The sequence below is a fragment of the Lynx canadensis genome, chromosome C1, assembly GCF_007474595.2.
Source record: "Lynx canadensis isolate LIC74 chromosome C1, mLynCan4.pri.v2, whole genome shotgun sequence".
Classification (NCBI taxonomy): Eukaryota; Metazoa; Chordata; class Mammalia; order Carnivora; family Felidae; genus Lynx; species Lynx canadensis.
Genome location: NC_044310.1, coordinates 94,058,563 through 94,130,651, shown reverse-complemented (window position 1 = coordinate 94,130,651; position 72,089 = coordinate 94,058,563). Strand labels below are relative to the sequence as shown.

At 43.2% G+C, this 72,089-nt stretch overlaps 1 protein-coding gene and 1 long non-coding RNA gene across 2 annotated transcripts; one reads left to right on the top strand and one right to left on the bottom strand.

The window, feature by feature from the left end:
- Window positions 1–48,634: 48,634 nt before the first annotated feature.
- Window positions 48,635–50,678, bottom strand: LOC115522120. Its single transcript, XR_003971259.1, has 2 exons — window positions 49,938–50,678; window positions 48,635–48,995 (listed from the first exon to the last, which is right to left on the bottom strand). It is a non-coding gene; the product is annotated as an uncharacterized LOC115522120 (long non-coding RNA).
- Window positions 50,679–50,960: 282 nt separating this feature from the next.
- KCNA3 (potassium voltage-gated channel subfamily A member 3) lies at window positions 50,961–70,603 on the top strand. The gene is made up of 2 exons (XM_030326191.1): window positions 50,961–54,402; window positions 67,111–70,603. Exon 1 carries the CDS (start codon window positions 51,045–51,047, stop codon window positions 52,779–52,781), a length of 1,737 nt encoding a protein of 578 aa, XP_030182051.1. The 5' UTR covers window positions 50,961–51,044; the 3' UTR covers window positions 52,782–54,402; window positions 67,111–70,603.
- Window positions 70,604–72,089: the final 1,486 nt, after the last annotated feature.

The window sequence follows — 72,089 nt, the reverse complement described above, 5'->3', positions numbered from 1 at the left end:
AACTTTGACCCTGGACCCCCCCCCCCGACAAGACTGTGGCTGGGCATTCTTGTCCTGATTTACATCATGGAGCTCAGGCAGCCTCAGGAGGTAGAGAACTTGGCTCCCATGACCTTGGTCTGACCAACCCTTGCCCTGTGGGGTGGTGGTTTCCTGTAGGAGCATCCGGCGGGGCTATTGCTGCACCAATCACAGTCTCACCCTGGCAGCCCTTTAGCCTGAGCTAGGTTTCTCTGAGTGTCCCTGATCCTTCCTGGGCCTCTGAGCTTGGCCAGACCTTGGGAAATCAAGGGACCAATGACCAGGACCCAGTCTTGGCCCTCCCCATCCAACTACCCATGCCTAGCAGTGAACAACAAGGTACATGGAAGGTAGATTTCACACTTACAAACAGTCTTTCCAGCCCCAGGCAAGCTTCTAAGTCTTGGCTGAGCTAACTACTTGTCTGCTATCTGGGATGTATCTGCCTTGGGAGGAAAATGGAAGGAAAGGGGCCGAACTCTTGCTGGGAGTCATAACTCCCCATTTTAAAAGCCCTCAAGCACATTTATATAAAGATCCACAGAAGAACTATTTTGAGGCTTTTTCTCCATTTCCTTTCAAAGAGAGGCTGTTTTGGGCACAGAAACTGAAGCTACCCCAAAAGGCCAGAGATGCCATGAAGGGTCTCACCCTAGGGGGTGATGCAGCAGCTGAATAAAGTATTTGGGAAGAACTGCTTGAGGTGAGCATGGAGACTGAAAGTAAAATTAACCATCTCTCCCCACCCTCATGCCTCCCTTCAACCTATGCTAGTTATTCCCAAGATCCTGGGATGATGAAGGAGCAACACCTATCACCCCGCATGTATGGGTCAGACCGGAAAGAGGAGGAGAGAAGTAGGAAGAGGTAGGAGGTGTCTAGAGAATGACTGGAGGAAGAATCGGAAGAACCTTGTGAAAGGGAGCCTTGTTAGTGATTCAGGCTCTGAAGTTAGAGAGATGTGGGTTCAAATCCTGGCTGTGAAGTAATCTTCCCTTTCCGCATCTGTGAAATGGATTGTCTACCTTATAGAATGCCTGGAGGGGTCAGCTGAGATCATATACTTAAAACATCAGGTGCCAACAGCGAGTATTTGCCGTTGTTATTACCTGAGACATAAAACCCGCTCTAGACCTGAAACCACATAAAGTATACAGACGGAGCATTGAGGAAGAAGGCCCCGCATTAAGATCACCAGTAGGTTTGCTGGGAAGACATGAGGAGCTGGTCTTGAGGTCTTAGGCCCTGGGGAGGCAGTCCTCAGAACTGTCACACGGAGAAAAGCCAGAGGATCTGAGACTTTTCTTGCTTTTCCATTTCCCATCAAAACTTGCTTTGATGACAGCTGTTTACATGTAAGTCAAAATTTAAGCGAATGCGTTATGCCCCTGGGGCCACATGCATGTGAACTCCTTGGTGTTTTGTTTTATTTTGGGGTGGAAATAAAGGGCTGGTCAATTATTAGAGAAACATAAGGTAGGGAAATCCTAAGTTGGGAAGAGTAAGTGGGGAAGATATTTGAAGGCAAGGAACATTCCTTCATTGAATGCTGTGCTGCCCTGTAGGAGGCAGGGTTTGTAGGACCTGAGACCAAAAGAAGGTAGACCCAGATGCCCCAAATCAGGAATGGCACCTCTCTGGACTCATTAAAGGTTTTAAAGATGGGGAATAGTGAGATGGGGAAATCAGACAGACTCCGTCCCCATTACTACATATCACTTTTCCTCTCTTAACCTGGTATCATCCCCCCTTTCAATGTGTTCCTTTCTTTTTTTTTTTTTTAATTTTTTAATGTTTGACTTATTTTTGAGAGACAGAGCACGAGCAGGGGAGTGGCAGAGAGAGATAGAAACACAGAATCCATAGCAGGCTCCAGGCTCTGAGCTGTCAGCACAGAGCCCAATAAGGGGCTCAAATCACGAGTCGAGAGATCATGACCTGAGCCGAAATCAGACTCAGTGGGAACCCAGTGACCGACTGAGCCACCCAGGTGCCCCCATTGTGTTTCTTATCTAATTTTCTAACCAGTGGCTTTAAAGTTACTTTGAAAATATTTTTCAAATCTCATTAGGCAGCAAATCCTTCTCTCTGCCCACTGAGTGAGCATTGGGCTGACATTTCTCAGTGCTTTCGATGCCCTCATCCGTCCTCCTCGCCCCTGAGCTCAGAGAATAAGCATCTGCCTGCAGCAAACACAGACCTGGCCTCTGTGGACTCAGGCCTGTGGACTGCGGGACAGCCCTATGTGAGGCAGAAAGAAAGGAGGCTTCTAGGTTCCTTTTAGGGTTTCCTACCTAATTAATAAACACTTTGGGCAGGCCGGAGAATCATAGGAGACTGAAGGAAAAATCACAACAGGAAAAAACTTCACTACCCTGTATTTAAATAGCATGTTCTACCTTGTACATTTCTTATCTATGTTGCTTTCATATCTGTGCGCTGCCATAACAAAGCACCACAAACCGGGTGGCTTCATACAACAGGAATGTATTCTCTCACAGTTCTAGAGGCCAGAAATCTGAAATCGAGGTGTCAGCAGGGCCAAGCTCCCTCTGAGACTCTGGGTAGAGCCCTTCCTCCCTTCTTCCTGGTTTCTGATGGCCACCAACAATCCTTGGCATCCTCGACTTGTAGCTTCATTGCTTCAGTCTCTGACCCAGTCATCACATGGCCTTCTTCCCTGGGTGTATCTCTGTGTGTTTTTTCTTATAAAATCACCAGTTGTTGGATTTAGGGCCCTTCCCAATCCAGAATGACCTCATCATGGCTTGTTATATCTGCAAAGACACTATTTCCAAATAAGGTCACATTCTGAAGTTCTAGATGGACATATGTTTTTGGGGAGACACTACAATATTAAATTGCAATACTACCCCCAGAGCTCTTGTCTTTAACTATCTCCTTTTAGGCAGGTGTTTAGCTGTGGATCATTAGAATGTACCAATCCCTCACTTCCCTTCTACCACCTCTGCCTCCAGCTGCTCGGTGGTGGAAACTTCCTCCTTGGTCTTGCAGGTCCCATTCAAATGTACTTGCTGCAGATTGCATCTTTTAAGTTTGCTTCCCCTCGAAACAGACCCTGAAACAAAGATTTGATGATGAGCAGTTTATTTGGAAGACTACCCCAGGAAGTACCTGTATGGGAGCGGGGGACAGGAAGTCAACGTAAGGATCACTATTACCCAGGAAGCTGTGGGCGACTGGAATTCGCTTCCTCTGGGAACCTCTGGAAGACCATGTAAAGCAACCCAGAATTGTTCCAACTGAAGGGTGAGGAAGTTGAGGTGTCTATAATGCCCTGACTTCCATCTGTCATTAGTTGAAGACTGCCCCCAGGAACACTGGCTCACCACACTGCAAGCCTGCCCTGTGCACAGGCTGAGCATGCCTCTGCCACCAGAGAAAACCCTAAGGCAGAGAGTCACAAATGCTGCCAGAAAGGAGCCTGTGGCTTGCTCAGGAAGCAGGCATTCAAGGGCGTGTGGACATAGGCACCAATTGTATCTGCTACAACTAGGAAGACGTCAATTTCTTCCTAGGGCTTTCCAGGTTCCTATTTCATAGTAGGTGCTTAGTAAATATTTGTTGGATTGAACTGGCACAGGTCATTTGAATAAAAGAATAAAGAACAAAGAGCATTCACTCAGTTACTAAGCAATAATTCATTAAGCATTTACCACATTCCATGCACTGCGCTAGACCTTGAGCATGCCAGCCTTGTGTCATTCTGAACTTGGTACAGAATTATTACCCTTAACAACCAACCACCCAGACCTGGCCTTCGTCCATTACCATCAGCCAACAACCTTGAGGTCTTCCAGAAGAACTGACCTTGGCTGAATCAGCAAATACAAGCTCTGTGTGTCTCTGATGGTGAAAATTCTTTGTAGAACCTGGGGATAAAGCTATCCTTCTTTATGCTCCCTCATTAAACTCTTCTTCTTCCCAATCCTCAGACTCACAGAGCAGAAAAGTCCCATCTGGACTGGGTCATCTCGACCAGCTGTGACAAACAAGTCCCAAACATTTGCTGGCCTCTGTCCCAGATTTTCACCAGTTTAGGAAGTGAATTTGGTGAATCTGAACCTCACTATTGGGTAGACAGCAAAAGAAAATTTTGGTACTATTGACATCGGGATCTTATCCATCCATCTTCTCTATGCCCCAAATCATTCCAGACCGATGGGACTTAATGCTCTTCTTAATGAGATGTTACAAAAACTCTTCCTGTCACCCCACTCCCTTACTCTCGAGAACCAATTATTCTCTCAGGGTCTCCCTAATACAGTTTCACTCTGCTGTCATTTTAGAGTGAGCCAAGCCCACCGTTCAGACAATCCCAGAAACACCCCTTCTCCCACCAGCAGAACAGTCTAGTGAGCAACATTCCCCAAGGGCAGGCTTGTCAGAGACCAGAGCCTACTCAGGCTGTGGATCCTGTCTCATGTCAAACCCTGCTCTGTCCCTGCCTCCCTCGGTCCCTTGATGTGTGCTTTTAATATTCATCTCCTTCTCCCTCTCTTGATGTGAATTAAAAGAGCAACTTGCCAGGCAAACAAGAGGAAAATAACAGATTGCTGCTGTTCATTAAAGCTCCAGCTCAATAGAGTCTGATAAGAGCTTTGAGATTGGTTCTTCTCCCAGTCGGGGGAGGGGTGTGGGGGGCATGATAATTACAGTTCCTCGGATCTGCTGTGAGCTCCAGGGATTCTGTGGATGGAAATGCATGTTTCTTCCTGAAGCTTTCCTGTCTGGTGGAACCCCAGAGTTTAGGCCTATCTCTCTCATTTTCCTGACAGAGAATCTTAGAGAATTCACTTTACCTTTTTGGGTTTCATGTTGTTTCTCCTAGAAATGGAGGGGGAAGAAAAAAAGACTGATAGCCTCCTATAAGTGGTAAGGCTAAATAAATGAATAAATCTGAAAGTATTTTGGAAGACTCATTTTCTGTATTCTGTCCATCTCTTTTCCATCAGCATTTAAATGTACTTAACTGTCATCTTAAACAAATAAAGCCCTCCTGTAACCACAGGCCCCACATTAGCTACCACCTATTTCTCTCCTCCCCTTTGAAATCCAATGTCACGAAATGTCTACATTTATCTTTATTTCCCCACCTCCCACCCCCGCCTCTCAGCACCCTACAATCTGGCTTCCACTCGTCACTCCCCCGAAACCGTTCTCACCACAACCACCAATGACCATGTCACTAAATCCAATGAATACATTTTAATTGGATTAAGATGCTAACATATTAGTCATTACTTAATTTGACCTTTTTTTTTTTTCTTCCAGCTGTTTGATTCTTTCCTGGAGTACTTAACTCTCTTTTCCTGGCATCCAAGCATTACCACATCTGGGCTTTTCCTCCTCTGTCTCCACCAGCCCTCCCGAGGCAGCTTCCTCAATGCCCAGTAAATGCCAGCATTTCCCAGGCCCTCTCCTCATCACCGATTTCTCTGGGAGTAACCTCCGTGTCTCTAGTCTCTACTCTAGCTCACTTCTGTTTCCAGAGCTTGAGACCCATGGACCCAGCCGCTTACTGGATGCCTCCCATGTCCCTCAAACTAGGCATCATTTTCTCCCACTCCATGTTTTCCTTTCCTGTTCTGACTCCAGAGACCAGCAATGCTGTGACCCCTCTTCCCAAGCCAGAGGACTGGGCATGGTTACGGATTTCTGTCTCCCTGACTCCTTATCAGAACCCAAGTCTAGCCATTCTTCCTCCACTCCATCACCTTCTTTCCCCCCGCCTTGTAATCTGGCCCCGCTGAAGGCCACCCCTCTTATTTATTTGCCCAAATGGCTACACCAGTTTCCCACATGGCCTCACTGCCTCAGCCTTAGCATCTCCCAATCTGTTTTCCACAGTGCTTCCAGAACCATCTTTCTAAAGTCCAAATCTGATTGTGACACTCCCTTCAAATAACTCCATGGTGCTTCGTGGCCGTCAGGATAAAATCCAGACTCATGAGCATGGTGGCCCTTCCTGCTCTCCTTCCTGCACTTCACCCCTGCGGTCTGTGCTCTGCACTCTCTCTTCCCCAAGTACACCACACACACCCACATGTGCACTCTCCTTTAAGCCATTGCACCTGTTCTTCCCCCTTCCAGGAGCGATTTTTCCCTCTTGCCCTTATTTCCATGGTCTGGCAAACCACTTCCTGTCCTTCAACACCCACCACATTTGGCTTTGAATCCTGAAAGCTCCTCAGCATCCTCACGGTTCCCTCCTCGTGACACTATAGCCATCTATTTACTTGTGTGTCCCCGGTACTGAAAACTCACTGAGGTCACCGTTGTGCTCTTGTCATCAGCACCTGGTCCGATGCCTGGCATGATATAGGCCCTTGATAAGCACTTGCTCAAATACAGAACACATGGTATGCTGAGGACAGATCACTGTCACTGCATAACAAGCAGCTAAAGACCCCATTTTCCCATTTGGTTGAAAAAAAGGTTGTGGCACCAGAAAATTAAATAGTATTTCTAGCAAGACTCCCACTCTGCAGGGTCTAAGTAGAGACCAGTGGCTATTTTCATAGTCACACAGCACAGGCTTGCTTCCTTTCCTATTCTGAAGCCCACACCCCTCCCTGAATATGCCGTTTCTCCCCCCAGGCAGATAAATATCCTGGGTGGGTAGGATTATCTGACTTGTATATGCTCTTTTTGCTTATTTTTATGTTTTTATATCGAGCATGTATTATTTTTCATAAGCAGCATAAGTAACTTCATTTGGGGTTTACAGTCAGTGGTGACACGGAGTACTGCTGATAAGCAGGAGCTGAGTGATGGTACTTTCGGAAGGAGATCACAGTTGGGAACGTGGAGGGAACAGTGACACGGGGATAGTCCAGGTTAATGCTATCCACAGGCCCGGATCGCCTGCCAGGCACAAGATAGTCCTGCAGCTACTGCAGGAGATAAAAGTGTGAGCGAGGCATGGGGCCCAACCCCCAAAAGTGGGAGAAACATCTTTTGGGGAAGCTTTTATCCAGTGCTGGGAAGCGCCAGGCAGCATGCTTGGTGCTTTGCTGATGCAACTTCTTAAAATTAAAACTACCCTATGAGGTAGGCATCTGAATTCTGTGTTTGCAGATGGGGAACTGAGGCACATAGAGTTTTGGTTTTGCTTTTGTTTTTGTTTTTTTTTTAATTGCCTCCAGATCACAGTTAATAGGACAGGATTTAAACCCAGATGTCTCGTTCTGTCCTCTTCGCACTACATAAAACTGGCTTTGATAAGTATCTCACGAGGCAGGTATGAGCTCAACGGGGCTTTTAATTGCAGATCAGAAAGTTCGATGTGGGCCAGCCTTGAAAATAGAGCTGCCAAGATGGGAGAAAGGCCATAATATAAGCCTCAGGGAGAGGCAGAGCCCTTGGCAAATACAGTGCGGACAGCATAGGAGTGAAGCAAAAGGCAGTCACAGCCTGGATAGGGTCCAGGAGCCGGGGGGGTGGAGAGAACTTCTGAGCCTGTTGTGTGTTGTGTGTAGGTATAAGCAGAGCAGTGGGGAGAGCTGACCAGAACCAAGAGTTCCCAGGCTGAGGAGGGAAAACAGGAACCAGCACCAGAGAGAGGACACTCCAGGTGTCAGTTGCTGACTGATGACAGAGAACAGGCAGGACAAGCAGAAAGCAACAAGTACAGGCAGCAAGGTGCTGAGTGAGGTCCGTGCCAAAGATCTTTGCTCCTGTGGGCCTGGCCTCCTGAGCAATGGGAAGAGCATTCCAGCCAGAAGGAAGAACATGAGCGAAGCGTATTAAAACATGGAACAGTTTGTGATTTGCTAACAAGAAACAGAAGTGTTGGATGTAGTGGAGTGTTGTAACAGCTGTGAGAAGAAAGACCAGAGTTTCGTGAGAGTTACATTCTCGACTTCCCCACCCATGGCCATTGACATCCATATCTTAGAAGGGTTGCTAAATGTGTGGGGGTGGCAACCAAGACTCGTGTTCATTCGAGGCGGCTGGGTGGCTCCGTTGGTGAAGCGTCCAACTTTGGCTCAGGACATGATGTGGCAGTTTGTCAGTTCAAGCCCCGCATTGAGCTGTGTGCTGACAGCCCGGAGCCTGCTTCGAATCCTGTGTCTCCCTCGCTCTCTGCCCCGCCCTTGCTCATGCTCTGTCTCTCTCTCTCTCTCTCTCTCTCAAAAGTAAATAAACATTAAAAAACAAAAAAGACTTGTGTTCATCAAATGATTGATGACTCCTCCCTGCTCTTTGTGGCCCCAACACTATGTTTTGGCACTGGCCATTCAAACACAGCCAGCCCTCCCACCTGGGACCTGCTGCATTCTTTGCAGAGCCCAGTGTAAAAGGACAATGCAGGCCCCCCCTTGTTCCAAACCCAGGGGGAAATGCTATTACCGGTCACTATGATTTCCTTTCTGGGGCACCTGGGTGGCTCAGTTGGTTGGGCGTCCGACTTTGGCTCAGGTCATGATCTCATGGCTTGTGAGTTCAAGTGCCGCATGGGGCTCTGTGCTGACAGCTCAGAGCCTGGAGCTTGCTTCGGATTCTGTGTCTCCCTCTCTCTCTCTCTGCTCCTCCCTTGCTCACACTCTGTGTGTGTGTGTGTGTGTGTGTGTCTCTCTCAAAAATAAACATAAAACATTTTTTTTCAAAATAAATAAAAATAAAAATTTCCTTTCTTCCATTATCTCTCTTTTGACTTGTCATGGTGTTCTCCATTTGCTATTTAATATCATTCTAAGTAAAGAAAATTTTTAAGTGTTAACTCTCAGTATAGATTTTCCATTCTTTTTGATATCTTATAATGTCCGTTTCAAACAAAACTGTAAGTGCATTTAATTCATATGTGGAATCACTGAAATTAAACCATTTGTATTTCCTAGTTCTTCATGCACATGTATTTCATTACTACCAGAATAGGAGGAACATTACGCAAAATGAAGTCAACGGTTTCATTTTACTTCTTGATAATGTGCACATTCTATCAACACTCTGCCTTCAGCTTACTGATGAGCAAGAAAGGAAGAGGAACTATGGGTTGTCCTGTCCTTTCTCTCCTTCTATGTCATCATTTTCAGTGGTTGTTTGATACAGGGAAGCAAAATGAGTAACAAAGGAAGTGAACAACTCAGGAGACTATAGATGCTGGCGAGGATGTGGAGAAACAGGAACCCTCTTGTACTGTTGGTGGGAATGCAAACTGGTGCAGCCACTCTGGAAAACAGTGTGGAGGTTCCTTGAAAAATTAAAAATAGATCTACCCTATGACCCAGCAATAGCACTGCTAGGAATTTACCCAAGGGACACAGGAGTGCTGATGCATAGGGGCACTTGTACCCCAATGCTTATAGCAGCACTCTCAACAATAGCCAAATTATGTAAAGAGCTTAAATGGCCGTCAGCTGACAAATGGATAAAGAAGATGTGGTTTATATATACAATGGAATACTACTTGGCAATGAAAAAGAATGAAATCTGGCCATTTATAGCAACGTGGATGGAACCGGAGAGTGTTACACTGAGAAATCAGTCAGGCAGAGAAAGACAGATACCATGTATTTTCACTCATATGTGGATCCTGAGAAACTCAATGGAAGACCAGGGGGGAGGAGAAGGGGGGGACAAAAGAAGTTACAGAGAGGGAAGGAGGCAAACCATAAGAGACTCTTAAATACCGAGAACAAACTGAGGGTTGATGGGTGGTGCGGGGGAGGGGAAAGTGGGTGATGGGCTTTGAGAAGGGCACGTGTTGGGATGAGCACTGGGTGTTGTATGGAAACTAATTTGACAATAAATTTCATATTAAAAAATAAAAAAGGATATGATAGTGTTCCTTGGCCATTTGTGTTTCTTAGAACACTGCTGCTGTCTTTCCACACTGGAAGCAAGCTCTGGTTCATGTCCTCAGTCACATATGCAACATGTTCACTGTCTACTCTCTGTGAGTCCCTTGGAACTCCACATATCATGGTTCCATGGGAAGTTTGTGCTCGTGGGACACCACAAATGCTAAACACAAATGGGTAGGCAAGGAACAGAGGTGGACACTCCTGTCACACACACATCTGTGCTCACACACATGCCCCATTGTCCATCAGGCAATTGCTCCACCACGAGTTGGAAGATAGAATTACTAGGAATTTCAAGGTGGTGAACAGAGCATTACATCAAGCATGGTCCCTGTGACGGCACAGCCCTGTGTGACTGGGCAGGATGTGTGCCCGTGAAGCCAGCCCCGCTCCCAGTGGTCATGCTGTAGCAGATACACACAGCCAGGTCTGGACAACTACCTGAGGCCATCTGCCCTGGACTGTCCCCCTGCCCCCCCACCCCCACCCCTGGCTCCTGGGCTTTCCCTCTTCCTTGAGCATATCCTGGTTCTCAGTCTCCAGCTCTTTAACTTTGGTTTTCGGTCTGTGTTTCTGGCCATTAGGGTTTTGGGGCTTAGTCTAACATCCCTCTCTAGGAAGCCAGCTCTCTGCTTGACTCTTGGATCCCCATTTGGGTATCTCTTTCAGTGTCAGCAAAGAGGACCCCTCCTTCCACTTCTGCCCAACAGGGCCTATCAGCCACGCCAGCATCCACCCCCCCTCAGCACCACCACCTTCCCATTGAGGAAGAATTCAAACATCAGCGTTCGGTATTCAGGAGAACACCCACACGCACGCTGTTTCATTGCCTTTCCATCCCCATCACTGTACTAAAACCGCACTTTTAAAGATCATATTGCAAATCCAACAACTGTTTACATCCTATTTCCTTGATGGCCTTGGGGCAATTGCTACTATCAGCTAGAGTTTTGCCTCTCAAAATCCTCTCCTTTGGCTTCTGTTGCACTGAACGATTCTTATTCCCCCATTTCTGTAAGCGCATTTTTGGAGTGTGTTTCTCTCTTTTGCTCCTAGCTATTGGTTTCCCTCAAAACACAGGCCTTAGCTATCAGTTCTTGCTCACTTTCTTAATGCCCGCCTTCTCTCAGCCCCTGGCTGACAGTCCCCAGGCCTGCATCTTCCAGGCTCACTACTTCCCAAAGCTTCAACCTCAAGCCCCTTTCCCCCTGTGGGTCTCAGTGCCCCCATCTGAAATGGGGAGTTTGGACCGAATGGTCTTGTGCCATACCCCAACCTAAACAGTGTCTTCTCTCACCAAGTGATTCCCCATCCCAATTAGCCTAATTCCACTGAAACCTCCTCGAACAGAGAACACCAACATTCAGGTCAAGTTCCCTCTTGTGGTTCTCACTGTCCAAGAAGGTTAAGAAAGGGGGGTTTCTTTTACATTAGGAACTGAGACCACAGCCTCGGGTCCTTGGTGGGTTTTTTACTCACTCAACAATTCAGAATAAAGAATACCCAACAGCAGGAGGGAATCTCAAGTCACAACATATATCCCAGGAGGCAGAGTACAGGTCTGTAGCTTAATCCAGTTTGACACATTTAATCAATAAGACTGTGTTTATACAGTTGACCCTTGAACAACATGGGTTTGATTTACATGTGAGTCGATTTACGGGTCGATTTACATGTGAGTTTTTTCAATGTATGCAGCGCAGTACTGTAAATGTATTTTCTCTTAAGATTTTCTTAACATTTTCTTTTCCCTGGCTTACTTTATTGTAAGAATATAGTATAGAATACATATATCACACAAAATATGTGTTAATTGGCTGTTTATGTTACTAGTAAGGCTTCGGGCCAGCAGTAGGTAATTAGTAGTTAAGTTTTGGGGGTCAAAGTTATACGTAGATTATCCGCTTGCACAGAGGGGGAGTCGGTGCCCCTACCTCTGCATTGTTCAAGAGTCAACTATACTTGACCTCTTGGTTTTCTGTTTAAGTCTAAGTTTTCTGTTAAATGGGAAGCATGATATATAATCCCAGGATTGGGGGAATGATTAGGTTGGAGAATAACGCTAAAGTATTTTAGTGCACAGTGCTTCTAAAGCCAAGCAGTGTTAAGCCCCTCTTCTTAACCTGTGCTCCCCAGGTTTTTCTCCTGACCCAGGATGGAGTCTGCCTGTGTGGCTCTTAAGATGTCTCATGTGGGTCTGCCTCATCTCTGTGGCCTTTTGAAGGTCGGGGCCATGATTCATGGTCTTTGCAATCCCCGTCAGGGCACACACCAGGAACTCAGCAGATATTCATGTAGTCAAAAGATGACTGTGACTGTGCTATGGCTGTATCATGGCAGGGGTGTCTGGGGAGCTTCCCCCTCGGGCAGCGTTTTTCTGAGGCTGATGTTTGGGTGAATTTCCACTTCCTGACTACTTGCTGACCAACCCGGGTGTCAGAGGCGGCAGAGGTGTGGGATTGGGCTGTGAGGCAGGGAACGTGAGCCCGGGGGAAAAGCATCAGTTCTACGTGCTCTTTATCTTTTGCCTGATTTCAGGTCCCTCCTCTGACTGAGAGTTCCCCAAATGAACAGCAACTCTTTCTCCTCCTTCTTCTTGGTCCCTCACCAACACCCTGCAGCACATTAATAGGCCATGCGTTGTTTGGGAAGAAAGGCCTGCGTTATTTAACACAGTACATAGTTAACAGGATCCCTGGGGTAAAAGGACCCCTCTTCGTGACCCACATGCCTCTCTTCCAGAAGGCCGTGTGGCAGGGCGGAAAGACTGCAGGCTACCGCTCAAGACAGTGGTTCTAAGCCATGCCCTCACCGGATGGCTGCCTTCACGTCCATTTCTGTTTAGTGATTATGTCAAGGCACAGTTTAGGCAAGAAGGTCCAGTCAGGAAAGTACCTCCATGCCCCAAAGTTCTATAGAAGGAACTTTAAAAGGGGGGCCAGTATTATAGGTTGTAGAAGAGTTAAAAAAGCAAACAGGTGCATTTGGCAGCCCCAAGTTAGTAACTGTAAGAAGCTCCTTTCAACTCTAGGCTGGAGACAGAGGGAGGCCATGATGTCACCTTATCCCAGGCGCAAGACCATCCTGTGGGAACTGGAACTAAGGAGGGGCTGCCCATTGGAGGCTGGGATCACAGAAGAGATGTAGAGTCTCCTTGAGGTGCTGCTCAGAACAGCAACCAGGGAGAAGCACTTGGCCTTCCAGATTCCTCTTGGCCTCCAAGTTCCTGCCATCTTGCCAGTTCTTCTCATTCATTCGGAAGCCAGAGGATGAGGGAACCTGGGAAATGTCATTTTCATGGTTGGCCCCGTGGTACAGAGCAGAGCAGGGGAAGGGTATTGAAACACAAGTGTCAAAGATCGTACAAGGGAGTTGCGTGACCACCCCCATTATCTCCACCAGCCCCCACAAGCCACCCCAATAAACAATCTAATTTTAAAAACGCTTTCTGTGTGGCTTCATCATTAAAACTCTGCCAGCGCCTTCTTGCAGTCAAAGTGTCACCCTTGGTTCCTCCATAGAAGTTCTAGAGCTGGTGCCTCCCCTACCATCGCCAGCCTCACTCTCCTGGCTTAGAAGGTAAGCAGGATGGTGATGCCTCAGGACTCTGATCTCACCTCTGCCCCAGACCCCTTCTGGCTCAGCCATCACCGCCTGGCTCTGACAAAGAGCTCAGTTCAGAACTCATTTGCTATGTGGACCTGGATTTGGCCAGTCCATTGCTTTTCACCCAACTTTTGAAGGTCACAGAAGTGGGAGGTTTTCAATTATGAGCAGGCTGTGAGGTTGGGGCAGCTGCCAGGAAATGACAAGAGGTAGACACAGTCTTTCCAGGCTGGGGCACGTCCCAGCTACAGTGATGAATGAGTTCGGCCTCCTTTGGTTGGCACCAGCCTGTCAGTCCTTGATAAAGAGCTCACCAAACATCGTGCTAATACGAACAAGGATAAACAGGATAGGGTTTCAGCTCCCTTTGAAACACACTGGCTGGGAATAATCTGAAAAGGGAAGGTGAGGAGAGAGGCCCTGAAGGACAACAGTCCCCTAAGTGTCCTTCCTGCTGTCTCAAAGGAGCTCGGCTACTCCATTTCCTGAAAGTAATCAGGTCTGGTCATCTCAGCAGGAAGGCATTCTTTGGGGAAGGAATGAAAGGAGCAGTCTGGTGAACTGACCCTCCTCAAGCCCAGAGCAGACACCAGGGGGCGACTCAGATAGAAACAGACTGTGGTGGCCTTGAAAGCCATTTGAAGAAGTTGGGTGTGTTTCTGAGAACAGGGGAGCCATCAGGTGCTTTGAAGGAGGGTAAGGACGGAAGCCACGTGATAAACACAGTTATTTCCAGAAGAGAAATCCAGTGGGCCCATGTTCCCAGGGTGGACTGTAGGGACTGGAGGTGGAGACTGCAGAAGAAGGTATTTTGTGAATCCAGCCACGTGGTGAGGGAACATGGCCAAGGTAGGGATGGTGGGTGTGAGAAGAAAATAGTGGGAGACTGTGGATGTTTAGGAAGCATGGTGGTTTCAAAGATCACAGAAAGTTTTGAGGTCCATAAGTATATTGACTAACAGAAATGGGATAGAATCTGGTTCATTCTTCACATTGGGTGCTACACCTGCTGGGTTTAGATTGGCAGTGATATCTAAGTACATGTTTACATCAGGGGTGGGACCCTAACATAAGAGGACAGAACTAAAGAAAGAGATTTCCCAGTCTTAGAGGGGACAGTTAGTTGAGGCTATGATCTTCTTAATGAAGGCATGATAGAGGGAAAAAAAAATTAACCTGGTCTGGTCCTCAGTGAGAAGAACAGGAAATATCTCCATGTTCTTTGTTTCCTAAGCTGATACATTCAAGCTACAAAAAGATTCTTGAGATTCGTTGTTTTTCACCTTCCAATCCCTTCCCTTTTGCTCTTCATCTGGAGATGTGAGCCACACCATTACTTAGGATTGCTTAAGGGGGAGGCCTTGGCAGGGTGAGATGCTCCATTTGGGCCTCCCAGCATTAAAAAGGGGATCCTTCTTGACGCGACCTGCCTATGTGGCCAGGTGAATGAAGGCAGGGCAAAACTGGCTTCCTGAGAAGACTCACATTGAATGGATGCACATGAGTACGAGCTGACCTCGTGTCATTCCCTCTTAGGCAACAGGGAGGTGCTGTCCAGATGCCAGGCAACAGCCCGCTTCCTCCCCTTCCCCGGCCGAAATGTTGTAAGTCACTGATCACATCTCCGAGTAATCAGAGATTTCAAGAACAAGAGGGAGAGGATTTTAATCTTATGGGAAAAGAAGAAACCAAACAGATTAAACCCCAAATCCCTCTAGAGGGAACAGCATGTTAGAGAGATCAAACAGCACTTGAGATTCAAGGAAACTGTTCTGCTTAATTCAGGGAAAGGATCCACTAAAAAAAATTGGTTTGCTGTCTCTCTTCTGGGTGGTTTGTGGACTTACCACTAAGTGGGTTGAGTGCGTAGGAATGAGCGACCTTGCTAGGATTTTGTAGAAGAAGGGAGACCGGTGCTAAGCAATCTGGAGGCACCTCTGCCTAGTCTGGCTTCTCTCAGAGTTTTTCTGGAAGAGTTTCACTTCCATCCTCTTTTTCTGATGGGCAGACTCCTACTCGTCATTCAGCATCCCTGGAGCCAGAGTGCTCCAGTTCAAACCTAAACTCCACTTGCTTGTGTGTCTGATTCCCCAGCCAGACTCCCGAGTCCCCACAAGGAACTGATTACATCCTGTTCTTCTTTGAATCCCCTGGAGCCAGCACAGTGCCTGGCACCTTGAGGGTTCTCGCTAAATACCTAATGACTGAATGATTAGCAAGCTAAAAGCTTCAACACTGGAATCAGGCTGCCTCGATTTGAATCCTGATCCTACCGTATATTGACTGTGTGACCTTGGGCAAGTGTCATAACCTCTCTGTGCCTCAATGTCTTCATCTGTAAGATAGGATAATAAAACACTTATCTCATAGGGTAGAAGTGAAGGTAGATGTGATTCCATGTGTGTATAATGTTTGGAATGTTTGGCAAAAAAAAAAAACAAACAAAACAGTGATTGGCACAGAGAAGGTGCTCGATAAAAGTTAGCTACTATTACTTTTAGCACTTTCACTGGCACCTCAGATGGATTAGCAGCTGTCTTTTCTCAAAGTGATGCACCTAAAACAAAACACGTTTGTTAATAATTTCTCTCCCACGCCACGGTTTGTGGGGGAATTTGCCATTAGATGAATTAATGATCACACAAACAAATTATAATTCAGGATTTCCCACAGTAATTTGGCCCAGACAGAAGATGAACTCTGGAGAGCCAAATTGGCTCATTTATCTCTGCTCCGGGAAGGCCCCACAGGAAAGGGAATCATTCACCAAGAAGTGCTATCAACAGGGGAATCTGTTTTCGAACAACAGCGATTGGGCTGTTTTTCAACCTCAGCTTCAGGTGATGCGTTTTTATTTTGTCTCAGGCTGACGAAGAGGAGGAGGTTTTAGAAAGTAGTGTAGGAAGTGGCAGAAAGTGAACATTATGGGATGTGTGGGAAGTGAGTGCCCACTGGAACTGAGGGAGTGAGCCACCAGATCTAGGTCATGGCCGGGCTACCACCTGCAGCAGCCTTTAGTTCGGGGAGTTTAGGGCCAAGGTTGCAAGGAAAGCCCAGCTATCCCAGAATAAGATAACCCGACTCGTGGTCCATGCCACGCTGCCAGCTGTGCACATTCATACAAGCAGCTCGAGGTCGAGGATCAAGTAAGTTCTCTGTGTCTTCTGTTGAAATAATTATCATAGCTCATGCCAAACATTATGCTAAGTGCTGAGCATAGATTGCCCCATTCTGTCCTCACAAAACACGCAGGAGGCAGATTCCAAGCCCTGTTTATGGAAGAGACAACTGAGTCACAGCGCCTTGCCCTGGGAACACCGCTAATCAGGTTTTGCAACTACAGAATGTGATCCTAGGACTTGTGTGTTTACACACTAAACTTGCTGCTTTGTATAGGACATACTATACAAGCATCAGCTGCTTAAAAATTGCTTTGTTTGATGGATGAAGGAAGGGAAGGAAGGAAGGAAGAAAGGGAGGGAGGAAGGGAGGGTGGAAGGAAGGGAGGGAGGAAGGGAGGGTGGAAGGAAGGGAGGAAGGAAGGGAGGAGGGAAGGAAGGGAGGAAGGAAGGGAGGAAGAAAGGGAGGGAGGAAGGGAGGGGGGAAGGAAGGGAGGGAGGAAGGGAGGGGGGAAGGAAGGGAGGGAGGAAGGGAGGGGGGAAGGAAGGGAGGAAGGAAGGAAGGAAGAAAGGGAGGAAGGAAGGGAGGGGGGAAGGAAGGGAGGAAGGAAGGGAGGGGGGAAAGTAGGAAGGAAAAAAGGAAGGAAGATGGCTGCTGTAGGATGGAATCTAGAATTCATCCCTAGAATCTCTTCTCACTGGACCCTGGACTCCATGAACAGATACCTATAGTGACCTAAGTCTCTTGTTTTTTCCGGGCCTTATTTTAGATGATTAAAACAATACTTTGGTTTAGTGTGCCCTTGGACTGTAGACCCACCCTGAAACTGCCCGTGGCTGGGTTCACTAGCACGGAGGTAGTGGCCCCAGAAGGCCGGGGAACACCTGCTGGCCTATCATCTGGGGTTTCACAGTGACACATGTTCTAGACTGCAAATCTACCTAGCAGCCGTGCAGTTCTTTACATTCGGCCTCCTGGATCTCCTCTCTCGTTTCTAATATGCCACCATTTTTGAGAAAGCCAGAGAACCCTTAACCTGCTCCGAGAAGCTGTGTTGCTCCTTTGCTTATGGGAACGAGAACAATGACTTTCAAGTTCTTTCACGTTAATCTTCAAAGACATAATCGCCGACAGAGTCTGAGTGGGCCATGTAGAAAGTAGGTCATTAGGACCCAGAAGCCCTGGCTAGAATCGGTCGGTAGCTCTGACAGATAACCTGACAACAGCAAAGCCATAGGATTCCTGATGAGAAATGAAGACTCACCCGGGCTCCCCTGCCTCCTGCATCATGAGCAGCTGTGTTGCGGATGGTCCTGTGCCAGGGATGCCCCACTCCCCTCCCCCAGCCCACAGCGAACAAGCATCCGGTCTCCCCACCGTGTTGGGGAGGGGTGGGCAAGCCCCTCTCCTGCCCTGGAAATTCACTAGCCGGAGAATCACAGCTTTGTATCAGCCTCATTTTCCAGGGCTGCACAGATTTGTTCCTGATTACATTCCAGCAATTGGATACAATCTCTTTCCTCGGCACTGAAAATGATTTGGGGGAAAATAAACAGTAGGATTTGCCATGTTAATATTCTCTGCAGCCTGCAGGGTGTGGGAGGCATACTAAGCACTGACAAAAGCTCGTCCACCCAGACTCAGGAGATGATCTTGAGCTGTAAAGGGTGAGAATGAGCCAGTCTAAAAGAGAAGAAATCCATCGCACCCCCCCACCCCCAACTCACAGCCACCTAATCTCCTCCCTCCATTTTGATTTCTGAAGCTGGCCAGAGAGAAGGAGCGGGTCCTCCCGGCCCGGGGTCTCATAGTGATGGAGCCCTAAGCCTCAGACTGGAGGGAGTATGAGTCAACGCCTCGGTGCCACAGAGGAAGTGTTTCCAGGCTATTGAAAAGCTTAGTTGTATTAAGATTGGCTACTTACTAAATATCTACCATGAATCAGGCACCGGGTAAAATCCTTCACACATATTTAGTTTTAAAGTTACATGAATTACAAAAGAAGTCCATGCTCGTTATTTTAAAAGTAATATAGATGAGCAAGATGAAAATATAAATACCCTGGAATCCCATCTCCCAAAGGTAATCGCCCTTGGCATTTTGGCATGTGTACCAAACAGCAACCCTATGAGGTGTACATATTATTTTGCATTTTGCAATTGAGGAAATTCAGGCATAGAGAGGTCAAGTATCTAGGTAAAAGCCACGGTGCTGGTAGGGTCAGGATTTGAGCTCTGGTTCCTTCATTTGATAAATCTTTATTGAGAACATAAGCACTGTTTGTTCTGAGAGATGGGATTTCAGGTCTATAAGGAATAAGACAAAGTTTTTGATGCTGCGAAATTTCAGTCCAGTGGGAGAGCAAATCAACACTTACTTGTGTCAAAAATGGCAAGTGCCATGAAGAAAATGAAAATAAGTCACTTTCATGTTAGTGACTGTCATGGGGTAGCTAGTAACATGGAATGGATCGAAGAATAATTTTTCGAGGAAATATTTTAATGTTTAAACACTTACACAGAGTTTACTGTGTGTGTGTGTGTGTGTGTGTTTAAACAAACGTTAATGCATTTAATCCTCAAAAACTCCTGTGATATAGGTATCATTATCACGCCTATCTCAGGTGAGGAGACTGGGGCACATAACGTTTCCAAGGTCACACAGCTAGGAAGTGGTGAAGCCCAAGGTTTAGATCCAAGGTGTCTGGCTCTAAAGCCATGCTTATCACCATTGCCCTCCACTGCCTCGGGGCTGGGATCTGAATACTAAGGCATCATCCATGGAAAGATCTGGAAAGAATACCCAAACAGAAGGGACAGCAGGGCCAAAACACTGAAGTGAGAATGTGCTCGGTTCGCCTGAGTGTCGGAAGGAATGCCATTAGCCCGTCCGGCTAGGTTACACACGGCCTTGTACACCAGAGGAAAGCCTTTGGATTTTGTCTTCAGTGCAGTGGGAAGAGATTGGAGATTTTCAGCAGACAAGTAACTTGATCAAATGTGCATTTTGAAGACAATCCTTTGTCTGTTGAATACAGAACAGAACTTAGGGAGTCAAATCAGAGAGGAACCAGGGACTAGGTAGGGGTCCAGACTAAAGATGAAGGTGGTTTGCACTAGGATAGTAGCCAAAGAAATAGAAACGGGGGCGAGGGAATTGGACCATCCAAACTTATACTCTTTCCATGTAAAGCTCACTGCCTTAGAGAAAAGCATTTTGGTAAAAGCTCTTTGCTAAGCAAGGGACCATCTTGTGGGGTTGGATGGGAGGCTGGTCCTCTATAAGTCATGAGCTGGAATCAATGATGGAGTTTATTACAAGGGTACAGAAAATAATAATACTCCTCACTTAATGAGTAGCTAACGTGTTCTGGGCTCCATTCTAAGTTCTTGCCATATGCCAACTCATCAAATCCTCACAACCAGCTGATGAGGAAGGTGTTATTATTATTCCCACTTTACAGACAGGTCAAGTCAAACTCCTCAAGGCCACAGTGCCAGTGAGTGGCAGAGCTGAGCCTTCAAGCCAGGCAGGCTGACTTGGAGACCATGGCTGTTAGCCATCTCACTGACCTGCTTTTGAAAGATGTCTCCTAATCCTACCAGAAGCCTAGGGAGCTGCCAGATGGCAGATGAGCAAGCCCCCAGCAACGGCAGCAAGGGCCTTCCATTATTTCCTAACAAGAATGGCTTTTGCATTAGGAAAAAAAAAAAAGGTACAGACAGTCTTTCTTTCAGTGCTGGATTTCACATAAAGCCCATTGGTGCAACCACAACTCATTCCACCAGTTCCACAACCACTTTCAGGAAGGAGCAGGGGGTAGTACTGGAGGCTGGCTGCATACAAGGCTTTAAGGCCGAGCGTCTGGTCAACTTAAAAACGAAAAAGCTTCCAAACCAATCAGCGTATGATCGTGGACGATGACAATTATAACCTAACATATCACTTTGAGCTAAAGAGCTTACTCATCGGAGGCAGCATATTAGCCTTTCTCTGATGGAGATGACATTTCCATCAACAGATAAGGGTTGCAAGTGAAAGTAAAATCTTAGTGACTAATAAGAAATACCTTTGAGAGACATACATTTTGGAATAAGTGTGCTTAGCAACAGCCATCTTCCTGTTTACCTTTTGCCTTAGTTGCTGATGAAAGTCTCCATATCTACGAGGTAGTAGATTTCTATTCATTAGATGACTTGTTTCGAACGTGTCTGTATTATGGTGTCAGCACATACTGGGGAAATGATTCAGAGGAGATATAAGGACATTTAATATTTAATTCTTACCACCTAGAAACTCATAATCTAACATGACAATAATTTAACATGACAATAAACAATATACGGTCATCCATACAACTCAAGGGATTTTGACTCATACTGTAAATGATAATAAAGGCCAAAGGGAGACTTATCATGGCTGCTTGGGCTGGTCAGGCTAAGCTTCTCAGAGGAAGTGGCATTCCATTTGGACCTTACAGGATGCATGGGAATTACATAAGGGAGAGGGAAGAGAGGGATTTCCAAGTTGCGAAAACACAAGCCATGTTCCTGGAATGATGGCAGAATGACCTGAACAGAGTGAGAAGTGGGTTTTTATGGGCTAAATTGTGCTCCCTCAAAATTTACCCGTTGAAACCCTGACCCCTAATACCTCAAAATGGGACTTGCATTTGGAAATAGGGCTTTAAAAGAGGTGCTTAAGTTAAAATGAGGCGGTTGGGGGGACCTTATTAAAAATAGTGAAAACTTGGACATGCAAAAGAGGCACCAGGGATGTGGTGCCAGAGGAAAGATCGTGTGCACACAGGAGAAGGTGGCCATCTGCAAGCCAAGGAAGAAAAAAGGCTTTAGGAGAAACCCAGCTGGCTGCCACCTTGATCACAGATTTCTATCCTCCAGAGAGTGAGCAAACAAACTTCGTTTAAGCTGCCGGGTCTATGGCAGGCCAAGCAACTAACACATGGACATAAGGAGGTGGGGGAAGAAAAGGGCTGAGTTTGCTGATTTGGGGAAGATTGAGGGCCATTTGGCCTTGCTTCTCACCCCCCACTAGATACATGTCCCACTCCTGCATGCTGCTGGGCACAAGATGGCACCTCAGGAGATGTGAATGCATCCATTTAATAATAAGCTGGCAATTATCCAACAGGTGGCCCAGACTCCAGCACGTGGGAGTAGCTCTGTAAACGTTTCCTGAAATAATGAATAAATGCATGAAGCAGACTCCAGTCAAAATTGCCAATGGCGAGTGATACTAGATTCCCTCTCTTATCCCTTTACTTTCCTTTAATTTTGTCATACCTCTTATTGTCACGTAACCTCACTAAATGTGCATCTTGTGTGTCCATTTGTCTTTCTCTACTAGATTCAACCCGTCATGCGGGTGGGCCTAGACTTTTTTTTTCACCCGGCACTTAAAACAACGACTGTAGCACATAGAGGACCCTCATTAAGTGTATGTTGATGGAAGAAAGTGGAATTCTTTAAATAGATCATCCCTTTCACTCTTCACAACAGTTTTGCCAGGTAGACAGAGAAGGACCTAGAATAGGGTCCATTTTATAGATGTTGAAGCTAAGGTTCAACGGGTTAAGTGTGCTGAAACTCACGCAGGTACAGTGGCCTCAAGCTTAGTTCTTCTTATCCTGTCCTCTTCACCACACCGTGCTGTCTCTGTCACAGCTTTACTGAGTTATTATTTAATAATTCCACTGTGAGTCAATAAAAGAAATAGCTCAACAAAGAATGTTTCTGTATTACCTGCTGCACTGCTCTTGAGAACATTACATACTAATGAATCAGAGTCCTTTATATCAGGAACCCAAGGGAATTTAGCGCCAAGAACAATTCTGGGTCTCCTGAAAATTGCTGTTTCCTCTTATCAGACAGAACCTTATAAATTATGGGATTTCATGTCTTGTCTTGGCTGTCAGGAAGCACAGAAATTGAATTAGTGCTTAATTACAGTAATAATCTAATTTCTGGTCCAATTGCAATCCTCTCCTCCTATACATGATTCCTGATCTTTATTTCTATTTTAAGCAATCATGTATATGGATGGACAGTTTTGATTATTAGCTATAGCAAATCCTTTTTAAAAATAGCTGTGGTGGAAAAATCTAGAAAACAAGCAATGACTAGTGTGAATCAAATGCTTGCCATTCGCCAGGAGCCATCTCTGCCCTTTACATGTATTAACTCATTTCATCACCAAAAAACCAAATGTGTATACTGCCAGGGAAGCCAAATGCTATAATACAGTGTAATGAAAATAATATTCTGCCTTAGGAAAGAACAGGAAATGTGCCTTCTCCTCACTTCCTCCAGCTCCTCTCACCTCTATTTTTTTCAATACTCTCCCCTAATTAGATTCCCTGCTTCCACCCTTGCCCCCTTTAGTCTACTTCTCAATGAGTGGCTAGGAATGTCCCATGAAAACAAGACTCAGGGGGCACCTGGGTGGCTCAGTCCTCAAACATCTGACTTCGGCTCAGGTCATGATCTCCCACTTCATGAGTTCAAGTCCCACATCGGGTGGGCTCAAGCCCCGCTTCAGGTAAAAAACGTGAGCCCCAGGTGAGCCCCACTTTTCTCTCTCTCTCTCTCTCTCTCTCTCTCTCTGTCTCTGCCCCTCGTGGGATTCTCTCTCTGCCCTTTGCTCACTGGCGCCCTCTCTCTGAAAGAAAGAAAGAAAGAAAGAAAGAAAGAAAGAAAGAGGTATGTCACTGCCCAAGACCCTCCAATGACTTCCCATGTCACTCGGAGTAAATGTCAAGGACTTGCCTAGGATGTACAAGGTCATACAGGATCCAGCTCCTGTGACATGTCTGGTGCTGTCCTGTCTCTCACTGCTCTGGGGCCACACAGGCCTGCTTGCTCTTCCTTCAATATTACAGGTGCTTTTTCACCTTGGGTTCTTTGCATTTACCATTCTGAAAGTCTGGAATGCTCTTTCTTCAGATAGCTGCATGGTTTGCTCCCTTGCCGCCCTCAGGGGTCAAATGTCACCTCAGGAAGACCTTCCTTGTTCACCTGCTAGCCCCTCCCTCAACTTTCTTGTTCTGTTTTTTTCCTGCCCACATTTAACTAACATGCTATTTATTTTCACTTGTTTATAGTTTACATTGACTATTTCTTAACAATGTAGACTCTCTGAAGGCAGGCATTTTTGTCCGTCTTGTCCTTTGCTATGTCCCAATCAACTAGACCAATGTTTGGTATATAATAGGTGCCCAATAAGTACTTTCTGAAATAATGAGTCAACATGGGAGGAGGAAACACGTTCTGCTACAAACATACCATATTTTGCAAGTATACAAAATGTACAAAACGAAAATATTCACTGTAATTATTAAGCTATTTCCCCAAACTCCTTCCTTCCGTCCACATACTAACTCTATTAGGTAAACTGAGTTAATCTTTGACTGGTAGCATATGATAGACTACGACTGTTTATGTGATTTAGGTAAGTGAATTTTTCAGACGTACAGGGGATCTGAGCTGGTCAGACTGGAGCTCTAACACTGCTACTTCGCATAGCTCCTTTCTGCCCAAAAACCTTTCCTAAGTTGAGATCAGAGATCTTTTTCTTTTTTAAAAATTCCCTGTGCTGTAATTTTCATCCCTGCGACTTACTCATTCCATCACTGAAATGAAATCCTTTTCATTTCTCAATATCTATGAGAACTTCTGTTTTGCAACTGAGGGAGGTAGAATAATTGGGTTTGGAGGGATGGGAGCTAGGGGCAGAGGAGGGGAAAGAGGAGGACACGGATAAAGGCAGGGACCAAGTCTCTGTGTTCATTATTGCACCCCCAGCTCTGGAATCAGTAAAGATTGGTTTGTTGAATTGCTCATGCGGCCTCTTGGTCAGAGTCTAAATACATAGAACTGGAAAGATGAAGACTTGAAGTCAGAATTTTTTTCTTGGCAGCTTTTTGAGATTCTGAGCAACAGATTCTCCCACCTTTGCCTAGAGGACTGGCATCTTGGGAAAATCTGAGAAGTGGAGCCCCTGGATGGATGCTGACATCTAAGAGTGAGCAGTGCAGTAGCGATGCTCCTTCAAGGGGATCCTGGGCGAGTGGAAAGCATCTCATGGTCCGTGGGTTGGGGCACACATGATACGCCCGTTTGGAAACTCCTAAAAATAATGGGGGCATTTTGAAGGAAGCAGAGCATGTAGCCACGTCAGCATCCGCAGGCTGGTGAGGCTAGTTTGATTTATATGGCATCGCAGAATTTAGATTTGGAATGAGCTTTAGAACCATTTCAATTAGTCATTCCTCCCAGAAATACGTATGTCTTTCCTTTTCATGCAAGAACAAAGCACACGAGTTCAGCATAATTTATTCTCTTGTGCCTCTCATGTGTTTGTCTTTGAATTTATCCAGATTATTGAAAATCTGACCCCCCACCCACCCCTCTCCCACCCCATACCTAGCAACATTGAGAATTGCCTTGTCTCGAGCTTTCTGGCTCTTTCTGGAGGTGAGTGCTTTTGTTCCTCTCCACTTCGCGTGTGCCTTGCTGCTGACACTCCTGCCAAGTGTCTTCTCGCAATTTTAATTGCTAGTCTTGGTATAGGGCGGCTCTCCTTCCCCTTTAGAAGAAAAAAAGCATTCATTTAATTTCTAACCCAATTAAACCATGAGCTCATGAGCTCATGCTCTGTGGGCCAGAGCGATGGGCCCTGCAGTCATAAGCAGAATAGAAATTGCCAACATTAACACGATTCCCTCTTCCCCATCCAGGAATGACTAACACAGAGTGAGAGTATGTTTGTGCTCCAGTAGCTTTTTTCAATTAATTAATCAGCAGGTATGAATCCAAAAAAACAAGCTTCTGAAAATGTTGAGGACTTGCTGGCATTTTTGGGAATGCCAGGGCAATCACTCGGGTTCAGGGGAGCTCTTAAAGTTCAGCCCAGCGATTCTGGTGTTGACCCTTACCAATTCCCTGACTTTGTAGGGATTTCACTCAGCTTCACAGAGCTACACGGATGACAAATTGGCCTCAAGTCAGCAGATCTGAGTAGAAGGTTACGCCTGCTCTGCCCCTGGTAGAAATAGAAGGAGTACTCTCCATCAGCCTGAGGTTTGGACTGCAAAATGGCAAGTGGCTATAGAAGGACCAATGAGTGGAAGAGGAGTGCTGAGCCCCCAGAGATGGGGGCTGCTGAGGGGCTTACCAGCTATAAGGACTCGAGTCAGTCTCTATATCCTACGGTCTTCAGTTTACTTTTCTGTGAAATAAAATGGCTATGCCAGAGGCTCTCAAAGATCCCAGTGGCCTTGACTCTCTCTGAGTGTATCAGTGAATGGCACTTAGGCACTTGCTGGGGTTTGTGCCTTTCTCTTTCTTCAGTCTACCTCCCCTACTGCTTTCTGTCATGCAGGATGGGAGCATTAGGAAAATGTTTGAGTTCATTACCAAGGCAGCTTATCTTGAGTCCAAGAGATCTGAGAGCCAGGGCTCTGACCAAGATTCACAATAGGGAAACAGATCCGCAATCTGGTGCACGAAAGAATGATGGGTGGGCTGGGGGAGTAAGGCAAGAGAGGTGGAGACATCTGTATTTGGTGGAATGGGCAAAAGCAAAAAGAAAGAAGGAAAAAACGATAACCCAACCTCCAATAGGAGGGCAAAATAGGATAGGATGCCAAAATTTCCCAAGCCACAAGAATCAGAGCCCAGAAGATACACCAATGGACTGAAGAGAGGCAATGAGCCCTGTAAGGAGCTATTTAATGCTGCAAACCTGTCACCAGGTCTTTGAGTAATGTGAAGGCTCACTTGTGTCTTCCCACAACTGATTGCGGGGGGTTCTTGAATCCCTCTCTCTCCCTTTCGTGCCCTCTCCCTCTCCCTGTCTCACATGCACACACTCACACAGTAGGGATCAGGTGTGTTCTTGAACCCACTGCATGCAGTTTTTACAGTGGATAGTGTGGAAAGGCTATGCTGACAGAGAAGAAAAATGTGAGAGTATGTTGTTTAATGGTGAAATTTCCCCCACTCCTTACTATCGGGTACTAAGAATAAAAAAGCAAAGTAATGGTAGAACATATTGTAGAAATTCAACAAATTCAATCTGTTTGAATAATGAAAGAGGGAATTCACGAAGGAATTAATTAAATTAATAAGGGAATTAAAAACTCATCTATTTGTGGGATTTGTTCTGTCCTTTGGTGGAGCAAATGCCCTGTTCTCTAGCAGCATGTTTTACTAGCTTTTTTTTGTCCCTGGGACATCTCTAAATTCATTTCTCTGTGAATAAATCAAGGAAGCGCATCTCAAACATTTACACCATCGACTTAGAGCCTCGTAAGGAAATCGAAGGCTTGGAAAAGTACTGTCTAAAGGCTATTTCACTCTGTGTTGCCACCAGCCAGCGTGAAATGCTGAAAAACAAATGTTCTCAATCATTTTGTATAGTTTAGTAGGCTCATTTTCTCACAGCTGTGTGAGATAAAAACAAGTAGCTGATTTTTTCCTGAGTAAACCAAATTCCAATTGCAGAGCCTATACCAGAAAAGAATCCACTGAAATGCACATATTTTTGTTTAGAGGTCTTTGACATGCACAAGTGAAAGACAATATTCCGTTATTTTGTCTTGCTTTCTCTCCCAGGAACTAAGGCAGACAGCTATGGGTGTGTGTGTGTTTGTGTGTGTGTGTGTGTGTGTGTGTGTAAATGACTCCCATATAAAACTATCACAGTGTATTGCTGACTAAGGTTCTTTAAATAAGTCAAGAAACGCAAAAATCAAAGTTCTCCTAACCACATTAACTTCTCTTTTCGCATAAACATTTCCCACCCTGAGCCTTATCATTACAGATTCCTATATTTCATTTCCTGGGTGTCTAAGGATGACTCTGGTTGAGAAAAGAGTGTCTGGAAACATTGCAGAAATGGTAGTTGTGCCCTCTCAAAAGTGCAGACTTTAGAAGGTCAAGAGAAAACAGGCCAGTGTCAAAGCTGACCCTCACTGTAGATGATATACACTAGGTTGGAGGGATTGGACATAGGTGTCCCAAATGGTAAAAAGCAATGGGTGCCCACTCCCAGAAGTCACCTGAGCTGGTCTACAGGGAGAGGGTACTTACCACACCAAACAATAACGGACATGAAACATCTGTAGGAAGGTAGTAAGATGGAGAACATTATATTCCTGGAATTTTAACACTCTGTAAAGGCCCTTGGAGTAGAGGGACTGAATTGCAAGAGTCATGCTCATTTGCTAACTGCTTTTCAAGGGGCAGTCCATTTAGCTCCAGGGTTTTTGTTCTGCAAGAAGGATGAGACTTTGGGGCCAAAGCTAAATTGTCTAGGACAATTGAGGATATGTGCTGTCTACCATCAGGCACCTTCTTTCTCTGCCTTTCTCCATGGGGCATTAATCCTCTCCTTTAAATAAATGATGAGGAAATATTTAACAAATATAGGTTTCAAGAATAGCCAAATTATTAGCCTGCAGTCTGGTTGATGCTGGGCATGCTTCAAGGCAGGGAGTTTCCTAGGTTTACTATCTTTCCCTACCTCCCACTCATCACCTTCCTCCACAGCGGGTCCCTGTGGTTCCGGGTTCATGATGGCTCGCACATCCCCTACCTTTGGTTTGGTCATTTTTATCCAGTCAGTCTACAGTGAGACACATTGAAAACTCCATAAGATGCCACAGCATGGCCGCCAGGCTCTGTGCTCAAAGATTTGGCTTCAACGTCTCCAGTCCCCAAAATACCCTAGGTTGATCCCTAAACACCATATACCATTTGAACAGGAAGATCAGAAAGCAGGGCTCAATGCAGAGAATGAAAGATTGGAAATCAGAAGATCTGATTGCCAGTTCTAGTTCAGCCATAAACTAGCCAATAACCTTAGTCCACCATATCAGAGTAGTGCTCACCATAGGCTATGGGATCCTCTACCTTCCCCAGCCCCCCTTGCAATTGGGTTAGGATCATGTGACTAGCATTTGCCAATGAAATATGAATAGAAGTGGCCTATGTCGCTTTCAGGCTAAGGTAGTTTACGAGCCAGTGTGCAAACTCAGTTCCTCTCTGCTGTGACCTTGGCGGCCTCGTGTTCCAGACAGCGTAACTACAAGACGGAGGAAGACCACTGAGTCGCATCTAACTATGACATGAAAAATAAACTTTTATTGTGTTATGTAACTGATATATTGCAGTCGGTCTGTTAGAGCCGACATTAGCAACTAATTCAGAAAGCCTTTCTATGACCCAGCTTTCTCATCCAGCTCCAGTGCATTGAACCACATTAAAAGAAGATGAAATGACATCTCCAGAGTTGAAATTGCTTCAAAATAATAAGTCATTTTGAGTATTATGCATTATATTTTAAGATTATGTACTATCATTACCTAAGTAACCTTGTCATCCATCTCTTGAGTGCAGGAACCACTCAATTCAAATGGCCTTTATTTAATGCGAGGTGTCCTCACCCAGTGTGGGAGTCTCCAGTGCTATGTGATGAGGCTGCAAGGCAGTCTTCTTTCTTGGTGAACCCCACAACTTCTGCAGAGTGCCTAACTATGGTGGGACACAACAGATATTTGCCACGTAACCAAAAGGGGCTACCATTTTTGGTCCCCTCCCCTAAGTCATGTTAGACTTAACATTAATTTTCTGTGATGGTTGCCAAAAAGCTGACCAATAGGTTGAGAATAGTCCTGGTGGAGAGTTTCCTAGGCCACCAATAGATGGTGATCTTTACAAAATGCTCTAACATGGGGAAATAAGTTCAAGAATTCCTTATACTTACATAAATGGGTTAGAAGAAAGCTTAGGGTGGAAAGCCACTACCACATGGCAAAAGCACCCGAGGTTAGCTAGCAAGATTTGTAATGGGATCATGAGTAACTTGTTATATCACCTGCCGGAAATTACTTTCTTCTGACGCCAATATACTATTGTACTTTGATCACAAACTCCACTTGCCCCCCCAGACTCTTTGCTTCTTACACACACAAGTTCATGATTACTGTCTGATTGTTTTCTTCATGTTCGCCTTGTGTGTAAGATCTTGTTTTCTTCATGTTCACCACATGGGTAATATCTTGTGAACTCAATAAATACGGAGACGAAACCCCTGTTCAGGGCTCTTGTCTCCTCCCAGACATTAGCCTCTCTCATATTCAATTCTGCGTCCGCTGTCTTGCTGGACCAGAGAGAACTCCAGACTCATAGTCTGCGACACTCTAAAGCAGCTGCTTGGAAATATAATCACAGGATTTGGGGTTAGACAAATTTTTAGAGGCCAAGGTCATGAATATATATGGTAATTTTTGTGCTTGCAGTGAGGGAGGTCTCATCTTCCCGATAGAAATTCCATTCAATTAGTGCAGTTATAACAAAACAGCCTTCTTTATTTCACTTAAATAATTCTCCTGCCTCTTCCTTCTATTGTTTAGGTGTCTGATGTTTAGGACAATGCAATTAAGTCTATTTTCTTGTCCACATGACAGTTTTTCCTGTACTTGAAGACAATTATTGACTCCCCTGTTAGACTTCTATTTTCCATGTTAAATCCACTCAATTTCTTCTATAAGTCTTTATGTCGCATTTTATTTCATTTCCTCAATGTATTTATGCACTACCTCTTTCCCAAAAAGATTTAGGGTGGCAGACAAAAAGAGGAGGCAAGTACACTAATCTAAAGGGTTAACACATTTGCTGGATTTGAATATCAGATATGGCTCTGAGTTTCTTAGTAGCCAAGAAAAAAAAAGGAAAATAGGATGAGTTTACATAGCTCTCAACATCAGAGTGAAAAAGCATACATAAAGCTGTTCTCTTCACCATTCTTACCATCTTTCTCTAAAAGAATTAATTCTAGGGGCGCCTGACTGGCTCAGTCAGTTCAGCCTCTGGCTTTTGATTTCAGCTCAGGTCATGTTCTTACAGTTTATGAGATTGAGTCCCACACTGGGCTCTGCACTGACAGGTGTGGAACCTGCGTGGTCCCTCTCTTTCTGTCCATTCCCCACTCGTGCACACTCACGCGCTCTTTGTCTCTCTCTAAATAAGTGAACATTAGGAAATAATAATAAAAGCATTCGAGCTCACGATTATCTTCTTTCACCAACCTTAAACAGAAATTAACATAACCCTTCAGATACAGTTTTTCTAGAAAGGGCTTATGAAAAAGTATCCTGGCCTTAAATAAAAGGAATTTCCTGAATTTTTTCTGTGGACCAAGAATGTGCAAGGTGCTTTAGGTACAGTATCTGTAATGCTCACAACAGCCTGGAAAAGTAGATGTAACTATTGCCACTTCACAAATGAGTCAAGTAAGAAATTAAGTAACTTATCCAAAGCCACACAATTATTACAGATCCAGGTCTGTCTGGATCCGAAGGTTATATGCTTTTCATGAGTAAACAAGTTCTCAACTGAAAGAAGTGTATCATTTCTAAAGGTGCCTCACTGAAAACCACAGGCACGTTGAGTCAGAGGGAGAACACGGCTGAATGTTTTGGGTCTGACATTTTCTTAAAAAACCAACACTGGCAACTGTTTTCATCTTCCTCCAGCATCTTAAGGAATCACAGAAACACATGTGAGTTGGGGGTGGCTTTGTTTTGTAACTGCAGAAGTTACTCATTTTTTGGGAAACACTCAGTGCAAACTGGATTTGGATCCACTTGGCTTTGTCAAACACAGGTGCTTATGCACCAAGTCAAGTTTGGGTTGGCAGGATCATGTTCAGTGGGGGAGATTTACATCTCTAGAATGCATGAAAAAGATACAATGGGAGAATGGGGGAATTTTCTCTCTATTGACAAGAGGCCTCTCAAATCAAGCCTTTCCCCTCCGTTCCCACGGCCACTGACTTAGACCAGACCTTACCATCCCTCATCTTCAATGGGCAATAGCTTCTCAATGATCTCCTACTGCCAGCCTCTCTCCAAAGCTACTCCATCTTCCAGGTAGTCCCAAGAGTTTTGTCCCTAAAAATATCATGTCTACTTTCCTGTTTACAAATCCCTGTCAATTTTCACTGCCCGAAAAAATCAAATTAGAATTCTGCACCATGGCCCATGACACTCTTTACCATCAAGTATTGATTTGACACTCCAGCTCTATTTCCCTTCCTTTCCTTCTAATACTCCAAGCCCTAGCCATATCAGACTTCTCAATATTCTCTACTGTGCCTTTTCTCAACCCTGTATCTCTGTGTGACCTGCTTGCTGGGCCTGGAAATTTCCCTTCCCTTGAATGTTCACTCATTCTTGAAGACCAACCTGAAAAGTTGCCTTCTGTATGAAAAGTTGCCTTCCCTAACTTGCCTGGTCAAAATGAGATGATTCCTCCTCTGAGTTCTCACAGTCCCACCTGTATTAAGTCACTTGTAAGTTGTGTCACACTTTTTTCTCTCCCCACCTGACTCTTTAGGCAGTAACTATATATTATTCAAGCCAATATCCTCACAGCCTGGCACAGAGAAAGTCCTCAATAAATGTTTATTGGATGAATGTTCTCATCACAGGGCTAAATTGTGTACACAACACCAGGAGTTGACAGCTGTGAACACCAAAACTGAAATTAGGACTATCTCCTGTGAATGGCGTTAGCGAAGATCAAGCAGTAATGGATGACAGTCACCATTTATAGAAGTAACACAACTCCCAAATCTGTATTTTTCTTAATGTTTATTTTTGAGAGAGAGACAGAGCGCGAGCAGGGGAGGGGCAGAGAGAGAGAGAGACACAGAATCCGAAGCAGGCTCCAGGCTCCGAGCTATCAGCCCAGAGCCAGACGTGGGGCTGTAACCATGAAACCATGACCCGAGGCAAAGTCAGATGCTTAACCGCCTGAGCCACCCAGGCGCCCCCACCTTCCCAAGTCTGTATTTAAAGACAACTTGTAATGTCCCAGATACAACCTCAGAGAGATTCACCTGGGTTGTGACTTTTATAATAATGTTTATTTGATCCTTCTTATAAGAAAATCAGTATATATTTTTATGATAGAATTGTTTTAAATATGTAGACAGTAAAATGTAGTAATTGTAGAATAAAACCATATAGATAAGTAAAAAAGAAAAGAAAATCATTTGTAAATCAATCATCCAGAGAAAATTCTGTTAACATCTTAGTGTATCTTCTCTCACATACACAAGAATTTGTATATATGTTTATATAGATGCCTTTCACTTAGTATATTATGAATACCTTTCACGTATTTAAACTGTGTTCTAACACACAACTATATATCATTTCATTATATGTGCGTGTATAAAATAGTGAGTTTATCTACCTCTATTGGACATGAAGTTTGCTTCCAATTTTTCAGCATCAGCCAGTAGTAGTGGGCCAAGAAGCATACTTATAGCCATTGACACTTGGCGCTAAAAGGTCCTCCAGAAAGATCATGAAAATTTCCTGGTAACAAGCCAAGCATAAGACTATTTCTTTAAAACCCTTGCTAACTATGGGCATTTGGATTGGACTATCGCTAGAAAAGGGCAAAGGTAATCAGCTATATTGTATTTTTTTTATCTCAGACCCAAAAGGGAGGTTAGCACCCCCAGACTGTGGTTCCCAAAGTTACTGCCCAACAGTATCATCTAATCAAGTGGTTTTTTTAAAAAAATATGAGCTTCTAAGGCCCATCTTTGGAGCTTTTGATTTGGGAGGTCTAGGAGAGGTCCTAGGAATCTCTGTTTCTTAAAGCTCTGTCCACAGCTGACTCTGATGTAAGCCAAAGGTTGAGAACCACGGGTGGAGGCCATGATGGCCCAGCCAGTGTCCTTATCTTTCAAGTGATGTCTGGGAAACCAGCTGGCGCTCTCCACATGAGAACCTTTGTTTCCCTCTAGGTCGTCCTCAAATGACTATAGACAAAACCAAAACTAATAGCAATAATATATATCGAGTTCTTACCGTGGTCTGAGCACTTTTCAGACATGAGCTCATTCTGTCCTCACGTTTCCATGACTCCTAAGGCTCAGTTTCCCTATCTCTAAAATGGAGACAACAACTTACATTCCAAATATTTGCCAAAAAATTTCCTTACAACATTGTTTTGCAAAACCCTGACCAAAAGGTTCCTACCCTTTAAGCCGCTCGTAACTATTATAAGTAGTAATATTGTTTCAGTCAAAGCTATGATCTTCATGACAGCTCTAGGCCCAGCTGTTAAAAGAAGCAACAGAAAGGGAATGCAGCGGTAAATGATTCTAGAGGGCATTTTCCCAAACGGGTCAGAATCAGATGTGGGTCCTCTAAAGCAGCTGCATGATGTACAGTAAGATTGGGGAAAATATGGCCTAAATGATGGAACCTCCTGTTGGAAAAGAAGAACATCCCACCTCTCAAGAACCTTTTCCTTCTCCTGGTTTTGCTCCCCCCTGGTCTGTGGATGCTGGACACTGCTGTTCCTGCAGTTCCTGACTGCTTCTCTAACGGCTGAAGCCATGGTACCATCTGTGAGGGTGGTACTTGGTTGGAGAACCTCCAAGCCTGGCCAAAGCCAGCTGCACACTGCTGAGCATGGGGAAGGCCCAGTCAAGGCCCAGTGCCCAGCCATAACTTCAACTCCGAGCCAAGATGCTCGTGGCTCCAGAGATAACTACAGAGAGAAATCCAGAATAAATCCCTGGATTATGCCCTGATCAGGAAAGGGGTCCCTAGATCCTTGAAAAGATGAAGACTTCAGAGAGAAAAGGAGGTTTGGGGCAGCAATAGAGCAAGCAGAGAGAAGCCGTGTATGTTACCGTAGAGCCACAGACCAGGGCTACCTTTAGTCTGCTTTGATACTCTCACAGAGCAATCAAGTGGTCTGGAAAATGCCATCTCAGACAATTCCACCGGCCATCATTAGGCTGTGTGTGGGGCCTCACAAGATCTTCCTTTGCCTTAAGATGGAGCTAGGGACACTTCACACGTTCCACTGGACCCAGTACATACCCTATGCTGAAGGAGTGAGAGCCCCCCACTTGGGTTGGGTGGATGAATCTACTGTCCTGCACAACCAGCTTGTCCCCAGGACCAGATCGGGACTAGAGCTGACCTACCGTCAGGAGTCTCAGGCTCATTCTTGCCTCAGACCTCACTCCTAAGGATCCTGGGAGCCCTAGCAGCAGAGGAGGTTTTGAAAATAAGGGATGGGCCCCCTGGAAGGTCCAGAACAAGCTCACAAGGATGCATGCTAAGCTCAGAGGAGGAGCCACACCTGCAGGGAGCATAGTGGTGCTGCCCCTTGCTGCCAGTCCCCCACTGCCATCCCTCCCACTGATCCACATCCGTGGATATCAGAAACTGCCTCTTGTTAGACTCCTGGTTCCCTCCTTTGTCCTTACATTAGCCCCAGGAAGCCTGGGAAGGCAGGGGATTAGAGCAGAGTCCGAGGAGGGAGAAAGGTGGGGAACCAGTACTGAGCTGCAGAGAGATTTACTTTTACAAGTGAGAAAAAAAAAAAAAAAAAAAAAAGATGTCAGTGACAGAGTAGGCAGAGACGAGCAGATTGATGAGCTCTGTTGGTGACTAAGGACAGCTGTAAACATACTTATAAAACCCAGATAATTTGGAGTTTGTTTTTCTGTCTCAAAAAGAAAAAAATACATATTTGGACTTATTTTTTTTTTTTCTCTTTCTGGCCATAGCATTAGCTGGCTTCCTCCACAATAAGCCCCCAAATAGAATGAATGCGTGAGAGGTGGGAGCATTGAGGACAGCCCAAAACTAAAATTAGAACCAAGTCCCGGGAGGCAGCAGAATCCTAGATTTTTCACAAAATCTGCTCTCCAAATCTGGCTTCAGAAGCATTGCTCTTTTGCTAAACCGGCAACAGTTGCCATTGAGAACCCTCAACAGTATCTCACACTCGTCAACAGTGGGTTCCTTGGCAATGAGTCAACCTGGTGTGAAACAGGAATTTGCCACATATCCCAGCCCCCTTCAGCCCTCCTCCTAAGACCACTTTGATTTCTCCTTCACTTTCCTTCTCCTCTTTGTCACATGTTTAGGAGGCCACCAGCCTTGATTACAAGGGAAAAGGAAGGCAGGGCAAACACTGCTTTTATTTCCCAGCTATGGACTATGTGGAACACATCATCCTTGAGCAAGACAGAAACAACTAGCTGAAATGGACACTTTGTAGAGAACCACCCTCCGGCGTGCGTGCTCCAATCTTACTTCCGTGCTCAGTGTGTATCTCCTCTCTCCAGACAGGCCCTGAGTGTCAAGGCTCTTTTCTTGTTCCTCTGATGGCATACTTCTCAGCAGCCGGCCTCCTTCGAGTGGAAGTGACCTCAGATGGGAGGAAAAGTTTTCCCAGTCACTTCCTGCTGGTTAGGCAGCTCTTCAACCCAGGTGGGATGAAGTTGTCCAGCTCAGCAAATCCAGGGAATCCGGAGTCAGAGAGGCTGCCACGGAAGTTAATCTAAAACAGAAGAAATGTCTGGGTAATAGACAAAGTACTGTGTGGGCACTTAATAGTCATTGACTCATATTGAATTAAAGTGACCCAGGGCCAACTGTTGATACACAGCTATCTCTATCCAGTGGCCATTTCATCCTCTGGAGTGAGAGGTGATTTTACCTCTCGAAAAAATGGGCAAACACTTTCACAGCATGTCAGATTAGATATATAAGAGGCATTGGTCGAGGTACTTTAAAGGCCTTATTTCACTTAATCCTCAAAATCACCTTATAAACTGGTTGTTATCATCCTCTTATAACAGAGGAGGAAATTAAAGGCTCAGAGAGATTTAGGAATCCCAGGACCTAAGATCCAAACCCTTGTCTCTGGACTTAGAGTGCTGAGCATTTCCTACTAGACCAGAGCTCCTCCAGACTTTTACCTGCGCATACACTGAGTCGGTTTCAGACCATCAAAGCTTGGAATTGGAGGGGACCCTAGCGAAATCATCTGTCAACCAACCAACAGCAGGAGCATGAGCATTAACTAAAAGAAGCATATAATATCTTATTCCACCACATTAGGCAAAGTTGAGAGTATAAAATTCTGTCCATTTTTTGTTTTAAGCAATTTATGTCAAGAGTAAAATTAGAATATGTTATGGCCATCACCAATGAAGGTTTTAGATACTTTTGCTTATAGTTTTTAGTATTTTTAAAAAAGATATTATAAAAGAAGATGCTTTTCTTTTTTTTTAATGTGTTTTTTGATGTTTATTTTTGAGAGAGGGAGATAGAGTGCGAGCAGAGAAGGGGCAAAGAGAGAGGGAGAAACAGAATCCAAAGTAGACTCTAGGTTCTGAGCTGTCAGCACAGAGCCCGATGTGGGGCTCAAACCCACGAACTGTGAGATCATGACCTGAGGTGAAGTTGGATGGCTTAACTGAGCCACCCACACACCCCCAAAGAAGATGCTTTTCAAATTGCCTAGTGAATTTGGGCTTATAAACACACACACACACACACACACACACACACACACACACGGGTGCCTGCGTGGCTCAGTTAGTTGGGCATCCGACTTCGGCTCAAGTCATGATCTCACAGTTCATGGGTTCGAGCCCCGCATCAGGCTGTGTGCTCACAGCTCGGAGCTTGGAGCCTGCTTTGGATTCTGTGTCTCCCTCCCTCTCTGTTCCTCCCCTGCTCATGCTCTGTCTCTCTCTCTCTCCTTCAAAAATAAATAAAAAAATTAAAGACAGATTTTTTTAAAAACACACATACACAAAAACAACAAACACAATGTGTAGTTGGAGATGATGATGTCAAAATAATGCCCTAGCACATAATCCCCAGTGCGTACTTGAGGATGATTTAATTGTGCTATAGTATAAAGAGGACCTGAGAACATTTTAGGACTAGCCGTAAGGAAATGTACTGGAATACATGCAAATTTGCCTATCCGTCCATACTCTGTGACTTTTCATAAAAATAATACAATGGAGTTAATTATTTCCAGAGTAGAAATGTCACAAACATATATGCAGAAAAACAAGTGTGGTGGTCTGGCAGAGACGCTGGAACAACCATGGAAACTTAGAAACATGAAAGAGAAGCCCGTTGTCTTTACAACTGAGGTGGCTTGCCGTGTCTTACTCAATGTCAGGAGACTGTGGCTCTGCACAGCTTTGGGTCAGTTCGGAAGATCAGACACTCATTATATTTTTAGGGAAGGTTTGTGCCAAAAATAGAATACTATAATTATACTAGGCCAACAGGAACCATGTATAAAAATGATTTAAGAGCTCCAGAAAACAGTATTAATATAATATTAGTAATAATATTTTTAGAAAAGTATATATTTATATATATACATATACACACACACATATGTATTTGGATATAATATATATAGGCATGTATAGATATTACATATATATACACTGTAGATACACAGACAGATGTAAGCCTGTATTGTGTGAGGTGCTTTGATGCTTTCAAGCATATTCTTCCTAATCATTTACATTTTAAACAGCTAGTTGAGGATTTTGATGAAACCAACTCCCTCCAAGGGTAGCTCTAATGTTCAGGTCAGTTTCCCCATTTGTAAAATAGAACTTAAACCTTTCTCCGAAAGCAAGCGTCCGCATAAGCCATCATAGCAACTTTTAAATGAAATAAAACCTGTAAATATTAAAATGTATCAGTACCTTTTGCTGATTATTCAATTTTCAGGAGACGTGACAAATATCACATTTTAATCAACCATTAATTTAAGTATGATCTTGGTTTTTTTACTTCTGTAACAATATACCTCTTCTCACATTCTATTTTATATTTATTTGTTATGCTAAATACTTGGCAGATGCATAATTGACATATAAATTGGTCCTCATGTTGCTAGCCAAAATTATTTCTGACAGCCTTTATATCAGGCAGAACTCTCCAACAGTCTTGTTTTCAGAGCCAGAGGCAACATTTAGGAGAATAAATCAGATAAATATAGCAATTTACAATGATCCAACATATTTATTGTGGATGTTGCTATTCTTGGCAGTTATGTTAATACATTTAAGCTGTACAGATTTATATTGGTAAGAACTGGAAATATTTAATCAGGATTTTTTAATCTCTTGAGCATCTTTTAAAACATCATGCCGAAATTTAATGGCGATGAGCTTAGAAAGCACTATCAGCACCGAGGATTATTATAATGTTAATTGAAGTTCCATTCCTTCAGCTTAATGCAGTTTCTAGGGAGAAAAATGACTGAAGTCAGACCACAAAAAGAAAAGAAATCACTACTTGGTAATATTATTTCATAAGCCAGATAAGGATAGGCTAACAGACACGTTTATCTGCTGCCAGAGACAGCTTCTTTGACCAGCTCACATCCTAATCTCAGTTTAGTTCTTAACTGTATATAAGGGTTTCCATTAAGAGCTCGGAAATTTCACATACACTAGTTGATGTTGTAGCTGAGGACAAAATTGGCCCCATCGTATGTTTGTGTGCTGCTAGTCTCTGGTTGATAAAATGCAGCAGCCCACGGGAGTTAGTGGTCATGCGTCATTATCCTTCATGCTTTCTCTGTCTTCTTGTGCCCTAAGAAAGAGTGGCAGCTGATGGGTTTTTTTTTTTTTTAGCTGATGTCACAGGTCCAGAAACCTTCAAATATTGCATCCTCAATGGGCAGCACACCAGGGACAGTATTGCAAATCAATTAGATATATTTCATATTTGAAATTAAGTTACCTGATTTCCAACATGTCTTCTGTCCTCGAAGGATGATGCGTTTATCTCTCTGGTTATTTGGCAGAAACTGGGCTGATGGGGGTTGAAGGCTGTTTTCTGACTTTAAAGAATTAATCTGTCTTAGCAACTGCAACGCTTTATATGCTAGCCCCAGAGCAGAAGGGTCCTGCTTTTCCCTACCCTGTATTGTACAGGAGTGTTATGGATTGTACTGCATTTATGCAAATTCCATACTGTGGATAAGGGCACCTAAATTGGTAATATCTTACCAAGGCTGCTATGTATGAGGTCTTGGGGAAGGGTGGGTGGGGATAAAGATGTAGGGAAAATTATTACAAATAGATATCAGTCTGCCTTTATATTATCGTCATATTGAAATGCATGGCTTGAAATCCATTACCTTATTCTCCTGAGGGTTCTATTTGGGTATAAAAGAAGCATTAACCTGGCACATCATCCTCTGTCCCAGAGTTACCTAGAGCTGGAACATGATGCAAATTATAAGTATGTTAACATGGGAGGCACCTGGCTCAGTTGGCTAAGCGCCTGACTTGGGCTCAGGGCATGATCTCATGGTTCGTGAGTTCGAGTCCCACGTCAGGCTCTGTGCTGACAGCTCAGTCTGGAGCCTGCTTCAGATTCCGTGTCTCCCTCTCTCTGCCCCTCCCCAACTCGCACTCTGTCTGTCTCTGTCTCTGTCTCTGTCTCTCTCTCTCTCAAAAATAAATAAACATCAAAAAATAAGTATGTCAACATGGGAGGAAATTATATAAGTGGTTGCAGACCATGCCAAGACTGCATTTAGGCAGGAAAACATTATATTAAAATGTATCAGTGTGTTCCTTTGGTCAATATAGGAAGCGAGTAATTCATTAAACATTCTATGAACATCTGTGGGGCTCTACTATGTAAAAAGCACTGTACTGGACACTGAGGAAGGTAATGATAAAGGCATGGCCACTGCTTCTATGATCCAGATGGAGAGGTTACAAAAACAATCTATTTTGGAGTTTCCTAAACATGTTGCTTTACTGAACCCAGAAATCATTCATCAGGTGAAGTCAGAAAACCTGGCACACTGAATGTACCACGTTTCTTGGCCTGGCCATCAATTTTCCATTCCCATGCCTGTTATCTTAGGAAAATAAACTCAAAAGACCCCATTTACAATATATTTTACATGGCATATCATTTAAGTTTTTTTTAACCTCCAAAGCCGATCTGGATACAGTAACAACTGTATTAAAAGTAACAACTGACCCAAAAAAGGAATATTCCAGTATTCTAATCCTCCTCAGCTTTTCCTCTGACTCAGGCACGTAGCATTATAAAAAGTAAGAGCTGTTCAGTTTCTCAATATCTGGGGTTGATAATGTAGCCAGACCATTCACGAAGCACTAGAGTACTGAGATGCACTTAAAACACTCTCAGATTACATATTTGAATTGTGAGCATCTGGAATATTCTTTTTAGTTGGCACCTTTGAATTTATTCTTCATGCTGAGGTGGGCCCAGAGCTCTTGTGCTTCAGAATTATGGATAATTGAGTTTCAGCCCATTTGTTTAGAAATCAACCTTACAGTAGGGTATCAGGAGTACTGAGCAGTGCATTATCTCCCAAAGCTATGAGCCAGTGTTTTCTGGGCACTTATATCCATTAATAATATGTATTGCCACAGCACATTCACTTCCTACCTCTCTCAGATATTGATACTCGGGAATTAAATCTCTCTTTTCAGATTTTGCTGTTTTATTCTCCTTGTTGCAAGAAAGCAATGTTCCCTGTGCCCATCTCTGAAGCCTGTCATCCTGCTAGGGTCTGGCCTAAAAGGGCATGTCCTCAATGTGGTTGCAGAGAAAGAGGGACCAGCTACATCCATGGCTTGAAAAACTATGTCCAGTCATATTCTCACTGGGATTGATGTAGCAGCGGAAATCCAGGCAGCTTGACATTGGCTGGGCAATGAGGCCATGGTTTTAGGAGGGTGGCCCTCAGCAGGATTCAGGCAGCAGTTGGTGACCCAGGTAGCAGAGCTGGTCTCTCAAGGAGAAGCGTGGTAGATGCCGGTAGGGCATGGTGGGAGGACAGGACAGGAAGTGGGACAGACGGCCATTGGTGCACACGCAGATAGATACATTAGGGCTCACCATGGCGTACCAGAATTAGGGTTTGTGACCTACTTCAGGTCCCATTAAACTGGCATTGTTGAGGTGGCTGCCCCAATTGGAATGCGTTTAAGAAACACGTAGCATTGATTTTGCCAAGTGTAGACTCTTCGATGTGGTGGTTAAAGGCAGAGGTCGGCATGTTCTCCCCAGCAGGTGATGTGTCACCAAAAGGGCAGGCTCTCAAGCTCCACTTGGCCTGAGGATTTAGGGAGGGGTCCAAAGTAGAGGAGTTCTGGGTAAGAAATCCTGCTTCCTGGGTGAACTGATAAGTCAGGAAACTGCAGAAACTTTGTAGGAGTGAAAAGGCTGAAAGAAAAGGAAGGGAACCCAAGATCTAGGCAGAGAAGTCGGCTAATGCAAAAAAAAAAAAAAAAAAGGGTCCAGCAGGTGCTATCGGTATAGGCAGGACTGAGGGTGAGTCCAAAGAGGTCAGGTGAGGCAGGATGTCACAGGCACATAAAAGCAGCACACACATCCCGTTCATCTTCGATGCCCATGTGTGGCACGTATAGATATCGCGGAAAGGAAAGGAGGGATGCGCTGAGTGAATGAGTACGTTGAAAAAGATGAAAAGTATGGATGAAAGTTCTTTGAACTTGGCTGGAAATTAGTAACGTTAAATTCTATTCTGACTCTGTCACTAAATGCTGGACTTTGGATGGAAGTTCCTTATACCTTGAGATACAGATATTATCATTCTATCTGTAAAATGAATGTATTAGTCCAGATAATCTTTTTTTTAAATGTTTACTTCAACACATATTTTTTTGAGTGACTACTAAGTGCCATACACTGAGTTTTGAAGAAACAGATGCGATAGTACTAATAACCAGGGAATACCAGAGTTCTGATTCTAAAGGATGCCCTTTGTTCTCTGACTAGTTTTGTAAGCCCTGCTAAGTGTGGATGCTATTGGGCCACATTTAATTAAAGCCAGAAGTGAGAAGCCTGTCCTATTTTGAGATACAACAGATAAAAGACTTGCATCACATGTGGCCTTTTGCAATCAGAAGTATGAACATTTTAGTGCATCTCACCCACTCCCCCCTCTTGTGCATTTGTGTTGTGTGGAAAGTATGAGTGAACAAACAACGGAGAACCTACTCCAGGCAAGACCAGTAATTGAGTACTTTCTGCATATATAATCTCACTTAACTCTCCTAGCATGTGACTCAGATATTATTTTCTTTATTGTATGGGTGAGAAACTGAGACAGAGGTCAAGTGGTTTTGTCAAGGGCACTTTATTTTTTTTTATGTTTTTATTTATTTTTGAGAGACAGAGAGAGAGAGTGGGGGCAGGGCATAGAGAGAAGGAGACACAGAATCTAAAGCAGGCTCCAGACTCTGAGCTGTCAGCCCATGACATGACCTGAGATCATGAGATCATGATCTAAGCTGAAGTTGGACGCTTAACTGACTGAGCCACCCAGGCGCCCCAAGGGCACTTCAACTCCAGATAGTTTGAATCCCAGGCTAAAACGCTTTCTGCTATACTACAGCACATCTTAACATTAGCTTGTTCTGAACAACATAATGGATAAACACACTCAAATAGTAGGCTTTTTCTGAAAGCTAATCTTTGACAACAGCATTTGGGAGGAAGTTCTGTTCACATGCATGTTGAGATTGGTATCCTACATGTGGACTCCTAAATTCAAATGGAGTGTGATGGGGGTGGGAAATGAGGACATTTTATCTATCTATATCTATTATCTTACCTTAATTTACATTATATTATATATCCCCAGTTTACATTTACATGAACTGTAAATAAACTGATATATATTATATGTGATTATACATCTGTTCATTTGAGTGACTATATAAACAGTGTGCTTCAGTTGAAATTGTTTTAGCATTTCTAGCTGTGCATACCAATGTATGTAGCTCAGTCATGAGGCATTCTAGGACCTCACTAGACTGGTAAAGATATAAAGGGAAGCCAGGAATGATGGGATTTGAAGCTGGGGGAATAAATTCAGCTTTAGGACAAGTCCCAAAGGAGGGTGGTCAACTTGTAAAATAATAAAGTTCTAGGGGAAAGAACGAAATCTGGGTACAAGCTGGGGAAGCCTCATTATTCATGGGGTCCAAACCAGTGGAAGATGCAGGGCTACAGGACTGGTGAGGGCAATCCTGGTAGTCAGAGAAGCTATGAAGTTCCAAGAAACCCATATGGCATAAATAAGAATTCCAGCCTCTGGCAGGTTTCAGACTTTGGGGAGCCTACTAAAGGCTAAAAGGACAGAGAGGATCTTAAACAAGCCAGTTGGGTTTCAGGGTAGGGCTTCAGTCTTAAAGAACAAAGTGGAGAGAACAGTAGCAAGTTAAGGTAGAGGCTTGATCCTATTGTCATGCAAAATATAGCAAGGGTCCAGAACTAGGCTGAAGGTGTGTAGGCAATGGGGGGATGGGGGTGGGAAGGGCATCCCAGTCGCCTTGGGTTTAGGACAACAAGGTAGATTCTAGACCCACCACCATGAGTAAAGGTAAGGGTGAGATTTCCTAATATATTCTGACAAGTTTGCTTAGAATTGGTTCAAGAACTGAATTGCCCTAGTGGTAAGCTTGAATGGGACCTGAGGATTGGGTGGTAGCAATGCAAAATGTTAGTTTCCCAACTAGAGTGGCGTCGTTGTGGTTACTACAAGAATACACACAAAACACACTAAAGTATTCAAGGGTGATCGGCAATTTAGTTTTGAAAATTATTGGCAAATAATTTTGGCAACTTATTTTCAAATGGTTACGATAAGAGTTCTTTGTAGGACACTTTTAACTCTTTGAAAAGTTGCAATTGGATCCAAAATAAAAAATATATAGAAGTCACATTGTCTAGTTGGGGGGGGAAATAACTGAGTTATCCTGAGTGGAGACTATAAATAAAGATTTTCAATACTTACAGCTATGTTTCGGTCGGCAAAGTCTGACACATCACAACATGTTTTAGTTTTATTTGCATTCGTTTTATAACCAAGTAATATATCCATTGCATTTTCTTAGGTATGATGAAGTCCCCAAAGAATTGCATTCATATTCTTTTGTCATTACAGTACTCAGTATTAATTGGTTCATCGTAGGCCTTTATATGCTTTCATTAATATCATCGCCATTGTCATGAAAAGTCAATAAAATGGTAATACCATTTGACAGACATGTTGAGTTGCTCTGTCAACATCATTGCAAAACCAATGACAAAGTAATCACACTGTAACATTTTGTCTGTAGATTAATAAAATATGCTTTGGTTTGCACCAGATTGGCAATACAAAAAAAAAAAAAAAAAAAAACCTTGCTCAAAACCTCGATCTATTTCAGTAGATTCCTGTAAATGTCTGCTGAAGTTTTACAGTTGCATGTCAATTTATGGTCAACAGTTCATATTAATATCAACTCAGTCATGTGACTAAAACCACCCCTTTTATCTCTCCAAATTAATTTTATTGTGGTTCACCCGTAGCCTCACAACAAGTACTTCACACAAAGAATGTGAAGAAACACAAGGAGTTTTCTAGATATTTTTAAACATTCTTCAGGGCACCTGGGTGGCTCAGTCAGTTGGGCAGCCGGCTTCGGCTCAGGTCATGATCTCACGGTCCGTGAGTTTGAGCCCCGCGTCGGGCTCTGTGCTGACAGCTCAGAGCCTGGAGCCTGTTTCAGATTCTGTGTCTCCCTCTCTCTGACCCTCCCCTGTTCATGCTCTGTCTCTCCCTGTCTCAAAAATAAATTTAAGAAAACGTTAAAAAATAAATAAATAAGCATTCTTCATCACGTCCACTTTGAGAAAAACCACGGTGAAAGTATTACGTGTAACGGACCTCTTGCTAGAAGAAAGTTAATACGTTTGGCAGTGATCTAAAACCATTCAATTGTCTCTACAAATGTTAAGATTCCCATCTGCCAACAAATAATTGGTACATACAGAGGGCTCTACTGCTTGTCTCATTAATTGCACAGCTCATCTATGATTAGGAGTGTGACTGCCTGATTTTTCAATACATTAACCAGAACGAGCAAAAGCCATGCAGGTATTTCAGTGTCTGTACTCTCTCCTACCCGGAAGCTTAAGAAGAAACACGGGACTTATTTAAATGCTTGGCCTAACATAATACTTGTATCTCTTCGGCTGCCATACTTTCTGACAGAATTCCAGTCTTCTCTGAATAAAAGTTATTTTCTGAAAATCACCCTGCCATGTGAGAACACAGACTAGACTGCTGGTTCATTCTGAGAGCCATCTTAACCCCAGGCAGAACCTGTATCTGCATCTATTTCTAGAATAACCTCTTCCCTGTGTCTAGCATCTTTCTTCTTAAAAATGGTACAAATTCAAGAAAGCGCATTTTATAGCCTTGGTGTTGAGGTACAGGACTAACACCTTCATCACGGTCTATCCATCAGATTTTAGTGACTAAGCATTTATGCTTCGTGATTGTTTTTCTTAAATTATATTATTCAAAAATCATTTGTCGTATACCTGCACAATATCGGAGACTGGAAATACACAGATGAATGAGACAAGCCCTCTAACCCTCGCAAAGGTGGTCTAGGGATGGACTTGTGAATGTGGACTTCGTTCGAATCCTGGTTCTGCCATGTCCTAATTCTGTATGATATTGCAGAAGTGACTTTTCCCACCCTCCACTATTTGTCCAGGTGTAGAATAGTACAGCAGTCATATTGCCTACCCACAGGGCTGTTGGAGATTACTGCGTATAAAGTGCTTAGCAGAGTCCTGGCTTATTACTGTGTGTTCACTGCTCAATATGTTAGCTATTAATAGGAGTTCACACTCTCATAGGGACACAGATCATCACATACACACTAAATATAGTACAGTAAAGCCCTCTTATGGAACTCTGAACAAAATGCGATAGTACTTCTGATGAGGAAGAAAATCATGAATTCCTTTATAATCACTTTTGCTGAGTTTCTTTGAAGTGGTAAACATGGCTGACCGGGAGGGTGGGGGTGTCAGAAGAGTTGACATCTAAGCTGGGCCTTGAAGACTGAATTCGCCAGTGGGTAAAAGGTGGAAAGGGTGTCCAGTGAGCTAGAGCATGAGCAGATGCATGGCTGTGTGCAAGGGGGTGGCTGGCATGTCCAAGGACCAGTAAGTGGTGTGGAAAGAACACAGAAGATGGCTGCCAGAATGTCAGGTCAGCACCAGGGTTCAGCCATCATGGCAGCACTAGAGAGCAATGTGACCAAATCTATGTTTTACAGAAATAACTCAGCTACTTCCCGGTGACGAAATACACAAAAGAGAGACTGGAAGCAGGGAGCTTGTTATGAAATGGAGAGCCTGAACTGGGACAGTGGCAGTGAGAATGAAGAGGTGAGGACAGAACTTGAGAGGGACTTGGATGGAGAAGAGAAAGCACTTAGTGACCAACTGGATGTGGGGGGCAGAGGAGAGATTGAGGGATGACTTTGTATTCTAGCATGAAGTATGAAAAACAGGAAGAGGAACAACGTTGGAGAGAAAGATAATGAGTTCAGTGCTATAAATATTAAGTTTGGGGTCTCATCAGGAAGAATATCTAAGTAGGCAGTTTAGAATAAAATTCCAGAGTTCAGGACAGACCCATCCAGGAGGGTAGAGAAAGAGGAAGTGACACTTAAAAAACAAATTAATGCATATCTGCACAGCCTAGTTGGTTCTGGGAGAGAGAACCAGAACTGGACAGATAATTCTCCAAAATAACCCCTCTATACCAGCAAACTGATTCACTCACTGGACCTTACTATGCCTCGTGCGTTCGCTCTGCACCTTTCTTTCCACCATTCAACACATACTGATTAAGCGCCTCTTGTGTGTCAGGTATTAGTCTAGATTTTGGTGACATACAAGTAAAAAAGTCAATACCCTGCCATTGGGGAGTTTATGTTTTAGTGCAGGAGATCGTCAATAAGTAAGTGACCAAATAAATGGAAAATATAAATTCAAAGAAATAAATAGAGTAAGGAAAAATAAAGCAGGTAAGAGATTAGAAAGTTACCAAGGGGGGGAAGGAAGGGGAACTCTTTGAAATCAGCCGGTTGTGGTCTGGGAAATTATCCCTGATGAAGAGACATTTTCTTTTATTTTTTATTTATTTATTTAAATTTTACTTATTTTTGAGAAAGAGAGAGAGAGTGCACAAGCAAGGAGGGCAGAGAGAGAGGGAGACACAGAATCCGAAGCAGGCTCCAGGCTCTGAGCTGTCCGCACAGAGCCCGACGCGCGGCCCAAACCCAAAAACCGCAAGAACATGACCTGAGCTGAAGTCGGACACTTAACAGACTGAGCCACGCAGGCGCCCCGAGATATTTTACATGGAGACCAAAAGTAATGGAGAAAAGCCATGCGAAAACCTGCAGAGTGTTTCTGGCAGAGGGAAGAACAAGTACAAAGTCCCTTGAGGTAGGAACCAGTTTAGTATGAATGAGAAACAGCCAGTAGCAGCTTGGCTAGAAGGGACCAAATAGTCACAGGGCAGCTTGTGACATTTCTGGCACAATGCTGTTGTAAAGATTTCACAAACTTGTATCCTGTCTTTCCAACTCCATGTAAGTCTTTTGAGGGCAAGCTCCTCATTCAAACTCCATACTCCGATGCCTTGCACATAGCAGGCGGGGTTTCTTTTTCATTCATTTATCTATCATTGTAATTAGTGGTAACTTCTAGACCTGCCTTGCCCCACTCTCCAACACTTCTGGACTAATTCCAGAAGCTGCTAACCATCTGGCAGACCGTCGGCGAGCTACTCCTAGTACTGTTGTGACCAGTAAGAAACTCAAGCCATGTCCAGAGCAACACAGAAAGCCCAAACCAAGATTCACCCTTGCTGCTTGCAAACCTGATGGTTTTATTTAGGGTCTGCTATTGAGGACTTGAAATATGAGGAAAATCTGCACATGCTCAGAGACGCTGTTGGCTTTGCCACATTTCTATGCTTAAACATTAGAATAATATTATTATTATCCTGCAGGGGTGTCATGTGGATTAATGAGACATTTTCAAATCACTTTGAGCTACTCCACTGGGGGTACTAAATAAGTGGCACGTATTCCTCCTGAAGTGCTATTTTTGACATTGATTTGTTGTGATGGGTTCTGCTGTCCAACAGGGCTGGAATTCGCCCACCAACTCATTTCCTATAAACAATAGACCAGCTGTCAGAAGGCAGTGGTTTTCAGTTCAAATAAATATGAATTGAAGTGAACTAGTCAGCAATCAGAAGCAAATAGGCTGCTGTTAGAAATCTAATATTTATTAAGCACTCACAGTGATCAACTCAAGAGTTTCACAGTGTGATACAGTAGGGCGAACACTGGATTTGGAAATGGCCCAAGATTTTAGGCTCGGCTCTGCCCCTAACTAGCTGTGCGGGCTTGAACAAACTGCCCGACTTCTCTGGGCCTCAAATACAAAGCAAAGGCTGTCCTAAGAAGCTCATAATGAGTCTTCCAGAGAAGGCAAATACATGAAAGGAATGGAAAGAGTCGTTTCTGAAGGAAAGATACTTCACAGCAGGGAGAAGCTTGTGACCATCCATCACAGGACCATCCTCTGTTCTGGTCTCCCTTGCCATTGATTAATATTAATTCCAGTACTGATTCCTGCAAATGGAGAAATAAATCACTTTCTAGGTCAGACACAGAAGTGCATGAAACATTTGGTCTTTAAAAATAGGGTCCTTGCCTTTCTACGAGCCAACCTTGCAGCAAGCCGGCTGTCTTATTCTTAGCTTTAAATATATGAATGATTGATTATACCGCTACCCTAATCACCAGCTCAAAAACAGTGTTCTAGTTTTGTGAGACTGTTTTACCTAGTTGTCTCCTTTTACCATCTTACAACACATGTCACCGTCTGCAGTGCCTAGTACTGACCTAGAGGTGAAGTCAAAGATAAAAGGCCAGTAAAGAACATAAATGCTTGTTGTACCCAGAAGAGGCAGAGGTGGAATCTACAGCTTGGTAGATTCTCTATTACTCGGTGAAATAACCGAGTAATATACACCTCGTGAGCTGTTTCCCGTCACTCTTCATCCCAGGAATCCCAGTGGACCTGGGTTCAGAAAGGAGAAATGTTGATACCCCAGAGCAGACAGAAATGCAAAGAATTGCTTATTGGGGAGTTCAACAAACATACTGAGTTCCTACTATTTATCAGGCGCTTTGGTAGTTGCTAGGGATATGAACTGGGTAAGACTTCATCTCTGCCCTAGAGAGCCTGGGTTGCAAGCGGTGGTAAGTAGTGACCACAAATCGCAGTTACTGGGGGTAGAATTATTAGCTAAGGTATGATGGGTGAGGGAGTAGTCCAAACAGTTCCCTTTTGTAAATGAGTCGAATGATACAGTAGAAAATGCATTCTAAAGCCTAGGGTCGACTCTAAGTTGGAGTTGCTAAAATGTCTAGAAACAGAACAATCTCAAGAAAGAGTTTAGGCTCAAAGGGGATAAAACTGTTGTCCCCAGGCCAAAATCAAGCAACAGAGATACAAATTGCAGGCTGAATGTTCTCCCAGTGTAACAACTAGAGCGTGGCAAACCCTACCACAAAGCCAGCAACGTGGAACATTAAGTTGAGGGGTCTAGGTACCCATCTTGCTCCAGTCCTTCCCACCACGGACTTCGGACGAGATGTGAATTTCTCTTCTCCTCTTCCTCTCCTGTGCCCACTGACAGGAAACCTTGCTCTTCTTTAAAGACCTCTCTGCCCTCGCCAATCGCAACCAGGAACTTGGTCCTTGATTCTTCCCAAGGGCTGAAATCTCAGCCATTAACATTAGTGAGAACTAATCTCTTGCTACACAGCAAAGTCCCTGAATGCCTTTAATGACTCATTTTCTTCAGACTCCGGGTGCGAAACTCATCAGCACCCATTACTCCGTTGGGCTTCTCATGCACCTAGGAGCTAAATTGTTCAGAGCGCTCCAGGCCTGGCGGTCTTCCAGCTTCAGTGGGCTCAGGGTGTGGGCAGCAGACTGGCCTCTTCCCCCAGGGCGCCCACCGGGCCTGTCACTCCCTCGCTCCACCACGCTCCGGGCCCGGAGCGCATCTCCGTCCTCCCTCCTCGCCCGCCCCGGCCCCACGGGGCCCTCCTCCCCGGGCGGGCCCAGGCGGCGCGTGCAGGACGAGAAGGCCGCCGCTCGCGGGGCGGCGGGGTGGCCCAGGCAGGCCGAGAAGCCTCGCGGGCCGGACGCGAGGGGAGCACTGTCCGGGGGCCGGACTCCCCGAGGGCCGCCTCGGCCCGCCGGGGGCTCGAGGGCACGCGGAGGCGCAAAGCGAAGGCCACGGGCGGCCACAAGGGGTGAGGCGGCGGGTGGAGAGGGGCCGGGCCCGCGGCGCGCGCCCGCGCGGTGGGCGGGCATCCTGAGGGGCCGCGGAGGGGCGGGCGCGCGCCCCGCGGGGGAGGGGCCGGGGAGGGGCGGGGGGAGCGCGGAGGCGGGGGAGGAGGAGGAGGCTTCTCCCGGAGGAGCCGGGCGGACCGCGCCAGAGTCACACTGAGCCTCACGGCGGCAGCAGCGGCGGCGGCGGCGGCGGCAGCAGCAGCGGCAGCAGCAGCAACAGGCGGCGGGCCCGGCTCGGGGGCGGAGGCGGCGGAGGGGCGGGGAGCGCGAGGAGGAGCGACGCGGCCCGCGCCGCCGCCTCTTCCCGCCGCATGGACGAGCACCTCAGCCTGCTGCGCTCACCGCCGCCGCCCTCCGCCCGCCACCGCGCCCACCCTCCCCAGAGCCCCGCGAGCGGCGGCGGCGCCCACACCCTGGTGAACCCCGGCTACGCCGAGCCCGCCGCAGGCCCCGCGCTGCCGCCCGACATGACGGTGGTGCCCGGGGACCACCTGCTGGAGCCGGAGGCGGCCGACGGCGGCGGGGGCCCGCCGCAGGGCGGCTGCGGCGGCGGCGGAGGCTGCGACCGCGACCGCTACGAGCCGCTGCCGCCCGCGCTGCCGGCCGCCGGCGAGCAGGACTGCTGCGGGGAGCGCGTGGTGATCAACATCTCCGGGCTGCGCTTCGAGACGCAGCTCAAGACCCTCTGCCAGTTCCCGGAGACGCTGCTGGGCGACCCCAAGCGGCGCATGAGGTACTTCGACCCGCTCCGCAACGAGTACTTCTTCGACCGCAACCGGCCCAGCTTCGACGCCATCCTCTACTACTACCAGTCGGGCGGCCGCATCCGCCGGCCGGTCAACGTGCCCATCGACATCTTCTCCGAGGAGATCCGCTTCTACCAGCTGGGCGAGGAGGCCATGGAGAAGTTCCGCGAGGACGAGGGCTTCCTGCGGGAGGAGGAGCGGCCCCTGCCCCGCCACGACTTCCAGCGCCAGGTGTGGCTGCTCTTCGAGTACCCGGAGAGCTCCGGGCCGGCGCGGGGCATCGCCATCGTGTCCGTGCTCGTCATCCTCATCTCCATTGTCATCTTCTGCCTGGAGACGCTGCCCGAGTTCCGCGACGAGAAGGACTACCCCGCCGCGTCGTCGCAGGAGCAGTTCGAGGCGGCCGGCAACAGCACGTCGGGGGCGCCCGCCGGAGCCTCCAGCTTCTCGGATCCTTTCTTCGTGGTGGAGACCCTGTGCATCATCTGGTTCTCCTTTGAGCTGCTGGTGCGGTTCTTCGCTTGCCCCAGCAAAGCCACCTTCTCGCGAAACATCATGAACTTGATAGACATCGTGGCCATCATCCCTTATTTCATCACTCTGGGCACCGAGCTGGCTGAGCGACAGGGCAATGGACAGCAAGCCATGTCCCTGGCCATCCTGAGGGTCATCCGGCTGGTGCGCGTCTTCCGCATCTTCAAGCTCTCCCGGCACTCCAAGGGGCTGCAGATCCTGGGCCAGACGCTGAAGGCTTCCATGCGGGAGCTGGGCTTGCTCATCTTTTTCCTATTCATCGGGGTCATTCTTTTCTCTAGCGCGGTCTACTTTGCCGAGGCAGACGACCCCACTTCAGGTTTTAGCAGTATCCCGGATGCCTTCTGGTGGGCAGTGGTAACCATGACAACAGTAGGTTACGGTGACATGCACCCGGTGACCATAGGGGGCAAGATTGTGGGGTCGCTCTGTGCCATCGCTGGTGTCTTGACCATTGCTTTGCCAGTCCCTGTGATTGTTTCCAACTTCAATTACTTCTACCACCGGGAGACAGAAGGGGAAGAACAAGCCCAGTACATGCACGTGGGAAGTTGCCAGCACCTCTCCTCGTCGGCGGAGGAGCTCCGAAAAGCAAGGAGTAACTCGACTCTGAGTAAGTCGGAGTATATGGTGATCGAAGAGGGGGGCATGAACCATAGCGCTTTCCCCCAGACCCCTTTCAAAACGGGCAATTCCACTGCCACCTGCACCACGAACAATAATCCCAACTCCTGTGTCAACATCAAAAAGATATTTACTGACGTTTAATATATGATACAAGTGACATGCTGTGCTCAGTATTGTGTGGAACGTGCCCCCTTGGTCTGTGTATGCCCTTGTTTTATACATTTCCAGACCATTCATCAAGGAAAGGACATGAAGAAGTGGAAAGCACACTTCATTTTCCCTCTCCCTACTGCTTCATACTGAAACAGGTGTCTGTTTTGCAAGTGGGCTGCATTCTCTCAGCTCTCCATTGTTTTCTCCCCCTCTCTCTAATATTGCAAAGAACAAACTTACTTTAAACTTGATTTCTAGTACACACCCTCTAAAACAAACAAACAAACAAACAAACAAAAAGCAGCTGTACATCCTGGGAGGAAATGAAATTAAAGAACAGTTAGAGTAACCGCCTAACCTCAGAATTAAAAGACACTTGTTTCTTTACTAAGTAAAGCTGGCACGTACTTAAAGGATGCTTCAGTGTGATGGACTGTTCAACATTATTGAGTATTTAGTTCAATTGCCTACGCTGTGGATGTGTGGATGAGAAGTCTGATTAGAAAAATGACTTGTAAACCCACCGTGAGTTTCTTTGGTTTTTGACTGGGATTTCTTCTATTCGGAACCCCTCCCGGAATTTTAAAGATATATACAACTTTGAACGAAGGGAAATGCCTGAGATGTCCTGATCTGACTAATCGGTTGCAACTCTTTGGGGCTTGTTGAGCATTTCGAAAGGGGTAGACTAACAGATTCCTCTGAACTTCTGTGTGTGTGTTACAAGCAACATCTACCAAAGTGTAGAAACAGATGTTTTCAGCGCTGCTGAGAGAAACAAACAAAATTCCTAACGCGTCTGCGAGATAAGCTTCTGCAGTATCACAAGAAGATTAAAGTGGCAGACACTCCTTCCAGCGGAAGTTACTAATTCGGACCTGACTGATGCAGTTCCCATAGCAACCCATGTTTCCTGGGAAACCCGAAAAAGGTTGTCATGGCATCTCTTGCTCTGTAGCCCCACCCCCTAGCCCCTGCCGTTTCCACAGTAACCTTTCCAGATGGTTCCTACTTACAGGATGTCGGAAGGAAAACCACTGTTTGAATAAACCGCACAAATAAAGTTATGTCTGAGAATCTGAGGGTGGTGAAATGAATCACAAAATGCGTTATTTTTTTACTACAGAAAATCATTGATATCATCTCATAATGATTGAATCGAGAAGGAAAATATTGCCTTTGGAACGTTAGATATACACCACAATGGGGCATGATTTGAATTCAATGCCAACAATTAGGCAATAATTTAAAAGGATGCTGTTTTCTTCCTCCAGGAAGTTTCAAGCCAACAGATGAAATTTAAAAGCAAATGTAAAAGCGTTCTGTACATAAGCATATGAAAGATCCAATCGGTGTACCTGAAACCTTACTGCGAGGGACCTTGAGACTTCCTCTTAAAAAAAAAAAAAAAAAAAAAAAAAACTCCAGATCCCACAAGAGCACTTGAAAAGCTAAGTAAACTTTAAAAATATAAAGGATACACACTTTTTAACTGAGGGGATTGCAGACCATCAATAAAAAAAAGACGGATGGGAAGTAACCAAATCTTGGGGAAATACCTGCAAGTTTCAGCCACACACCAGGGTTGCCAGAAGACACACAAAATCAGGTGAGCACTGTGGGGGTACTGAGAGCTCTCCGTCTTTGCACAGGGAACCAGGGAGATGCTGTTCCTGTTTGGGTTGGTGCTACTTGCAAACCCAGTAGTTTCATATTAATTATGTGCAAGTGCCTTTTAATGGTCAGTTACAACATCTTTTCCATGTGATTTCCCTTTTGTTAACTGTCCTTTGGTTTCTGTTGTCTGTGGCAAACGGATGGCAGGGGGGAAGTCATTGCTCTATAGAATAACCTTCACCCAAACTGAAATGAAAATGATTCCATTCCTTCTACTAACCCTCTTGGCTACTGCACAACCTGTTTCCCCTTAAAAAAAGGATAAAAGGCAGAACCTACTGCTGTTGGATTATGGGCCCAATTTTAACTTACACAATTAGTCATACGCAGCAGTACGGTTCTTTTCAATAAAAAGTGGTTAAGGTTACAATATGGGTAACAAATGTGTTTAATGTCTTTTAACAAAACCATTTTAGTTTATATACATTATATGTATTATATGTTATACATCGTCCACAAGTATACATTGTCCACAATTGTTTCTTGATATTGATAGGGTATGACTATTCTTAGAGTAAATTAGAGTAACCCTGGGTCTAAAACTCATATTTTCAGGTAGTCAGAAGCCTACTTACTTTATTGTTTGTGTATTTAAGACAGTGAAAAAGAATGAAGACTATATGAGGGGGAAGAGGAAGGAACAGACAAATAATAGAGGCAGGAAAAGTATATACATGTTCATTGCTTTCTCTGTACGTGCATGCAAATAGGACTCCTTTATCTAGTTTCCTTTGCTACTTGTTAGAGTTGCTTTCACCACTGATCTACCTTTTGATCAAACTCTTGGTGTTCTTAATGACCAGACATTCTTTTTGTGACCCATTTTGTTGGTAAACTGTTAGACACACTATAGTAATAACGTAAGAATAATTTTTGTGTCTGTTCTTAAAAGATCTGGACATGAAGATGAACAAAGTGCAGTGACCCTTTATTCGTTTTTTTATTTGAAAATATAGAAACCTTGCTTTGTTCTGTGAGTAAATTATGGTTGTACCACAATTTTTAGAATTGTATGATTATTAATAGTAATATGAAGAAGACCTTTTTCTTCAATCCAGAGAAATAATGGCTTTTTGAATCATAACTTTGGCATAGTATAATTATGTTCTAGTTGCCAAACTAAAAGCTCCTTAAAAGGTATAGGTTCTATAACTTGACAAAGTTTTGGACACTAGTGTCTACCACAAAATGTAGCACTTTCTATGTATTCAGTACATATTTGACGAGTGAATGGCTCTAATCTTACATTAATGTTATTTTAAGGTTTTTAATGAAGTGATTTAAAGCACAGGCTCTGCAGTCAGACTGCCAGGGTTTGAATCCTGACTATGCTGTGTGACACTGAACAAATTACTTAACCTCTCTGTGCCTCAGTTTCCTTATTTGTAAACTGAGGATAAGAAATGGTACCTCATAGAATTGTGAATATTAAATGTTGATACAGGCATGATACTTAGAAAAAAATAATTGCATGGTATGCAGCAGAGATTTTGCCAAGAGATTACATTATTATTGTGATTGTTACTTACAAGCATTGTATAATTAACTACTGAGGTTTGCAAATGATATGACATACATAAATAATCAGTGTCTTCCTATTTACTTTCTGTGTAACAATAGTAATTACCATTTAATTACCATGTCCTGGATACTCTCAGCTCTGCAAGGTAAGTGGTATTCACCCCACTCTAGGAGGGGAAAAACGAGATGGCTATGGTTAAGTGATTTCCCAAAGACTTCCCAGCTAGCAAGAAACCCAGCTATGATTAAAGCCAGGTCCTTCTGGCCCCCAAACCCATGTTCCTTTTATTGGGTGACTTGAAAGAGATTGAGAAAATAAATTTCTTATGCTTTTAGGTTTGACTTCAGCCCATGTTACTAATTAATGAATTTCTGTAAAGAATATATCTCCAGAAACCTATTTTATGCAGTATATTGAAAATTAACCCTTTCTAAACATCAGATACTTTTAACCATAGGGATCAAGTATCAGGTATTTAAATTGAACAAAGAGATTGACTTTTCTAGTAATAAAAGATCACTTTCTTATATTATTGATTTGTCTGGATTTAATATTATACTCAGAAAGTATAATTAGTCATAGTAGTGATACCTGCTAGGGCAATAGATATTTTTCAGTTTTAAGATTAATTTTCTATTTTCATGTGCTTTAATCTACAATCGATAGTACTATGCAAATTGTTATTTTTTCCATCTCCTCATATTTTGCCTAGGTTACTGAAGAACGATGGCAGCAAGTAGTATAAATATTTTGACTCTGTCTTATTGAGAAAGGAGAAATTACTTAGAACAAAAGGATTGAAAGCACAAGGAGATTGCCAGCTCATTGAAATTTGTGACATGATTGCCTTACCTAATAACTCCATGGATCTTTAAGAGCATCTGTGCTCAAAGAAACAATAGAATATAATTTTGGCCCACATAATAGCTGTAGCCCCTTCTCTAAGGTCCTAAATCATTTAGAAAATGAAAATGGATAGTGATTTGGGCTTACAGCAAAATGCAAATGAGTCTAAGTCCACATATATCAGTCAGCTTTGCCAAACCACAGGCTTCACTGTTGAGCTCAGTGCACGTCTTAGATGTTGAAAAGTATACATATGTCTGTGTGTACAAAACATTCATGAGAGGAGGTGTGACTGGAACAGGGCACATCCATCAACACCCTGGGAAAAAATGTACATACCCCACAGCTGGTGAATCCAGAGATGAAAATAACAGCATTGCTATTTATTTCCTTTATGGTGCTTTTAAGCTGATATCATACCAAATTTTAGTGCCCACCAACTATTATAACAAACAGCTACAAATATGAGGAGGCATTCTATCAGTTATTTCTGAATTTTGAAATAAAACTTCTGGGATTGAAATTTTAAATGCAGAGTATGAAGCAATTTAAAGTTATGGTTTGTTTATATGAAACTGGTGTTTACCTCTCTGGCATAAAATGTACTCAAGCAACTGCTTGAGCGATCGTATCTAAATTCAATATAAACTACCAATCATCTATTCCTTTGAGAACCATAACTATAACTTAATGACTTCTATACATTTAAAATTTCAAGGGGCGCCTGGCTGGCGCAGTCGGTTAAGCGTCCGACTTCAGCCAGGTCACGATCTCGCGGTCCGTGAGTTCGAGCCCCGCGTCGGGCTCTGGGCTGATGGCTCGGAGCCTGGAGCCTGTTTCCGATTCTGTGTCTCCCTCTCTCTCTGCCCCTCGCCCATTCATGCTCTGTCTCTCTCTGTCCCAAAAATAAATAAACGTTGAAAAAAAAAAATTTTTAAATTTCAACATTTTCTATAGCAGTTCCAAGTCCTTCCCACCTCTCAGCTGTGAATAACCCCTCCCACTAAGAAATGCAGAGAAGTACACCTGCCCCTCCCCCATCAATTCGAAGACTTATGGAAACACTGTGAGATAGATGTGAGGAGCACAAGAATGAGACAGAGGATATTTAGGGATTGCATTTTAGGGTGGGGCTTTTTTTCCTTTTTCTTTTTCTTTTTCTTTTCTTTTTTTTTTTTTTTTTTAATTATTTCACCTTTTGAATGAAGGAGGGTAAGACTGTTGCTTTGGTGCTACTAATTTTCTGTATTTTGTTTTATATATATTAATGAAGTCACTGAAGTCACTTGTTTTCTATAACTTGCAGGGAGTACTTGAAAACCTTCGAGAGAGGGCAAATCAGAAAAGGCAGGAAGAAGGAAGGGGAAGCCATGCAGAGCCCAAACCCTGGGCTATCATGACTCAGCTCCTAACCTCCTGCCAGAAAATGGCCATTGCTATAGAGTACATGATAATAATATTCTGTATATACTCACATCCACCTTGCAAATTTCATTTAAGCGATTCAGAGAGGTCAGGAAGTTCTCAAATATCTGTCTTCGTCTTCAGTGATGCTGCAAACTAATTTTGTCTTCAGAACTGTAAAGAAAAAACATTTTACAGAGAAACGTTTTTGTGGTTTTCCTCTTTCTCCCCCCTTTTTTGTATGGATGTGTTTTTCCTTGTGTTTCAAATTTTGCACCATAAACCATCAAATACATTAAAGAGGAGATCTGGAAAAGAGGCTCCATCATTTCCTTGGGAGCCATTTTATTATTGCTGCAACCTAAAGCATGCAGAATAGGAGCTCTAGCCTGAAAAGTAAATCCTGGGATCCTGGTTGTGAGAAAGATGGCACTTAAATGCATGAAAAATGATGTTTCATCATGTCTGGAGAACGTCATGAATAAATATGGGCATGCAGGGCTCTGACTCTGCAGATCATGCCCCCAGCATGGAGGTTAGGAGTGGAGAAGAGCTTTTTCTTTTTCAGTGAGTCCCCAGCCTCACCCTTACCCCTTCCATCAGAGCACAAAGGCTCTTGGGAATCTCTTTTGAGATTCCCGCTAAATTTCTAGAATGAAAGCTAGCATTGCACTTGTGTGTTACATGTCAGTCAGCATTGGTTTTGTTGTCAAGTTTATTTTAAACTCTTGTTCTTTATGGAAATTCTCTCTGAATCGTAAAGTTCTTATTTTTATACACTTAAACATGTTCCTTAAATTAAACATATGATTTAATTTGGAAAAGAATCCAGTAAGGGTAATTTGTTATACACACACACACACACACACACACACACACACCCACACACACCTCACCTGTTATTTTCTGTCCTAAGATATATTTACTTTCTGTCCAGAGATCTAAACCATATAAAATTGGTGAATTTCCAAAATACTGGTTTTCATTCATATGTGCTGCAGAGACATTTACAAAGCATTTTTATTTTTTTATAGCCTTGCTTAAGAGGCAGATTTATTGCCTAGTGTTCTCAATGTGTTTATTAATGTAATAGTGGATTCATATAAGTAAATACATTCAGTCTGTCACTGAGTTTAATCATTTCACTTCCTAAATACCCCTAAAAATAATCTACTTTTCTGCATCACTGTCACCACCACTTTAATCCACACTACTCTCCTCTCTATCCTGGGTAAGTGCCAAGGTCTCTTGACTGGCCTCCTTACATGTCCTGTGGCCAGTCTGACCATTCTCCCCCTGGTAGCCAGAAGAATCTTTTTGAGACTCAAATCCGATTACATCACCTGCCTCTACTTATAATTCTTTGAAGGTCTTTTTCTTGTTTTGGGGATAGAGATCCAAAGGTTTCACATAGCTTTCATGGCCACACATGATCTCTCTCAGCCCTGATCTTCATCCACTTATGGGATTAGTTCCCTTTCCCCCTTCATCTATGGGGATCTTTGCAGATGTTCCCACTGCTAGCCCCCTCCTCACTTTCTTAACTTCTATTTTTACTTCAATACTTCCAAGTTATCTCTCATGACTCTGGTTTTACCAATTCCCTATTTAGGGTACCCTTCATCAAATTTAAGGTCCCTTAAGAGCCACCACTATTCTATGTGCCATTAAAAAAAGAAGAACTGCCAATTATGAGGGAAAGTACCAGTGATTTTAAGGTACATCCTGATTTCATAGGTTCTCAAATCTGAAAAAGTGTGTCTCAGAATTAATTGAATATACGATGTGTTCTTGGCATGGCTGTCATTTTATATTTATTTGTGTTATATGATTAATCTATCTCTTCTATGAGAGCAGGGTATCACTCTTCGTTCATCATGGAATCCCTTACCATTCGCTCCCAAATCTGCTCCAAACACTTTCACCCCTGTCACTTCTGAAAGTGTACTTTTCAAGGTCATTGGTGACCTCTGATAGCTAAACCCAATGGTCATTTCTCAGTGCTTGTTTCATTTGACTCATCAGAAGCCTTTGGCACTGTGGAATACTTCTTTCCTCCTGCAAAGAATTGCTTCATTTGACTTTAGGACCCAACACTGTGTGTTTTTTCACTACCTCTCTTCTCTCTCCTTTTTAATCTCTTTTGCTGGTTCTTTCTCATCTCCCCTGAGTCTTCATGTTTGAGAGCCCCGTGGGCCACAGTTTAGTCCTTAGACTTCTTTCTATATCCCGTCTTACTCTCATAGCTTTAGACTATCTATATGTAAATTTCTCTCTCCCCTGCCTGGACCGTTCCCCTGAACTTCAGATTGCATTTCCAGCTCTCTACTTGACATCTTCACTTAGACATCTGATCTCTCAAACTTAGTATGTCCAAAACTGAGCTTCCCTGTCTTGCACCACCCTTGCCACCAATCCTGTCTCTTGCCCTTTTCCCCCTCTCTGTGACTATAACTTCAATCTTCCCATTATTCAAGCTAAAAAAATCCTTGGAATTATTGTACATTCCTCTCTTTCTGTCATACCGCTTTTCCAAGCTATTGGCAAATCCTGTTGGCTCCTCTCTTAAAATGTTTCCGGAGTCTTACTTCTGCAACCACCCATTCTAAGCCATCATTATCTCTCACCTGGATTTTTTTTTTAAGTTTATTCATTTATTATTTCTGAGAGAAGGAGAGAGCACAGTCAGGGGATGGGCAGAGAGAGAGGGAGACACAGAATCCGAAGCAGGCTCCAGGCTCTGCACTGACAGCATAGAGCCGGACACGGGGCTCGAACTTAGTAACTGCGAGATCATGACCTGAGCTGAAGTCAGATGCTTAACTGACTGAGCCACCAAGGCGCTCCTCACCTGGATTTTTAGAGTACCCTCCTGACTGTACCCCATCCTTCATCCTTTCCCCTGCTGGAGTCTGTTCTCAATGTAGCAGCCAGAGAGAACCTTTTCAAACATTTGTCAGATCATGTCACTTCTTGGTGGCAAAACTCCCATCTGGCTCTCCATTTCCCGCAGAGTACACACCAAAAGCCCTCACGTGGCCTGCAAGGCTCTACCTTTTCTACCTACTCTTACCCTTACCCTTCTCACCTCATTTCTGACTCTTCTCCCCTTTGATCCTCTACAGCAGCTGTGCCGGCCTCCTTGCCCTTCCTCAAACACACCAGGCACGCTCCGCCTCGGGTCTTTGTACCACTGTTCCACTGCCTGGAACGCTCTAACATCTGATCTCTGCGTGGCTGGCTCCGTCAGCTCCGTAGCTGTCACTGCCTCAGTGAAGCCTTCCCCAGCCACTCTGTTTAAACTTGCAGCCCCCACAGCACTCTCCTTTAGCCTTTCTCTGCCTTGTATATTCCCTCCTCTAACATACTAGATATCTTACTTGCTTTTTGTTTATTGTCCATCTTCCTTTCCCTTCCATGAGCATAAGTGACCTTTGTCTTTCGTTGCTACTATATCCCCCAGGATCTGGAATATTGCCTGGAATAAAGTTGGTGCTTAATAAGTCTTTGTTCAAGGTAGGGATGAGAGGAAGGAAATTCCAATTTGAGTGTTTTTAAACTATAAGCAAAATTTTCGTGTTGTGTATCTGTGCTTCAGTCTATCACTGTGAGGCTTATACCCCTTATCATGCTTTTTTGTTTTTTTTATTTTTTAACATTTATTTTATTTTTGAGAGAGACAGAGACAGAGCACAAGTGGGCAAGGGGCAAAGAGAGAGAGAGAGAGAGCGCGCGCGACAGAACTCGAAGCAGGCTCCAGGCTCTGAACTGTCAGCACAGAGCCTGACACGGGGCTTTAACTCACGAACCTCAAGATCATGACCTGAGCTGAAGTCAGACACTTAACTGACTGAACCACCCAGGCGCCCCCTCACCGTGCTTTTTTGGATAGAATTTCTAATAATTGGTTCACTGGGGAGGGCTTCCATTTGGTAGAACATACTCCAGTAGGTTTTATCCACAAAGTACTACCCAGTTGTGGGTAGAGTTCCTTAACATAAATAATTTAAATATAACATTATAAGAGATATCGCTCCTAATCACCATGGCTACCTAGAGTTGGAATGCTTCACAGAGACTGTGTTTCCTACCCTAGCCGGCAATAAAATGCTGTTTATAAATGACACTCAATATATATTTGTTGACTGATTGGCTTACATAGTATAGCAAAAATCAGAACACGTAAGTGATATCTATAGGAACTTACCTATCCTGCCAACATTCTAAGAAACCTTTCTGTAAGTTCACTCTTGCTTTCAGTTAATGGTGAGTCTTAATATATCCATGGGATTTCCATTACTCTGGAAGCTGATTAAATAAGGCATTAGATATTTCATCAGTGAATCACCTTGAAGAATTACATTACTGTAGTTGTGACCTTACTGAGTAAAATAATTGCTTTTACAAAGTAAATTTGATGTAATTGTCAAGTTATATGGTAGGCTCACAAAAATCGGTTATTTTTTTAAAGGGACTTTTTCATATATGAAAGAGAAGATGGGGACATTGAATCCAAGAACAGTAAGAGCAGATTCTCCGAGTGACTGTTATTTTTTTTTAATGTTTATATTAATTTTTGAGACAGAGACAGAGCATGAGTGGGGGAGGGGCAGAGAGAGAGAGGGAGATACAGAATCCGAAGCTCCAGGCTCTGAGCTCAGCACAGCGCCTGACATGGGGCTAGAACTCACAGACGGTGAGATCATGACCTGAGCCGAAGTCGGACGCTCAACCGACTGAGCCACCCAGGCGCCCCTCAGAGTGACTTTTATAGTGGCAAAACATAGGTCATTTCTAAATAAAATAGGTGAGAGGCACCGGTAGTAGTACATGTTGGTACTGGGAAATTCTTAGAAGCTTTGGAAAACCAAGGTGTGTAGTATGGAATTATTGAGTCTAAATGAAAGCGTTGCTGTAAAGGAGTACCGCAGAGTTGAGGTAATAGCATTGTGGGATTTTGGGTAATCTTGTAACAGAGGCACTTCCCTGTGTAGTAGGAAATGGGGACTCTCCAGATATGAATAGAAGGGAACTTTTTCCACACTGCTCCTGGATTTGCTCTCCCTGGATTTCTCAGGCACATCCGACCGGGACTTGACTAGGTGTTGCCTCTGTACCTCTACACGGAACAATTTCCTCACGAAACTTGTCCCTAAATTAAAGAAAACTGACGTATACGCTTCAGATTACATATGGAGACCAACAGAAGACAGAAACTCTGTTTGCCTCCATCACTTTATATAATGAAGCTCACAGAGGACAGAGATCATTTCTTTTCTGAGGGCACATTGTCAGGACTTTTTAAAGGAATGACGGGCGCCTGGGTGGCGCAGTCGGTTGAGCGTCCGACTTCAGCCAGGTCACGATCTCGCGGTCCGCGAGTTCGAGCCCCGCGTCAGGCTCTGGGCTGATGGCTCGGAGCCTGGAGCTTGTTTCCGATTCTGTGTCTCCCTCTCTCTCTGCCCCTCCCCCGTTCATGCTCTGTGTCTCTCTGTCCCAAAAATAAATAAAAAACGTTGGAAAAAAAAATTAAAAAAAAAAAAAAAAGGAATGACACAAAATAGAGGATTGGAATGAGTAATTTTCATTTCTTATTTTTTCATGTTTTTTTCTGGTTTGAAGAATTATTGTTGATATATATATATATAGTATATATATTAACATAGTGTATATTAACCTGTACAGGTTAATATAATACTAAGTTAATATTATATATATTATATAATTATTATATAATATACATTATTATATAATTATTATAGATTATAATATAATATTATATATTATATAATATAATATTATTATATTATTATATTATTTTATATTATATTATATATATTGTTACATATAATTATATATTATATAATATTATATATTATATATTATTATATAATATTAACCTAGTATTTTATATATATATGTGTGTGTGTGTGTATATATATATATATAAAATATTAACCTAGTATGGGTTTTTACTGGGTTTTCTGTTAAAAGCTGGAATGGCCAAGGTATTAGACATTATAAGCGGCAGCCTCACATACCATTACATTTTATATTTACCTCATGTATGACTACAGGACAAAAAAAATTCAGGTATTCACCAACAGATTACCTCTGTAAGAAATTATAATAAAAAGTATGTTAAACAAGAGTGACACTGTCCTGGATTTCAAAAGGTAGTGGGTGACTAAAAACCACAGACAAAAATAGTTTCTCCAGGGAAGAACTGTGTTTGAATTGCTTTACACCTGTATTCTATAAATCTTTCACCAGCAACCATTTTAACTTATTCTAAAAATCAATTTATTTTACTAGGTCACAATGGGATTTAAGGATATTTATTATTAGCAGACCTAAATATTGCTGTGATTACACCTCACAGCTCATTTTCCCATGACTTTCCAGATTTTTGACAAAGCTCATGTCTTTTTCAAATTTTTTTAATATTTATTTTTGAGAGAGAGAGCACAAGTTGGGGAGGGGCAGACAGAGACAGAGAGACACAGAATCCAGAGAGGCTCCAGGCTCCAAGCCGGCAGCACAGAGCCGGACGCAGGGCTCAAACTCACAAACCACGAGACCATAACCTGAGCCGAAGTCAGACACTTAACCAACTGAGCCACCCAGGTGCCCCATCAAAGCTCATGTCTTAACACATTAGCAACTCTAATGACTGAGTTTAAACTTTTTTTGCTTGCCAAGAGTACATAATTTCCAAGAGGCCAATCAGAGAATTATGCATAATTGAACAAGAAAATTTTCTAGTCCTTTGGCTAAATCATTACCATTTGGTTGGCAGAATTCATAGAGCTTGTTGGTGTGCAGCCAACTCTAAGTTATTTAATAGATGTCAAAGTATAAACACATAAAAACAAAGTTCCCATAAAATAGAATGATTGTAACCCTTTCCTCATGAAATACAAATTAGTAAGGCTAGCAGTTAGGTAAGTTGGGTTTCTGTACCTCTTTTGTTTAGGCCTTGGTGGAGGTATTAATTACTTTTTCACAAGCTTGATAATTATAGAAATTTGACTGTTCTTATCCTCTTTTCTTGCTTCTTTTTTTAAAAAATTTTTTTACATTTATTTTTGAGAGACAGAGAGAGAGCACAAGTGGGGAAAGGGCAGAGAGAGAATGAGACACAGAATCTGAAGCAGGCTCCAGGCTCTGAGCTGTCAGCACAGAGCCCAATGCGGAGCTCGAACTCACAAACCGTGAGATCATGACTTGAGTCGAAGTCAGATGCCCAACTGACTGAGCCACCCAGGCGCCCCTCTTGCTTCTTATGTTAAATCATTTATTTGGTCAAATATCATCAATTATAAGTCACCATTTTCTGTTATACTTCCTTTCCCTGTTTTTGTAGAGTTGATTTTGATACCTAAGTAAGCCCTTCAACCCATTTCTTAGCCACTAATGTAAACATGATTAGCATCCAAATATCACTTTGATTTCTTGTTTCTGTTAAATTGCAACTCCCTCCACCCCTACAGTCTATTAGGATGCCGAGCTATACCTTACTTATTTAATAGTCCCAAGAGCCTTGAGGCAGGCACTGACACATGAGGTTTAAAAAAAAAAAGGCTGAACCTTTCATATAGAAAGGATGTAAATAGTAGCAAGACAAGACTAGCTTAATAGAACCATCTCAAGATAATGAAAGCTACAGTAGCATTGAGCAGAAACTAGGCACTTAGGAAATGAAATGGATGCCAGATCATTCATGTTACTTGTAATTTCTTGTAATTGGTAGTCATTACTAGCTATTAGACCATTGTAATTTTCAAACGCTCATAATGAAAATTAAGAATACTGTGATGCAAGAGTGTACTCTTGCTATTTGGCCAAAGATTAGTGTCAAGAAGTTCTCTCTTTCATGAAGGATGATCCAGTATAATCCAGGCCAATAAAGAAAACTTTTCATTAAATGATTGCCAAGTACACAGTAGGCATATGATATTGGGTTTTGTGAGTTGATGATTCTTCCACAAAAAGCACATTCAAGTTCCAGATCAACACTGGTAGGCATTTGCCACTGGATTTCAGATACCTGCTAAAACCAGGAGTATGTATGGGAAATAATCTTCTCCTTCCCTCCCTCCCACTGCAACCCTCACTCCTCCATCCCCTTTCCAGAACCCTGAGCATGGGATTTCCATTCACTTTAAAAGAGTTCTCATCTTAAGTTACAACAGTAGGATATACAGCCAGGAAAGAAACAAACCCTTGGAAGTACATTGAGAAAATTAATACATATATTTTCTTTAAAAACAGGCACTCGGAACCTTTCAGATGGTTGTAAAGGTGAAGATAAATTTTTATGTTGAAAAAGCAAACAATCACATTGGTTTAGACTACATTTCGAAGTGGGTATTAATAAGGATAAAAGGGGAGAAAGGGTGCCTGGGTTAAGCATCCTACTCTTGAACTCTTGATTTTGGCTCAGGTCATGATCTCATGGTCGTGAGATTGAGCCCCCGCCACCCCTACATTGGGCTCTGATCTGGGCACGGAGCCTATTAAGATTCTCTCTCTCCCTCAGCTTCTTCCTCACACACACGCTCTCTCTCATAGATGATAGATGGATGGATGGATAGATAGATAGATAGATAGATAGATAGATAGATAGATAGATGTAAGGACAAAAAGCTCATAATTTCAGCATACTCTGAAACTTCTTCTAATTTATAAATTAAGTGCTTTTGATAAGTTTAGAAAATTAAATTGGTTGAACTTTTCAGGGTACCTGCAAAAAACCCCAAATTTTGAAAAGTATAATGAATAGAATATTTTATATTGACATAAAGTCTATAATTTTTTTAAAAAACTAAATACACAGTAAATTATTGTGCTTACTCTGTCCAACAGATACCTGAAGAGTCCCACATAGAGAACTGTATTGCTGCACGGACCAGTAGGATCCTCATTTTTAAATTGCCTACATCAAGAACGCTGTGTTGGTCCTGTCGCTGATGGGCAGTGATCTGTCTGCCAGTGCATATTTTTGTTTCAGTTGACATTAAATAACATGTCTCTAATAAATGCTTTATATAAAGGAAACAGCTCTAAAGCTGGAGGATTCTCTTCGAATTGTGTGCAATATTAAAGATAGTGATAGATGAAGAAGAACATTCGAAAATATTAAGGGATCATTTCAACCTTTTGACATTTTGGTGAAATTGAATCACTCAAAAACTAGTCAGTACTGCTGATAAAGAAAACCTAAATGTTTGTTTCCAACAAGCCAACTGGTACTGTTTTCTTCTTTCAGTTAATCACTGGACTGTGTTGAATCATGAGATATAGTAATGTTATCTTCTGTGTTGTGGCTTATGTGCAACCTTATTTGTGAAGGCGTGTTTTGTACCAAAGGCTCTCCTACATAGATTGGCCCATTTACACGTAAATAAGTGAAATCTACACTGTGCTCAGATGAATGGTGTTCAAGACAGACTGGCCTAAAAGAAATGTGCCTTGCTTGATTCAACATCCTTTTATTTTTTTGACTCAAAATGATAGATTTGCAAATTTGTCTCGTAGGTAGGTTTTAGCTGAGCATAAATTTAGAAGTATATTAGTACTTATGTTTAAGTTGTCTATTTTAGCTAAAATTTTAATATTTGGTTATAGTTTTCAGCAGTTCATAGATATTATAATCACTCAGTTTAGTTTTCGTATGATGTTTGGTGTGGTGAGACAAAGCACATTCTTAAAGATATATTATAATATTTCATCTAATGTATAGAATTTCCTTCAAAATTGTACCTGTAAAAGGTTTCTTGACTCATCCTCTATTTTTATAAGTTATTCCTTTAGAAATGGAACTTTTTTCAATAAAATAAGCAAAGTTTTAGTTGGAAAAGAGATTTAGGAGGTCATGAAGATGATTTCCCTTTTGGGGACATTTCACTTCTGTGCCATTATTAATGTATTTACTGTGACATTTCAGCAGAATGGTAGCTATTTGTATATTATTTAATAAGCCTTATGGAAAGTCAAACTGTGAACATTTGGTATAATGAAGACTTTTTTTCACTTTCATATTTTATTTTTGAAACATACCTGAGCAAATGCGTAAATAACCAATTTCCTGTTACTCAAATGCATAGCGACGCTGTTCTAATAAGAGTGCTTGTAGAATTTTAATGATATCAAAATATTTCAGTAGCAAAGCCAAGATTATAATACTTTTTGATGCCATGTAAAAGGAAATACAGGTGATGAGTTTCATTGTTAATATCTAAGAATCGATAACTAAACAATCTTATACCTGTTAGCAGCAAAGGATGTAGGAGATAAAATCCAGGTAATTTTCTTTGAGTCAATGCCTACAATGAATTTTGCACAATCTGCTGATAATTCTTCTGTGGTCAAAATTTTGAGACCAGATCACTCTCGGGAAAAGTGAAGTAAGTGACTGATAAGTATCTCAGATTTGAGCTATGTGAACCTCCCAACTGAATGATTTGTAATTAAAGTGAAAACATAGCCAAAGCCACCACCATGTTTTTGTTCTGTTAGCGCACATAGAAGAGACGCTGGCCCAGAGAACTGTCAATCCATTCCAGCCACCTAATACTCATAACTGATGTTCACAGACTTGTCAGCGGTTAAAGTAATTCACATCAACTATTGGGATGATTGAAACAAACCAATTAAAGGTCCTATAAGGGGTTTTAGACATTCACATGTTTTAGTAAGGATCGGTAGGCATTACAAAAATAGACACAGGTACTACCTTCAGGAAACACCAATGACACAACTTTATTATGTATACTTAATATCATATCTGCATTATTATTACAGGCCACGGTTTCAAATAAAGACAAAACCTGGACTTTGAGATAAAAGCACAGAATGGCACCAGATGAGTAAACTGTCATATCTGATATGGTTCACCAAATGTGTAGTAAAAATACAGTATTGATGTAGATATCATGAGACCAGAGGTCTTACCCACTTTCTACCTGTGGGACCCTAGATAAGTCACTTACTGTTGCTAGGCTACAGTTTCCTAAGTTGCAAGGTGGTTGTGCTGGGTTAAATAATCCCCAAAGCCCATTCTCAGCCCCCAAATCCTCATTTATACACATTTGAAAAGTCTTTGAAGAATACTTAAAGTACTCAGATTTTTCTTACGCATCTCCAAAGGAAAGAGTAAATTGAAATAAGATTTAAACCTTTAAAGTGTCATAAATATACCATTCTTCAAATTGATTGTGAGAAGAGGAAATAGGATGTTTTTTCTCCTCTAAGAATTGTCACTGGCCTACAATGGGATCATGAAAACGTAGAAAACCCACTGTGCGGAATGGAAACAGATTAATGAAATAGCTGCAAAGGAAGAGGAGGTTATTTGTTCAATTTAATTAGAACTTAATGTGATTTGAAATTACATATGAAATGCTAAAAACAGTTCCAGAGCTGTACTGCACACTCAACATTATAATCCTGGACTAGAAAGTGGGAAAAGGTTGGAAGGATGGGGATGTTTGCCTTATGATCTGTTGATTTTTTTTTCCCCACAAGAAGCAGTTTGGTAGAGCTTAAGCAAGTGTCTTTGCTTTAGTGCTGGCTCTGCTAATAATTTATGTGCCCTAGGAAAGTCCCTTTGACTTCTCTGAGCCCTAGTTTCTTTATCCGTGCAATGAAGACTTTAAATTTAGTAATCTGTACGTTTTTTTATATCTTTGAAAATTCTATAATGTTTCCAGAATATTCTGATATGCACATACATGTTGCTCCTCTCCAGGCACTAAGATGCCACAGATCTCTGTTCATATGACTGAACAGACTACAAATCCAAACGTTCATATTTCTAATTGACCTCAGCAAGACATTAAAAAATGTAACTTTTAATTTGGACCATGGCTTAACTATTGTGACTTATCATTTCATCCTTGAATGGTGGGTTAGTTACTATATAAACAAAGTTTCTGTGCAAGTGAATCTTCCGTTTAAATCTTTGTAGCTTAATAAACACTTAGCAAACCAGAATTAAATATATTATGCTTGCCAGTGAACTGTAGCTGATTGCAAGGTGCGTTTTTGTCACATTAAAAAGGTAACGCCGTTTTTGGTCCCAGAATTCAAATGACTATAATTTGAAATAATATTCACAAAATGTTGTAGACTTTTGTGAATACAAAAGAGGCCTGATGGAGCCATGTTGTAATTAGTTTTGCTCAGGAGTGAGAAACGAAATTCAGGGATAACCCAGACGCTTCTGTTTGGCTTTTGTGGACAGTTGGAAAAAGAAGGGTTATAGCTTTTGTACAACATAGATAAGAGATAATTATACCCATTGAAAACCAAGAGTATATTCTGGTTGCTGGTTTTATGGTAGAAAGAGATTAGGATAGAAAGATGCTAAAATATGGACGCTAGGGAAATTGTTAAAATGATAGCAGTCCATTTGAATAATCCAGAAATATTTTGTCATAACGAGATTATTTGTCCAGAGGTTTAGTCTTATATCCTTCCATTCAGAAAAGGGGGCAGTTTTTAAAGGCCTCTATCACAATAGGAAATGTATATTTTGACTAGCCGAGCAATTCATTAAAACATTTAATCTGATAATTTTTGGTCTTGTGAATCTGAATTTTCACTTTAGGTGTAATTGAGTCTCTTATATATTCGTGTTAGTGATATTTGTGAAAAATAACTTTATCCATTTTTTTTAAAGTTGACGAAATTTGCTCAATGGTGATTCTATCAAATTGTGTTCATATTGTATCTTGCAACAATTTGTGAACTGACCATACAGAAACAAACCATAGTAGTATCTCTTCTGGTGAATTGTATCCATGGTGTGATCTCTTAATGCTGGGTTTGGGGCGGGAAGGTTAAGTATTTAGTTGACTTAAAACTAATTGTCAAAGTGTTTTTAAAACTGTAGGACTATAAACCAAATAGGAATATACTCTTCTTTTGTTCAGTGTAGACCATTTTTGGAACTACCCCATACAATGACATAATTTGGGGTAAAAAGTTCCTCTATATGTATACAAGGGAAAGCAAACAGTGCATGTAGTATTTCCATGTAGTATGTTAAATGTAATAATAACAATAATCCATTTCTGAAATCGTATACGGATAGTAATTATGCAGACATCCAAATACGATTTTTTCATAGCAACGTCTAACATTTGTTTATCTCATGCTTTGCAAAGATCATTCACATCTTATTTAATCTTTAAAATATCCATATGAAGTAATAATAGCATCTGAAGTTTAGAGATTAACCAACCAGTGGAAAGATCAAGTGACTTGTTCAAGACCATATGGCCATCAAATGGCTCCAAATCTCATTTTCTTTACACTATTCTCCCTTATGTTATTTTGCCATTAGCTGTAAAACTGTAGCTGAAATCTAACTCTACATGATATGTTGGGAAATTTCAGAGTTGGAGAATGAGGCATTTTTTGCTATTAACAGACCTTGTTAGATACTTCCAAAAGAGAGTCCTCCCACAGGGTGATAGCCAAACATTTTCCATCTAGAACATAATTAAGTCCACCAACCCTGATCATAGACACCAAATCCACGTGTTGTCATAATGTTAGACAGACAAGTTATCTTCTTCCCTAGCTTTCTAATTTCCTTTAAAAAAAAAAAAAAGTCTACCATAGTAACTGACTTCTGAACAGTTGAAAGAAGCAATAACCCAAGAAATGGCCAACATTCTGATTCAGAGAAAACGTACCATCAGACCAACCACTGTAACCAATTTTCAGCCCACTGTCTTTTGTCACATGTATGCTGTGATTAGCAGAGGACAGGGAAGGAGGAGAGGATAGAAAAACTGTCTTCATTTTAAGAAAACTCCTTATTCTAACTATTCAAA

Excerpts from the sequence above, each read along its gene's own strand:
- KCNA3 (XM_030326191.1), top strand. The coding sequence starts at position 51,045 with ATGGACGAGCACCTCAGCCTGCTGCGCTCACCGCCGCCGCCCTCCGCC.